This window comes from Haliotis asinina, chromosome 14, assembly GCF_037392515.1.
Source record: "Haliotis asinina isolate JCU_RB_2024 chromosome 14, JCU_Hal_asi_v2, whole genome shotgun sequence".
In the NCBI taxonomy this organism is placed as follows: Eukaryota; Metazoa; Mollusca; class Gastropoda; order Lepetellida; family Haliotidae; genus Haliotis; species Haliotis asinina.
Window position 1 is genome coordinate 7,966,853 of NC_090293.1, and position 72,089 is coordinate 8,038,941.

The 72,089-nt window shown below is 40.6% G+C and overlaps 2 protein-coding genes across 3 annotated transcripts; one reads left to right on the forward strand and one right to left on the reverse strand.

Moving 5' to 3' along the window:
* Positions 1 to 739: 739 nt before the first annotated feature.
* On the reverse strand, positions 740 to 8,196 carry LOC137261662 (uncharacterized). The gene is made up of 6 exons (XM_067799440.1): positions 7,719 to 8,196; positions 6,353 to 6,547; positions 5,648 to 5,761; positions 5,179 to 5,424; positions 2,766 to 2,963; positions 740 to 1,541 (listed from the first exon to the last, which is right to left on the reverse strand). Exons 1-6 carry the CDS (start codon positions 8,047 to 8,049, stop codon positions 1,366 to 1,368), a joined length of 1,260 nt encoding a protein of 419 aa, XP_067655541.1. The 5' UTR covers positions 8,050 to 8,196; the 3' UTR covers positions 740 to 1,365.
* Positions 8,197 to 8,279: 83 nt separating this feature from the next.
* On the forward strand, positions 8,280 to 36,026 carry LOC137261661 (sushi, von Willebrand factor type A, EGF and pentraxin domain-containing protein 1-like). Of its 2 annotated transcripts, XM_067799439.1 has the most exons (26): positions 8,280 to 8,354; positions 11,113 to 11,202; positions 11,667 to 11,859; positions 13,170 to 13,292; positions 14,381 to 14,537; positions 16,369 to 16,490; positions 17,140 to 17,313; positions 17,775 to 17,948; positions 18,362 to 18,604; positions 19,107 to 19,325; positions 19,905 to 20,096; positions 20,868 to 21,389; positions 22,030 to 22,191; positions 22,540 to 22,698; positions 25,345 to 25,540; positions 25,744 to 25,934; positions 26,239 to 26,391; positions 28,139 to 28,369; positions 28,614 to 28,784; positions 29,002 to 29,202; positions 29,828 to 30,121; positions 31,091 to 31,285; positions 31,701 to 31,856; positions 32,900 to 32,938; positions 34,641 to 34,755; positions 35,255 to 36,026. In XM_067799439.1, exons 2-26 carry the CDS (start codon positions 11,122 to 11,124, stop codon positions 35,535 to 35,537), a joined length of 4,746 nt encoding a protein of 1,581 aa, XP_067655540.1. In that variant the 5' UTR covers positions 8,280 to 8,354; positions 11,113 to 11,121; the 3' UTR covers positions 35,538 to 36,026. The 2 variants fall into 2 exon arrangements, with proteins under 2 accessions (XP_067655540.1, XP_067655539.1); XM_067799438.1 differs by lacking the exons at positions 8,280 to 8,354; positions 11,113 to 11,202; positions 11,667 to 11,859; positions 13,170 to 13,292; positions 16,369 to 16,490 and having other exon boundaries at positions 14,519 to 14,537.
* The last annotated feature ends 36,063 nt before the right edge of the window (positions 36,027 to 72,089 follow it).

The window sequence follows — 72,089 nt, forward strand, 5'->3', positions numbered from 1 at the left end:
ATATACCAACGTGTCTGTGGGTTCTTTTAAGTGCACGGGTTTGTCTACTGCACACTACGGGTTGTGACAATACTGCACACAAAATTGTTTTACACTCGATCATAGGTTTGCTCGATCTCGGCACCTCCAACTTCTCTGGAAGTAGCCATAAACCTCTAGAGATTGATACGTAAGTTTATCTTTGTTCCTCGCGTTTATTGACAAATGACCCAAGGGTAACAATTTTAGTGGCATTTTAGAAGTTGGAACGCACACGGAACAAAATTTATTGATACGTCCTAGCTTTCGTGAGTATAACGTTTCGATACAAATTCTTGTATCGCTGTAAAGAAGGAGTGACCATGCTACAAGATTCTGTATGGAAACGCCCTACTCACTAAATAAAACAAGCTATTATCCATAAAGGTTGTTCATTAATGCACCACGGACCATAATTTTGTCATGCAGAATAGTGGTGTACAACGTCTATAGAACAAATATTTTGAAGGTACTGAGGGATTGACGTTTACAATGCTAAAATCTCAACTGTTGCTTCTGAAATTGTAGAAATCCTTTACGTTTTTGAACATCCACATGGCATTTGATATACTTGACTCAAATACTTTCTGTGAACACTGAAATAGACGAGGAATACGCAAGCCATAATCCTTGAGACGAGTGAAGAAATAGTAAACTGATATCTGATTGAATTCTGTATTATCTATTACATTTGTTCCTGTCAGTGATCACAAGTAAACGATGCAATTGAATCATAATTTTAATCACAATTTCACATATTTAAAACAACTACCATGCATATGAATGATTATATAAACGACAAAACAATTTCCACAAAGACAATCAAACTACAAGTAGAGCTCGTTGCAGTATTCCGGTTACACCTCAGAAGAATGGGTTTGTGGGCGTAAGTTGAGGTAATACATTATCGTTGTTACGAAACTATCATCAATGGTGCTTGAAGGCTGAGAGTGATCAACCGTTATTTGTACCGCAAGGGTGTGAGTGTGAGTGCGTGCGTGCGTGCGTGCGTGCGTGTATGGGTGATGCATTTAATGAGAGGTCGCCCATTTTCTTATTGTTATGGGGTCATAAATAAGTGTGTGCGTGTGCGTGTGCGTGTGCGTGTGCGTGTGCTTGTGTGTGATTTCTAGTATGAAAACTCAAGACTTTAGTGTATTATCTCCTCAGTAACCTTCACGCGCCATTGAGGTCTTTGAATTACATATATGTTGGAAGATATCAGGACTCACTCTGCTTTTCCAGGAAATCTTGGTCTGACAGTGCAACTTACTGGGCCTACCACGTTCGGACAAGAAGCCAAACGCACCCTGATTAAAATAACATTGTAAGAAAGTCCGTTTTCTATTAACATCGAATGTTCACATTGGCAGGTACACACAGATCGGCGTGCTTCGAACATACAGTGTTAAAATCCGAATTCTTCAATGCTGAGATATACTGTTCTTTTATGGCACTGACGTCATCACAAGAACCCGGACTGCCGAGGGCGCCACCAGACGCACCGAGGGGGTCAGCCTTATCTGGGTATAAATTCATACATCGTTACTTTCACAATGTATCTCTTCCAAATACCAACATAGTTCACGTTTACAGATACAGATATACATAGCCATATACCAGCATCATGATAGACAGGCACAACTAAGTAGAAATACAGCTTCATATAGCCTCTTATGAAAGGTACCCAATCCAGGATTTTCGGCTCGGTAACATTGCGAGTAAACGTGCCGGAGTGGGAGGTTTCTTGATGTCAACCACGGATTTTGCATAAACAAATACCAAATAAACATGTACAAAATGTGTTTGTGGTTGATATATCTTTTTTGCGAACACATGTGTCATCAATTGTGTGATGTTCAAAATGTTCCCCACTAAGTTGTCTTTAACGACCAAAGAAGACTAATTGTTCATGTATGCAAAACATGCATGCACGTATGAATAGATTCGTACATTGCATAGGGAGGATTGATGGCGTATGACTTTATGGCTGTTTTAGAAATATCATATGGTGACATACACTGAGAATAGAAAGTTAAGCGCCAACCTATTTCAAAACCATGATGTGAAGCTGTGGAAATGTTAGGCTGAACTAACTGGGAAGACCAGTCTATATTTAGAAGGTTCATCTGGTAACTGATTTAAGGATGTCATAGTGATTTGTATTTACAATTAAAGGAAATATTGTTACAGATATGATGACACTGTTTTTGAAGCAAAATAACTGTTCCTGTTGTGCTAATACAAGACTATTGAATTTAGGCTTTCAAAAGAAGGTAACCTTTTGAGGAAAACAAAATGCATGTTTTCCATAAGCACATGCATCCTGTCAAAAGTTAAATATAATTTCCATTATGGCTTTGTTTCTAAACTAAAAGTTCTAAACCAGTTTATGATAACTCGGGCTCCTATGAAGATTTCCTATGTGCCAACCCACATATTTTCATAAAAATTATATATTGGGTGGCCTTTAACATTTAATTCACAGTAAAATATCACAGCTCGAACCAAAACAAGTGTTTCTCAAAGTGTAGTGATGTAGGAAATAGAATCCCGATGACTACCAAAACTCTCAGTAAACAACGCCACCCCACTTCTCTTTGAATGGTGTGGAATTCGATGAAACATTCCGTGCAAACAAGTTTATAGATTTTCTGTCTAACGTGCTTTACAAAAATACAAATGAAACAAATATCCATGGTCATTAACATATATATTTTTCAAAACACAGAACGTGTTGCCGGTACCTTCACACTGGATCATTCCTGGATTTGAAGACCAGATTCCACCTGCTCCACATGCATACCATTGGCTCCCATCAATGTCACGTGGTAGGGTTCGGTTCGCCAGGCAGCCAATCAAACAATACTGTCCAAAATCTGATCGCCAACCATTACAGGCCACGTAACCAAACTCGGGGACAGATATGTTATCGCATGGAAAAGCTGTAAAAGTAAATACAGAAATTTGAAATTACACACGTCCTCTAGATGTAGATACGTTAATTAGTATCTGGATTATGTGTATAGCACGATAACACAACTGGTTGTATATTGCTGGTTGAATACCGGACATCACTGATTTTTTTATCACCGCTTTCACAGAATGCTGAAGATTCGTTTTGCAAATATTGGTATCTGAACTCGTATACAGTTGAATTTCGACCCATGCAATTTGTAATCGATGAAGTTGTAATGACGAAGGCCTGACCACATTGACAATCAATCAGTTTAGTGGCGGTCAGAGTCACAGTGCAGTGGACCTGAAAACTAACAATTCTTCCGGGTGTACTTGACACTTACAATTTACGAAAAGAATTACAGAAGATTTGCTGAGGAGTTGTTTGATCATGACTAGAACATTCAACGTTCCAGTAAAGCGCTCAGAAACCTTAGTCAGCAAGATGTCCTATACAGTTTCATATGTTGACTAATCCAATAGGTTTTTGTACTTTTCCATTTAAGCACTTGACTAGCTTTTGCGTGTGTTTGTGATAAGTGTCACAGTTAAGACAGGACTGGCTGACTTTTCTACTGACACCCACATTTTATTCAATATTTGTTGTGTCACTATAAATCCCTCTTGGACAGGGTTAGAATAGGTCTTCATGATCCCATGTTGGTCATACGTGGGTGCAGAGTCTTGCTGTCCAGTTCATCATTTCACATACCGATGTTCATGATGCTTGTCACTGGACTGTCTGCACCGGATTCGAACATTTAACCTCCGCCATAATTGCTGATGCGACGTTATACGGCAAACAAACCTTCTGCCCCTGATATATAAGCCCCATTTTCTTTATAGTACCCAGTTTTTATCACGATGACATCATCACTTCCCAGACCATCTGTCCGTCAATCCAGAGCTTCCAACATCACATTACTACCCAATGGCATGCATATGCATATATCCCAAAATGACCTAAATACTCTAATATTGCATCGAGTAACATAAGGTTCGTTGGCTTTTGTCTTACCTATTTCTGAGTTTCAACAAGCACCTGCAAGACACAGCAATGTTAAAAAAGATCGCAAACAACATAACCTGATTGCAAGAAGAGGATGAATTTTGTAACCTCTGTAAAGCTAATGCTTTAGAAACCGAGTTCCACTTCCGTTTTATCTGCCCCGCCGACGAAAACCTTAGAAAGAAATATTTAACATCCTACTTGTGCCCATTCAAATGAAATAAAAATGACTATGGTGTTAACAAGTGACAGCACTATTGAATTATAGAACCTGTCAATGTATATCTGTTTTAAATCTGCATTATATTTGACGTATATACGCTTTTCTGCTACTTTGTCCTAAATGTTGTGTAGTGTAATGTACTATAGGCCCGTGGCCTTTTAAATAACGAATAATGACTGATTGATTGAATGGATCGGTAACTTTGTGCAGACTGACCGAATAAAGACGACTTGGATCTCTGTTCAGACTACAACAAATCACTGTGCAGACTCCATTAAATTACAATTCGAGGTCAAACGACTGGATTACTCCTCGGTAAGTACTAGCACTTATTTCAGACTGAACACGACTGTCCGGTTGCCACTAAACCCATAAGTATTGTTCTACCGGCCGTTTGAATAATGACCTATGACGACATGTAGAACACGCTATTGAAATTTATTCGATGTCGTAATTTAAGATCTGGGAGATGTGACATAAGTAATCAATGCATTTGTCAAATCTGTTGTGTTGTGTTTACTCTACTGCCTATCTACAGTCTTAGACAACAGAGAGCTGGTGTCTATGTGGCGAAGAGGGAGTAGAACGACCCCCACAGCCGATTGTTCATAATCTGATATGTCCTTGTTTATCATTGAACGTGTCTACCAGTTCGTCGCGCAACATAGACCATTAACAATACCGTCGCCTAAGGAATGCAAATAGAAACATCGTCACGGTTTATTGTCTCCATACCTTTATATCATATTACAAAATGTCAGCCTTACGGACTTCCGAAAATGTGTAGTAGTAAACCCCTGTGCATTGATTTAGCGCTGGCAGTCAAACCTCGACCTTAGGATACGAATGCGAGGTCTGGCGTGACGCCAGTGGGGTCTTCGACTCGGCACCTTAACATATATATATATATATATATGTGTGTGTGTGTGTATGTGTGCGCGCGCGCGCATATTTCCCGTATATGGCTTACGTCTAATGCTGAGCTGAAACTTGCACTCCTTCTGTAAACCATTGTTTTTCTTGGTGGCCACGTACTGGACGAAGAAGTCGCCCCAGGGGAAGCGGTAGGAGTTGGTGACGTAGTTGGACGTCGTAGTGATTTCGTTACCAAGTGGGTCTGTGAAGGTTGGCACTGTCCACTCGTGGGTCAGTTCATGGTCAGCTGTATTGAGATCTGTCTCATTTTCACAGCCACTCATGACAGGGGGCTGGACGTCTGATGTAACATCAGCAAAGAGTGTGCATATGATTTCCATTTGTAACATTTAAAACTCAAATACACATTACATACATGAATGAGAATCTCAACAATACATTATCCCATCAATTTTGTTGTTAAGGAGAATATTTAAGAGAAAAATTAATTGAGGCGGTGTTACATAATTACTATTCAATAGCTGCAAATTTCTTGATTTGACCAGTGATGGTGGAGTTCCTACCTTCTTCACAGTTGGCCCCTGACCATCCAGGTGGACACACACACGTGTACATGTCCAGGCCGTTCACACACGTGCCCCCATTCTGGCAGGGGTTGCTGTTGCAGGATTGAGTGACTGGAGACAAACAAATGTGACCGTTATAAGAACAAACGCCTTGAAATATTCTGACGTGGTGTGTAGCCATAAATGCCAGACTCGACAAGACATACCATGATCACTTAACGAGGTTTGCTGGATTTCAGCTGCTTCATAATGCTTCGAATCGCTCTTCAGTGTACTTCGGCGGGCGGCCCTTGGGGAACCATAACTTTATGACTGCTCTATACTCAAGCGTATCCATTTCTGCTGATTCAATTTGAGTTCGTGTAATTTGATGTCACGTAACAGGTAACTAGCAAGATGTGCATGTCAGTAATACGAGTATGTGAAATGTAAACTATTCTTCAATATCATACATGCATTTTTATCATATCAGAACTTCAAATGTGTTTGGCTCCAAACGTTTTCATAGCCACTCGTACATTATTAATGTTCAAAAGGCAGCTTACCAACAGCGATCAGGCGCACGTTCCTTTAAAGATGGCGGTCCGTGGAATATAGCATAGTGCCACGATTTTGAAGGTTCTGTTTGAATATTATGTTATTCATTTGGTTGTTGTACAGTCATCTGCTGTTTTCAGTTTTCAGTAACGAGTCATGACTTACATAGGCACCTTGGCGTAGACCCTGTCCAGTAGCCATATGTGGAGTAGCTGCTGTATGTTGAACACGTCGTTGTGGCCGAACCAGTCATGTTATATCCGTTGCTGCACGTATACGTGGCCACACTGCCGTAGTTGTAGCTGTTACTAACTGCGAAGACTCCGTTAGATGTTGTTTGTGGCGTACCGCAGGTTACAACTTATAGAAAAACAATAACATTATTTGAATAATAACAGAAACGTAAAGTGGTTGGAAATAATTATGAGGTATGATAGATAACAGAAACCAAGAAAAATACTTTGATAGACAATTTGTAGATTTAATTACTGATTGAGAAACATGTCGAAAGTCGTTCATATTGATCGCTACTAACACGAGCATTAATATGAATGAGAATATGTATATGTACAGACTACAAAGACTCTCATCGATATATGTAGCACTGGCTCTTGATCAGGTTTATCCTTTATCTAAGGAATTAGTCAAAGGAAACTATGTGCTAAATATAACGACATGCTTTAATAGGATCTGGATGTGTTCGGCCAACTTTGTTTACCTGTATACTGACACAAAATTGAAAGGGGGTGATAAAAATATTGCTAATCTTGCTTTTAGTGTTAATGATTGAAACATTGAAAATAATTCGCTTTGCTGAGTTGGGCCACATAGGTGTGCTTGAAAGCTATGACTATTTTTAAGTTTTTATGCACTATACCATGGTCATGGATTTCAAGAAAGGGGTTAGCGCCTCAGCCCTCCCTCCTTTGGGAATTGGAGGACTGTTTATGCCGGCGTAAGGTCAAAAGGTTATTCACTCAATACAAGTGAAATTAAATTATAGTTTGTTTGCAGTGAAAACGTACCGATTAATTTCACCTTACCGACAAATGTATATCAGATAAGTGAAATTAAGATCCGCAAACCTGATTTCACTTTATTCCATTAACGTTTTTCTTTAAATGAAATTCACTGCAAAAGGTGAATGAGTTATCAGTAACTGACTCTAACTCTAATCTGAAGATACATATTAGAATGTATGGCGGCACCCAGTAAATAATACATTCTGGACAAGACAATCCAGTGGTCAACAGCACGAGCTTCGATCTAATCAATTGGGATAAGGTGACACGTATCAACCAAGTCAGCGAGCCCAAACACCTGAACCCGTTATTTGCGACACACATGGGTTGCAGAAGACTGGCATATATCTCAGATAACTACTGAGTCGTTTTTCAGGCATTACCTGCCTGCGTAGTTGACATTACCAGGTGAAATCAGTTTTAGGTTTAGAGGATGGAATACTGATGACGACCCGGAGACATAGATGACATTTCAGATGAAATACATACATGTGATTAGTTCACTTTACCATTATCACAGCATGTTCCGTATCTTCCTGCCGGGCACCTGCATCCGCCGTAAGAGGAGTCGTACGAACCGTAGGTACAGTGGGTGTTGCAGTCTCGGCGGTCATAGGCACCGGCCCCACCATCACAGTGTCTAAAAGTCCCACACCTATCATACACCCACACTTTTCTTTCCCTCACCTGCCTCCCATAGCACAGTTTTGAACATTTCGACCATTCTTGCCAAACATCCCATCTGCATCCACACTCATCCCATGTTGGAGCTCTCTGACTCCACACTGCAGGCAGCATCAGCAGAGCAAATATGTACATTATAGGTGAAACCATAGTCATTTTGTACACCCTTTTCTGGTTGCAGACGATAGTATCTGGGTGAAATCTTAATCAAACAGTGTTGACGGTTTTGCCTATTTCTAGAGACAAGTGTCGAAAACATACCTTGTACTACTTCCTCATTCACTGGACAAAGACGTCGGTTGTGATAAGGCTATTGGGTAGATTTGCGACCGCCCATCTGTAGTGGCTATGCAGGCGTCACACGACAAGGAGTAAACCAGTAGGCCGTCTTCACATGACCTACACCCGAGACAGGCTTTCCCGTTACAGACATAGAAACAGACTTCAGGCAACAAGCAGGGGTAAGCGAAGCGTTGCGCTACAGATATTGCGTTAGTACATTGTGAAAGATGTGTGTAAAGACGTACGAGTCCTATAGATATTCACATTTTCATTTTGATTTCCTATAAACACGTATTTCCTATAAGTGATGTAATCTGGTTTGTTAGCTCAGAATCTCAATTATTGAACAGGGCTGTGTCAGCCTAAACCCAACACTCAGGTCGCCCGTTTCTAGGTTGGAGGAAGAATTGAAGTATTTCTGAAAAAATATATCTGAAAAGGGTATAATAATGTTATATAATATTAGCACATTTTGCGAACTGTCGGATCAAGTGAAAAATGGAAAACTTACGCCAACTTGTGACATATTCTTTTCCAGGTTTACTTTTAATCGTTTTTGTTTTACACACCATAGATACCTTTTTGTTGTGTTTCACCTATGTGTATTATGATTCGAAGACAGCAAATACTGTATATGTTATATGCACAATTCTCGGTGACTGCTAGAATCGGGGGGGGGGGGGGGGCAGAAAAAAGATGTACAGAACGGGACAGATCTCCACTAAACATCTTGTTCAAAACATTGGTACTCCAGCTTTCATTCGCATAAAGCCTAATAAATTTGGTAATGGCTACTTCACGCTGAAAATGTTTTTAAATCCATCAAAGTAAAATACTAGAATTTAAACTTTTCTAAGAAACGTGTTTGCGACGCAGTATATATCTCGATGACTCAGTGATAATACATTTCATTATAACGAAGATCACGATCCTCCGATGTGTAATGCTTAACAATTGTCCATTCATGTCCTTGTGAGGCATTGTACTGTTCCATGGCAAGGATTACGTATATTTTTCCCTAATGCGTGTATGATAAATAACATAGTATTATATTAGGGTTGGTGTCATGGAGGTTCTGCAAAGGGGTATGAAAACCTGTCTTCAGCTGACCGAACTTCGCATTGTCTCAGTTTACGCCTGAGCTTGGTGGCCTCAAAGATGAAAGAGATGCCCAGTTCTGTCTAGTTGTGGAGGGTGTCCTTAGACAGACTAGACTGGCTTACTCAAAGGTGAAAGAGATGCCCACTTCTGTCTGGTTGTGGAGGGTGTCCTTAGACAGACTAGACTGGCTTACTCAAAGATGAAAGAGATGCCCACTTCTGTCTGGTTGTGGAGGGTGTCCTTAGACAGACTAAACTGGCTTACTCAAAGATGAAAGAGATGCCCAGTTCTGTCTGGTTGTGGAGGGTGTCTTTAGACAGACTAAACTGGCTTACTCAAAGATGAAAGAGATGCCCAGTTCTGTCTGGTTGTGGAGGATGTCTTTAGACAGACTAAACTGGCTTACTCAAAGATGAAAGAGATGCCCAGTTCTGTCTGGTTGTGGAGGGTGTCTTTAGACAGACTAAACTGGCTTACTCAAAGATGAAAGAGATGCCCAGTTCTGTCTGGTTGTGGAGGGTGTCTTTAGACAGACTAAACTGGCTTACTCAAAGATGAAAGAGATGCCCAGTTCTGTCTGGTTGTGGAGGATGTCTTTAGACAGACTAAACTGGATTCCTGACGTATGATACAACGCTCAAATGAAAACAATCTTACACCAGTACTATATATGTACTGCCCCAGAGGACTTCTCCTGGTACACACACATTGCACCATTTGCATAAAACCAGTACAAACAGTGCATCAACTAGCAACACCCTCTCCTTATTCCTAAAACCAAATGTGTGACAGCCTTGACACACGGCTTGTATACATCTATTTTCCACTCCTGCTTTCATCTTCATTTTATCTATTATACACGTTATCGGATGGTGTTCCTACACGTTCCTGTTATTTCTTTAGTTGTTACGTGGTTAGTTATGTTTCTAAAATTATTCATCAAACTCAGTGTATGAATAAAAGCAGTTTCATTTGACATGCATGTGAAGAATTCGTGTGGCATGCACTCTAAAACGCCCATCGCATACTGTCACACTCGCTGACCTTTGAAGTAATTATGCACTTATTATGCAAATTTTGTGATCAAAAGAGTTTGCCTGGAATGTAAATCTGTCAACAAAAGGAAAAGATTCAGCCTTGCTTTGTATTTTTCAGCACATATTCTTGTAAAGTGTATCTCTTCACGCAAAACTAAAAGTCTGTCCGTAAGGGAGCTGTTAGTAAAAATACATTCAATGTTTCTTCCTTCAATATATCTTTGAAATCCAACATTTCAACTTCTTGTGGTAACATTATTAATCGCTATATTGTAAAAAGATGTCATTGTACTGATAGAAAATGATAAATAAAACACTTTTGTAAATGTCTCAGTTTGCAGTCATTGACCTTTGACCCCAGTATATGACCTAATTAGGCATTTTTGATCTTCGCAAACAACAGATTCGCATTCAGCACGAAGCACTAACCAAGAATATGTGGTGTGCTTGCTTTTACTCAAGAAATGTCTAATGCATCCTAAAAAATCTCATTTCTTGAACATTAACTAGACTATTAAGCAAATATCACACACTGACTCATTAAAAGTGAGAAAGTCAGCTACAAGTAACAGTGTACTCCACAGATGTGACACAAAACACAATGCCTAACTATTTAATGCCTCGACGAAACCTCCTTCAAACAGAGAGGCTCGCTTCACCGATCTCTACCTTTTCAAAGTGTTCCTATATCTTCTTTACGTGTGATTATACAGCGCACGATGCTGAATTGCTTCAGGTCTTTCGGCTAAATATCATAAACATGACTGTTATTTACACAACCACCACTTCATCATTTCAGATCAGATCCATGGCTCGCTCAGTGTGGTTGTGTTTGGGTCTATTTGTCGCCGTCGCTGAAAGTGGAATTATCACAAAGGATTTCTACAGGGTTAGTAGCGCTCGGTCTGGTGTTGATGTGTCCACATATTATTTATATTAACTGCGTATGTATTTGTTCAGTTTTGGATGTGTATAACACTGAAAGTAAAGTGTCTCCTTCAACATGAAACTGAGTGAAGCTGTTCAGCTGTGAAATGTTTCCCGTAATATTTCAACACACGTAAACAATACAGTTAGGCGTGTCAAAAACCAATGATAATGTTTTCGAAAACTGGTTTAACCTGTGACGATCATACGCTCTTCAACAAACCATGCTTGTCGTGAAAAACGACCAATGAGATCAGGTGGTCACGTTTTCTGACTTGCTATCTGGTCTCCCAAGTATGTTTGTAAGTTTATCAGTTTAATATGTATTCTTCTAAGGCTTGACCTACTGCTGGATTTCCATGTAAATCTAAGTTGACCCGCGGTGGTATAAATGAAATACTGTTTCATTCACTTCTTGTTTTCTAGATCCAGGATCTAGAGTCTCGAGATGCCTGTGAACTTCTGGACAGATTTGACGGCGATACGCAGTGTAAAAGAAGTACCTACGATGTATTTTCTGTTGACGGACACGTTATCACAATGGTTGACACAGGGACTGTGTGCCGGGCTGGGCATTCGCTTGACTTATTTGCTTGTAAAGGAGGGCTTTGGGTCCAAGGTAGTAATCTGGTATCTTGTATTTCCACGTGTTTAGTTGTTTGATGTCTGCCCCCCACATCTCACCCAGCTCGTCCATTTCGACCTCTTATCCATTTCGCAACATGTATACCTAGAACATCAATATTAGAAGAGAGTTTGATTCCGATTCATTGACCGGACTGGACGAATCATACTCCGTCAGCTGTGTTTTGGGACTGGGAATTGTTGGTGACAATGAATGAATTTTCCGTTGCATCAGTTTCGTAATCACAAAGTTTCTGTGACATTTGACCAATTCATGGAAATTAATACATACGGTTCTTTTCACATATAAAGCAGCACATGCTTTGTGATAAGAGAACATAAATCCCTCTGGAACACTTTTTTTCACACGTTTTTATGGGATCATTAGTCACAAAAACGACTATTTATCAAAGACTCTCACAAATTTCCGTCGCAAAAATCATGAAGACCCCACTATCATTGTAAGCAAGTTCCCTACCAGTGGTCCAGCTCAGTCACAAATCCAAGCCCATCTAAACGTTCACCCACCCCTAAATCGCCCATCTCAACCACACGCTCACCCACCCCTAAATCGCCCATCTCAACCACACGCTCACCCACCCCTAAATCGCCCATCTCAGGCACAAGCCCCATGCCGAAACATGAGTCTGATTAATCTACAATGACCTAATTTTCAGTCGATCCGGATTTTCACCCACCAACCCCTCACTCGCCGAACTCAAACACACGTCCACCCACCCCTAGTTAGCCAATCTCAACCACACGCGCACCCACCCCTAAATCGCCCATCTCAAACACACGTCCACCCTCCACTCATTTGTCCATCTCAACCGCACGCCAATGTACCTCTAAATCGTCCATGTCAACCACTCGCCCATTTAACGGTATATACTGGTCCAGACATGAAAACGATGCTTATTGCGATATCCTGATAGAAAACCGGTATTTTGATATGCATTCGGAAAACTTCGAACACTCGGAAATCTTCAGATATGTTATGCATTTGTTGTAAAATGACAACTCCAACAACGAACAATTTTAATTTGGTGCCCCTCAATAATGTGGCAAAGGTTACGTTATGGCTGCATTTTAAAGTTGAAAAAGTACATATTTTGTGTTTTGTCATGATTATTTTTTATTTTATCTAACCTTAATCAAGCATTGGGATGTTGTTGTGTTTTCGCTTGTGTTTAAAATGACTTCATGCTATATATCACTCATTCTCAAACTCACTCATTCTTACACTCACTCTAAGACCCAGCGGACAACTCATGAACTCGCCAACTCTCTCCATTCTTCTTTCAGTTCCACATTCCCATCCTAGGATGTCACAACGTCCGAAGAATCAGCATCACAGAGAAAAGCGATTTTGGGGGTTTCTCTTTAAAACTGTAGTACCCATCGCCTGCATATTTTTGTGCAATAATGGTATGTATAGTTTCAATGTCCATGACAGTATGCCATAAGATACATACACTGACATCCCAGACCATGAAACCAAAAATGTGTCTTGCATAGACCAATAGGATTGTCGACATATGCTCATTCTTATCTGCGAATTATTTCCCGGTAAACTGTGTGTACATTTTTGCGCACACTTGTGATTTTATTGTTCTTCCCTAAGCAAGCGCGTCAATCAACTTCAGGGAAATTGGTTTAATGATGACATGACATGCCTGATTAATGCCTCTTGAGTGCACGGTTGATGGGTCAGTCAGGCGTGCGTGCATCCGTACACAAGCGTATAGTTTAAGGGGAAATATTTCACAGATATGAATGAGCATGTGCCGACATATTTTTAGTTTCAGGGTCCTGGATGTCATTGCACTGTCATTTATATCGCTGTATCCATTCATTATTTACCTTACATTTTGTGGTATAGAGGTGCGAAATAGAACGTCTTCAGTATTCTTCTAAACTGACATGCAAGAAGCAATAGTGCTGTAAGTCACATGATCCCTCATATGGTGACCATCTTTCAGCTGCTAGAGATTTATAGCCTGTTCTTATTTTGCATTATTTTCTTATGTCTATGGTGAGTTAATTTTATGACAGAGTACTACTTTAAATTTATATCTATGATACTCTAGTATGTTTACCGCCGTCGATGACTCGTTCTAAATTCATTGTGGATATGAATTAAATTGTTCTCTTATGGCTGAACTAATGCCAGTGTGACGCTAAATATGAACTCACTCATCATAATTTATGAGGTAACGTCACCATATGTTTGAAAAAGCAAAACCATACAGAAATATCTGACGAAACACCATAAATGCAGTGTAACTGTATAGTCATATTATTTCGATGAGAACTATAAATGAATAACTCAAAACCAAACTGGACATGAAACATTAGCCACACGAAATGTATTCAGATCCATACTCATTAGACACAATATGGAGGCCTTCTTTTACCAATTTACACATACATCTTGTTACGACAATTTGCTATATGACAGGTGTAACTGTGACTTGTATTGTGTGTTGCTGGGTATTTCCCATCAGGGGGAGGAGGAGGGGGAGGGGGAGGAGGAGGAGGAGGCCCACCGCCAAACACGTTCCCCCAGATTGACTGTCCGTATGTGGGGCCGCAGGTCGCCAAGGCGGGAGACAAGATGGTGGTGACCTGGACGGAACCGAAAGGAACAGACAAGGAGGATGGCAGTTTAAGGTTCTCTTTCACGCAACATTCTTGGTGTCACCCTTTTTAATTTCAGTGTCAGCACCCTTCTTTGTTACAGTAAAGCTCTCAGAATCAGTCAGAATCAGTAACACTCTCATTGTAAGTGTCATCGACACCTTCGGCTTTAGTGACTTTCTTATAGTCAGTATTAGTGTCAGTAACATTCTAAGTGTCAGTAACATTTTCAGTGTCAGTAACATTCTCAGTGTCAGTAACATTTTTAGTGTCAACAATATTCTTAGTGCCACAAGAGCCGATATTTTTTGCACTTGTTGCAATCCATAGTTCAGCAAAATGATGACATATCAAACATCTTTCCATTGTTAGAAACATCGTGGATGTGTCGAACGAGCTGCTTTATCGAAGTAAAGCCTTGTTTTTTGTCATCATGTCACGTTCATATCTCAGATAACTTCGGATAGCTTACGTAGACCCCTTCAAGATCGACACCCTAGTAGTTGACTGTATACATAATCTGACGGGCTGGAGACCATTTTGAAATTGAAATTACCAAATTCAACAGCAATCACCACTATATGAAAACACATTGCCCAAACAGAAATGAGTTTTTCCTTTGGAAATAAGGCATGCATGTTTATACGCCATTCTGTCCGAATATGCTTTGCATGTTTTTCACACAAAGTGAAAACAATAAGTAGCAAACGGTTATAAAACCAATACAAACGGGTTGTCACACATTCATTGTCCGACATTAAAAACACCAAAAGAATAGTTCGATTAACTTTGTGACAACGAGAACGGGCCATCGGAATGATCGACATGGGAGCATTCTACAACCACGTAGCAAGGACGCTGTGATCGCGGCACCGTCACCTGACACATGCAATAAATCCGTCGCACAAGCGTCACCTGAGACAGGCCACGCTCAGACAGACCTCGAGTAACAACGTCTCAGAGGCACCAGTATCTGCGGACTCCCAGGTGCAGTTTGGCGCCATTTCCTCTCCTCTACGTGGAAAAACTCTGCCATCGTGCGTAAACAGACTGAACCCCATTTCATCTGAAAAGAGCACACTGTCCCTGTCACCGGCGTACAGTTCGTGCTCACTACAGTCGTCAATGCGTTGACGGTGCAGACGTGTGAAAGTCATTCCATGGAAGGGGTAGGAGCAGGCTGAGGCTCGTATACCCGCCATGATCGTCAAAGGACTGTTCATCTGCCGCTAGTGTGTCCTTGTGCTGTCGCAGTCAAGAGTCTGCTCTGAAGTCTGTTCTTCGTGACTTTTGGTCTTCCAGAGTTTGGGTGGTCTTGAGTCTGGCCTGTTTAATGTAGCAGTATATCAAGTTGCTTTTGGTGAGTCCGGTTGCAGGTGAAGGTTATGACCTTGTGAAGCCACAGTATTGACCATACCCTGTCTCGTTGGGCTGGCGTAAGTCTTGGCATATTCGTGGCGTTCTTTTGACTACTGCATGTCCGCTCTGTCTAACATCCGAATTCATGTCACAATCATGTTTCACTAATGTCCTACAAATATGATTTACGAACTTTTCGCGATTCGCACGAAGTTTTCAGATAGGTGCGTTGTTATTAGGACCATGTTTTGGCGAATGTTTTCTGCTTTTGTTCAAACCTGTACCAGTGATTTCTTATACAGTTGCTTTCAGAGTGATATCCTTCTTTTACACTGTAGTTTACATAAACCAAAGTTTTCGGAACCATTTCTTCAAACCTTCTGGATAAGATAAGTCTTACACACAAGTGCCCCTAACTATAAATGTCAGCAGAAATTTACCCAGTAAATAACACTGCTCCATACCTGTAAAGACAGTAACAGCACAACTACGAAACATTTTACAGCCCTAAGAGATCTGGGTTACCTCCTGGAAGTGAGTTCATTGCGGCCACACACTACATCAAGTACCGAGTCGTGGACAAAGGTGGACTGTCCGCTGACTGTGACATAGTCTTCTCAGTAAACAGTAAGTTACGTCCTTCAAACGTGTGTACGTGTGAGTCCATGGTCTTGTACCAGCTAAGATATATCTGAGGTTTTACGCCATACTCTATCATAATACACCATGCAACCTCATTGGCAAGTCAAATTCAAAAGTAGCATCTTTTGATATTTGGTATGGTGACACCATTTAACAAACCATCCATCCACTACTGAAGGCGTTTAAATGTTAAAGGGAAGGTAGGGTAGCCTAGGTGTTACAGTTTTTGCTCTTCGTGCAAGGTCTGGGTTCGGTTCCCTACCTGGGTACAACGTGCAAAGCGTAAAGTCTATCAACGTGACTGAAAGAATGTCACGTGGTCACTGAGCAGGAAGTGACGCCAGGTGTATGTCCTGTCATATAGGATCCGGCTTGAACATTGAACTATCTGCCCTGTGACAGAGAAACGTACATCACGCAGATAGGTGACCTGAAACATGGTCTTTCGCAGTTAGGAACTTGTAGTCGATACAATTTTATATGTTCCTCTAGTTGGGCGTGCGCGATTATACGAGTTGATACTGTCTAAAAAACCCGTCGGTCCCCGGTACGTATGTATACCACCAAACCCGTAACATCCGTAGGCCTGATACATTCCTAAAATAAATATCAGAGTGACTACTTCCTGTTTCAGCGATCCACTGTACCCCTATTATGAATACTGACAATGGCCGTGTCCACTGCACCAACAGGGACATATCAGGATCGGTGTGCACCGTGCACTGTAACGAAGGATACAACATTGACGGTACTAACCCCGTCACGTGTGAAGAAGGGGACTGGTCTCATCCAGAACCAACGTGTAAAGGTATGGCTATTTCTGTGAACAGTCTTGTCATTACTCGTCACTGGATCAAGCTATCTGGGTCTTGGGTTACATCTTGTAAACACCGTTAGAAGCAGGTGATCTGTAGGGCGGCAAGATGGCACTGGGTTCGTTAGAAAACAGCTTACCTAGCTACAGTGGAGCGCCACCCTGTGGAACTGTGGTGTGTCAAACTTTGATAACTCCTAGTACTTTTTTGCATAGATTCTGCTGGGTCGTGGCAACAAGAAACAGACTGTTTGTGTGTAAGTGGCTGACTTTAATTAGAGGGCAACTTGTTTACCCTTTTCTCAAACACCTGGTGTTTGGCTGATCAACTAATATACATGGAATGGTTCACAGCTCCTGGTTAGTACACACAGTAGGTCGGCATTATGTTGTTACTATTGACCCGGCTGGCATCTATACACTCCAAGAGTCGCCTGTCTTCCCGTTTTCCGCAGCTATTTCCTGTGGAACACCGCCAAGTGTACCTAACGGACATCTGACTTGTCTCGGGGATGCCGTGTACGGCACATACTGCCTGATGACCTGCGACAGCGGCTATCAAGCACGAGGGTTGATGATGAGCAAATGTCTGGCAACAGGGCAATGGACGGCGCCTGGAACCTGCGCAGGTATGTATAATTTGTCACTATCCACGAACACACAGTAGAGCCATACTTGATTAGAAGGTGACTATGACCCGTAGAGATCTGGTTTAGAATCGGTCTCAGCAAACCATGCTTGTCATGACTCTGTAGGGTTCTGGTGATCAGGATCGCAGACAGGAGTGATACATACCAGATTCGTCGATCAATGCTCATGATGTCAAAAATACAGAAACAAACAAACAAACGAAACACCACACCTTGGATGGGCTGTGTGCATTGATGTGACTGTGATAGCTGATCACCCATAGTTAATTCTTTAAAACCCGAAGATGTATTTATAGGTGAATTCAATAATACAATGCAAAATGTATATTGAATAAATAGAATTAGAGGGAGAGCATCCCGGTCGGAACAATGTATCTTCATCTTTGTTGCAGATATCAGTCCACCATCATTCCCCTATGGCTGCCCCGATGACGTAGAAGATTATTCTGAAAAGAAAGGTGGGGGAAAGGTAGTCACATGGGACGATCCTGTTGTCAGGGACAGTTCAGAAGTCACAATTACAGGGAGTCACCAGTCTGGAGCGGTCTTTGAATTGGGTGAGACGCAGGTGACGCTAACCGCTACGGATTCTGAGGGGAATAGAGCTCAGTGTTCATTTAAAGTCACCATCAATGGTAAGTTCGCCAAGTTTAAGATTAAAATTAGCGTTCATGGAGTTTCATATCTTCGGATATACGTGCCCTTACACTTGAAGATGTAACTTTTCATTCACACATTTGAAAAACTAGGGAAAGATTACATCAAAAAACATTGAAACATTTGGAAAGTTGTGAAAATGAGTTTTCAAAGATGTGATGTTTGTTAACACTACGCAAGATATTTGCAACCCTTAACCCGCCAAACTGCGGGAAGAACAGTCGTGGAAAGCTTGACTGATCATTTGGTCCATATTAGTCCAAAGCATTGAAATGATTTCCTTCCAGTATGGCGGGATACCATAGGGAGGTGGGGTAGTCAGGTGGATAAAGCCTTCGATTCACTACTTAGGTACAATGTGTGGGGCCCAGTGACTGGAGTATCATTGCTAAAAGTAGCGAAAACCTAAACTTACTCACTCAGGATGCCATGGCACATAGACGTATACTTTGATTGTCAAATAGATATCTTTGTGTTCAGGCCTGTACTGCCAGGAACCAGATCTCCAGGATCCCATCGACAAGTTGAAGTACGACTGCCCCGACGGCTACGGCCACGGCTTCATCTGCTCCCTCTCCTGCAACTCCGGTTACCCCTTGCAGGGTCCCGACTCCATCGTCTGTCAGAAAGATGCCAACGTCTTTCCTCCAACAGCATCGTGGAAATGGGCCGAGGATGCCTTTAAACCGTTTTGCAGAGGTAAGGATCTCCGTTATAATTGACGGATGTCTTCTACATTGCAAACGAATAGTGTCCAAAACCAAAACGTCCTCTCTTTTCCTGTAAGATGTTTCCGGGCGTTGGTAGGGTTGTTACGTGGGGACTGTGTCAGCTACTAGCAAAAGGAATCCATGGCAGGTGTTAAGGGAAGATGCTAGTGAAGGTGAAGATTCCATCCACCTGTATGACTTTTCTTCGGTATCAGTATGCATGTAGTTGTGCAGATCCTGACTTCGTCACTGTGCACACAACCTTACGCTTGTAGGTTTAATGATTGAACCACTTTTTTATTCAAGAGCTGTCGATCTGAAGCATATCTATGTAACGGTTGTGTCTTCCGTCTCACTTCCGCTTGTCCTTCCATATGCACTGGGTAAATCCGCATTCCCGCTTTTGTTTAGTACTCAAACGCGGTGGCAGTTGAGTGTAGTTTCTGAGAAGTCACAGACATTCTGTGATGTGTAAAAACACTGATGAAAGCATTGCAGTCGTTACATATTTGTCAGATATGTATGAAAAGCATGTGTTGAAGCCTGGTTGTTGTCATATTGTTGTCAGCTACTACGTGTCCTGACCTGCCGGCCCCTAAAAATGGAGCTCTAGCCTGTGACGCCTGGGGTTCTGGTGGTAGGATGTGCTCCATGCTGTGTAACGAAGAATACGATGTAACAAGGGGTGTCCCAGATATATACGCATGTGGACAACAAACTGGGATGTGGTTTCCAAACGACAACGTACTGGATTGTATAGGTAAGCTTGCTGGTATCGCACGCTATTGTGACCCTTGTCTACCCTGTTGTCCGAAAGAATACACTGACAGGCATAAAGGACATGTCACCTCTTTTGGGCACGGACACATTCGTTCATGAAAGTGGTGTAATACAAATCCTCACACCAAGTAATCTACATATTTCCAATCAAATGTATCTGATGGAGGAGAAAGATGCCACCCTGAATCACTAGTCGTAAGTATAAAAGTCAATGTCTACATAGTACCAACATTTGTCATCTACGTCCAACGTGTCATTGTCTCCTGGAAGAGTGATTCAGTCTTGCGAACTGTGATGTAGATGTAAAGTTATGTATATTTAACGCCGTTGTATTTGTGTAATGACATTTGGTGAGTATATAAATTATTATTTCAATCAGGGTATTTTTGAGCGTAACAACTATATCTATGTTTTTGAATCCCTAGCCATTATTAATACTACTTGATGGTCATGAAAAGGTAAACTTATCCTGATATCCACAAACACGTGCAAGGGCACATCAATTGTTCGCAAGAGAAGAAACTATTATATAAGTCGAAATCAGGGATCTATGATCATAAACTGTTTCTGATTATGAAGTGGTAGTGTCTTTCTTAATTGACTCTATCCTTGTCTGACAGTAGGATATATCGACATATTATACACACATCTTAAGATATAAGTACAGCTGATCTATTTTTAATCCATGCAACGAGACAACTAATCGCTGATCGTTGTTTTTTTAATAAATGTCATACTGAATTACCTTCAGTGAGACGAAATCCTCGCAACTTGAAGCTTGCCAGTGAGTTTCACTACTACTCCGGATCCTGCCCTGACAGCACTACCCAGCTTGCCATCGCACAACAGTTCATCACTATCCTGAACACGAGCAGCACTTTCACCGATGTATGTGGAGTGGCAGTTCCAGAATGTCGTGCGGAATACGTGGACATTCAATGTGGTGACGTAGGCAGAAGAAAGCGCTCTGTAGACGAATCGGCCACAGAGAATGCCCGTCCCCAAGTCAAGAGATCAACAGTTGCCACGATCGTAACGTTTGAAATGACAGTACCCTTTAATATAGGTTCCAGTGAAACTGCTGAAGGTGTAAGAACAAAGGTGGAGAAAGGTTTCGACAATGCCATAAGTTCCATTGACCAAATGCTTGACAATGGAGACCTCAGTATGTCCCAGTATGGATTGAACACCCAAGAAGACTCCTTCTATGCAGGACAGTTAGCATTAGACTGTCCTTTTGGAAGTGAAGAAAACTACGAACAAGTTTCATGCTGTGAGGGTACATTCTGTATCTCTATCGTCAATGACACAATCTCGCATAGTTAAACCTTACAGTATGGAAAATGAAATGATGTTTTTATGCTCTGTTAACAGAATCCCATTCAAGAAAAGCAACAATACCTTTTCCTCGCCCCTAGGAGATCTCTGTTAGTAGTACAATTCGACTAAATCGTCACCATGAGCTAATCAGTCAAATGATATTACATTCGCGTACATGGCTTGTTCAACCACACATTATGTTGCAGCATTGAACCCGTAAAGAACCCGTGCTTGTCGTAAAAGCGGTGGTCAGGATCGCTGACCAGGTTCACACACGTCATCGTATCTCAGTTGTGTAGCTGATCCGTGAAGATCCCGGCGTAGAATAGACCTTCAGCAAACCATGCTTGCCGTAAACGGCGACTATGCTTGTCGTAAGAGGCGACTAACGGGATCGGGTGGTCAGGCTCGCTGACTTGGTTGACACATGTCATCGGTTCCCAATTGCGCAGATCGATGCTCATGCTGTTGATCACGGGGTTGTCTGGTCTAGACTCGGTTATTTACAGACCACTATCATATAGCTGTAATATTATTGACTGCGACCTTAAACAACTAATAAACTTAATACTAGCAATGACAAATCGTTTCAGCTGGATGTCCAACAGGGACGTATGTTGACCCGGTCTCTGGAGACTGCGTGTCCTGCCCCGTTGGAAGCTATGCTGATGAAGGCTTTTCGGATTCCTGTAAACAGTGTGACGAGGGAAAGTCGACCAGATCTACCGCGTCAAGATCCGTGGATGATTGTATTGGTGAGGCGTTCAACTACAGCAAATGACATATAATACAATGTTCAAAATAATCATGTTTTAAAGTCTCGCTGATTTGTGTTCGTGATACATGTCTGGGGGTTCGTCAAAGATATTAATGAAGAAGTTTTGTCAATACGAAATCATATTTATCTTTAATGACGTAATGAAACTGTCCAAAGTGCACACATAAACATAAGTGATTATTATGGCACTACATTAAAAAAATATGACAGTTAGAAGAGGGGCCATTAAGACTATTAAAACATTGTATTAACCTAAATATCAATGAAACAATAATGATAACAATACAATTCCAAATATTAGTATCATACGACTTGATGTTCGCAGATACCTGTTCCAAAGGTACCTTCTCATTGGACGGCATGGTTCCCTGTACGCCATGTTCTCCTGGGACGTATCAAAATGGTGAAGCGATGACATCGTGCATGTCGTGTCCGAGTGGTACTACATCACCGCAAGGGTCTCAAGACACCAGTGCCTGTGTTGGTATGTTTGTTGGTTTGGACGCAGATCTACAACCCCGAATGCAAAGACTGAAATGAGCACTAATTTCATCTGGCGTATTCTCTTGATGTGAAAACCGTGAAGATCCAGGGTAGAATAAACCTCCAGCAACCCACGCTTACCATAAAAGGCGACTATGCTCGTAAAAGGCGACTAACGGGACTTGGTTGGCACACGTCATCGGTTCCCAGTTGCAAAGGCGTTAATCATGCCGTTGATCACTGGATTGTTTGGTTCAGACTCGATTACTTACAGACCGCCCCCTCATAGCTGGAATATTCCTGAGTGCGGCGTACAACTTTACTCACTCACTCACTTTTGTGGAGGGGAGACCAATGTGATGAAGGTCCTTGATCTTTATCATTACGACCAAGGCTGAATGTCGACAAACATTATTATGAATTGTTCTATATGGCTGTAATATTGCCGATGTGATGTAAAATTTTAACTCACTCACTCACTTATAAATTGTTCATTGGTTCCAAGGGGAACATTGGTAGATGTACCCTTGATGTTTGTTTATGTCCCCTGATTCCGAAGGGCGAGGGAAGCATAAACAAACATCGAGGGTTCATTAACCCATGGGCCCCGAAGGACCAGTGAACTACGCATTCATCTTGCCGAACACCAATGTTAATTTTAAATTGTTTGAAGCACGAGTACAAATTGTTTCGTAGCCATCGCTAGATTTCTCAGAAGACGGGAAAACAGATATCTCAGAGTTATCTCCCTTCCATCAATTTGCATTTCCGTACATCATATGTGAATCAGTGTTATTTGAGATAAAGAATTACTATCATGTAGTACCAAATGACTACGGCATAACTCCAGGGTGGTAGTGACGTATTTCACTTTTATTAAGAAATTAAAGATATCTTGAATTGAATTAGAGTATCTCGAACTGAGATAATAATAGATATTCCAATAACATTCATGATATCGCAAATTGAATTAAGCATAATATCTTAAAAAGAATTGCTGATATCTTAAATTGAATCAGAGATATCTTGAAATGAACTAAAGATATCTCAAATAGAGAAAATGTATTAAGATATTACTGATATCTAAATTGCTTTAAACATATCTTAAATTAAATTGAACATATCTTTTATTGAATTGGTGATATCTTGAAATGACCTACTGACATCTTTCTATAGAAACAACTTCAAGATATCTTCAACTACTTCCGGCTACATATCTGTAGGTACTCCCGGTTCGGAAAATGGCGGGTGGCCATACATGTACATGAAGAGGGCTGCGATGCGGTCCTGTACAGTCAAGACATGATCACCGCCGAGAACACCACCATATGGCTGAAACAATGTCCATAAAACATGTCAATGTCCATAAAACACAACCCTATTTAGATTCTCGTGGCCGATTACCCCTCGTTCTAGACATTTTAGACGTGTTTCCCTTGCTGTTGTGACTGAAACGTCGATGTCGATGTACTCCCAGACAATTTCCACATACATATATGTTACGATCATATTTCATTGCTATGAATTTAAATAATAACAGACCGATAAAGCGGTAGCGAGTAGCTAGGTGACATGTTGTGCGCATGCGTTAAAGATCTATAGTCCGTTTCTGAAGGTGCTCTGCACTGGCGGCACGCAGTGCTCACAAATATTTCCCAAATTTAGATTTTTGTATTGTCAAAAAAAAATCCAAGCGAACTTATACTCATGATAAGCATATTCATTAGTTACAGCTATATTACCTTTATCTGGACGATATTCTTTTTATTATTTATGGACTATTATATCTGAACACGTTTCTATCCGATGTCAGTATTCCATGAATAATAGAATATTGGGTCTTGTTTACTACAAGTATACTTATGAACGACCAAACACTTTCTGACAGACTCATCGCAACAGACCACGGGAATTTGAGTTGAATTTATGGATGGTGTTTCTGGCGTGATGAAAGATCATGTCTTGACTGAATAGGCCCGCATCGCGGCTCTTGACTAGTACGAACTGTACCCTGCCATTCTCCAAACCGGAAGTATTTAGTGATATGTAGCCGGATGTATTTGAAGATATCTTGAAATCGTTTCTACTTAAGATCTCTTTACATCATTTGAAGATTTCTCTAATTGAATTCGGGATACCTTCAATACAATTCAAGATATCCTTAAACAATTTCAGATATCTGTAATCGAATTAGAGATATGTCTGTTTGAATTTAACATATCTGTTATACATTTGTGGATATGTACCTATCATTTCAAGATAAATAGAACCAAATTCAAGATAACTTATATTGAATTTAAGATACCTTGAATTATTTTCTAATACAATTATGGACACTATAATCTTAATCATTTTACAGATATCAGATATAGATGTCACGAAATGTGTTCTTAATATCTCTAAAACATTTTGAGATATTAGTACTTCTATTTATGTGAAACTAATTAATGATATCTTAAAACCATTATTGATATCTTTATATAAAGTATAGATGGCTTTAAAAAATTGAAGACGTCTGTAATTGCTTTATATCTGTGATATCGGCTTGCTATAGTGACGTTCTTCAGCGAGCCACGTAACAGACAAACACATTATCTTGCTATATACACACACAGAAGGGCATCATGTGACTTTCTTTCTTATTCAGCCTTTGACGTGAAGGTTCATGCTAACAAGGAGACTGTGTTTGGCAATGTCACCTCGGACCTGAGCGCCCTGACTCTGTTCTTCTGGAGCCGCTCGGACACAAGCCTTGGACACACTCTGTCACGCATTACCGACACTGACGGCAACACCGCCGTCGTGCTGTCAGTCACCAACAACGTCTTTCTGGATATACAGGGGTATGTAGTTTTATATCATTGTCATTTACACGTCTTGTTTGTTACGATTCTAGTAATGCTTAAACACAGAAACGTTGCCAAGACATGAAATGAGTAGCTTGATGGAAAGTACGCTTACATCGTGTTTATATTTAAATATGTCTCAGTCATATATCTGCTTTGAACAACAATACATGTTTAAGAAACTGTCTTTATTCAAATAGAAACTCCCTAGATACAGGTGTAACCCCTGTAACAAACCAATGGCAGCATCTGACCTTGACCTTAGATGGCAGCAACAAGAACGTCGCCCTCTACCTGAACGGAAACTCGATTTACTCTGGTAACATGGCGTCCCTAACAACCCCTCTCGTTCCACGTGACAGCAAGGTTGCCATTGTATCAGGAAATGGAGGTATTAACATGGAAACCCTTGTATAACTTACCGAATACATTTTATCTAAGTAAGCCACTCGTACACCACAATGTGCTTACGTGGTATCTTAAATATTGGATTTATCATATCGTCAGTGGTAACAGAAGGTACACTGGAACACCGTTATGTCGAAACCTTTATGTCTCGAAGGTACGTTGTTTCGAAGTAAGAGCTTGGTCCGTCTTTCTCAGTTAGTTACCCTTAATTTCCATCATTCGAAATCGCATACATATTTGCGTAGGTCCCTGCAGTACATCGATGTTTATTGATATTGTCACTTTAGATGTCACCCTGAGCGCTGTCAGTATTATTGGGGGAGTTGCGTCCCTTGATGAAATACAGGCTCAGGCAACATCCTGTGTGTCCACACTACAAGAATCAGTATTCACTTTCATAAAGAATGGCAGCAACCTCATTGTACCAAGTCAGTGTGATGGTAAGTATATAAATATTATTCTCCATATACTTCTGCTCCGATATTTAATCGAGTAGTCATTTACTTGTCGTTCTGTGGCTCAACCGTGGGCTTCAGATAAGGCTTGCACAACAGTCAGAGAGAGTTATGCGTCCTTACATTTCAAATGGCAGTTTCACTTCTTGTCGTATGCACGCTCATACAAAACCCAAATCACGTTTTTCATGATACATTACAGTACATACCGATTAATTCATTCGAGCAAACTTCTTACCGCAAGGGTAATGGCGCCATATTATAACAAATACTTTTTCTTCAACGTGAGACCCGTGAAGATCCCGGGGTAGAATAGGCCTTCAGCAATCCATGCTTGCCATAAAAGGCGTCACTATGCTTGTCGTAAGAGGCGACTAACGGGATCGGGTGGTCAGGCTCGCTGACTTGGTTGACATATCTCATCGGTTCCCAATAGCGCAGATCGATGCTCATGTTGTTGATCACTGGCTTGTCTGGTCCAGACTCGATTATTTACAGACCGCCGCCATATAGCTGGAATATTGTTGACTGCGATCTCAAACAACTAATAAACGTAACAGTAGGAATATCAAATCGTTTCAGCTGGATGTCCAACAGGGAGTGCGGCGTAAAACTAAACTCACTCACTATTCAAGTTGACTGTTCTGGTGCTTTCATATTAGTTTTACTTTGTGTGAGTGAGAGCGTTAATATCAGACGTCACATACTAGGATACTTCAGCCACATCATGACGTTTGTAATCAAAATATGTATTGTCGTACAAAGCCTGTCGTCCCAACAAAGTAGAACGATCAGACTATCACAGTTCGAAATAAAACTAGTTTGTGAAAGTTAATATTCATATTTGGACAATAGATAATCTATTAACAGGCAATGGATACTCTGTATATAACCAGCAACTGAAGGTCGATCAATGTAGTAGGACCATGGGGACTCACAGTACCGTAAGCGTAGTTGGATTTACACCACCTCTTCAATCCCTGGCAATTACCCAAAACTTATACATATGTACTTCGATAAAAAAATAATAACACGTCACAATGTAATTCTGGACTCACAAAAGTCCAGAAACTCCGCACTCTGGCACACTCTAACAAGGGATTTGACAAAACTAAACATGCATGAGCAGCTGTTATGAGTGTTTACTAAGGATGAGAAAATGAAAATTATTTTTTAGAAAACTCAAACTTTAATGGGCGAACACTGGCTCTTAAGTTTGTCCAAAATTAATGTTTTGGGTGTTTTAAATGAATGAAAGTATGTTTATAGGTATCATGACACAATTTCAGCTCGTTCTGACTTGACACCGCTAACTGAGAGCGATTTTTAAAAAATCTCAACCATGGGCGAAAAAACATTTTGGCCCACGGACGAGAATATTTCCTCTTACTCAAAATACCTATCTTTTCCATGTTTTGTATATGAATGAAACTATATTTACGACTGTCAGGACACGAAATGTATCTCATTTTGACCTATTTCTGCTAATTTAGAGCGATTTAAAACAAAGCTGTAGCCCATGGGCAAAAAACCTTTGATGCGCGAGTGAGAGAGTTTATTCTGCCACCACGTCTAGCAATATTCCAGCATTACTGCTGCGGGGGACATCAGACACCGTCTGGGGATTTGAACACGGGTCTTCGGCGTGACACGCGAACGCTTTAACCACTAGGCTGCTCTACCGCCCCTGGTTTTAATGAGATCTGTACAACATCACGACCACATGTTGCAGCTGTTGATGACTGTCTTCCGAACCCTTGTGGCTCCAATCCCTGCAAGGATGAGCTGGGAGGATTCACATGTGACTGTCAAGATGACTGGACGGGGGACACGTGCAACATCCCGCCAGACTACTGCGCACATCATGAGTGTCAGAACAACGCCATATGTGAAAATGGAAACGGAAATTACACATGCAAGTGCCTGAAGGGTTTCAAGGGTCAACTGTGTCAGGATGTTGTTGGTATGTGATTTAACTTGGAAATGTGCGCTACAATATACTTGTTCCCAACTGCAATATCTGCTATTATTCGTCTGTGTATACACTATAGTCATATACCAGGTCATACAGCTATTACTATCATGTAACTATCAACTTAAAATGTCTTTGTTGGGAGAGAGTAGCCGTAATGAGACGGCGAAATATTATGTCAAAACATGATCTGAACAAGAATGAGAACCAACACCTCTGAAATTTCTCCTTGAAGTCAATGGGAACTGGGGAGAATGGTCCAAGAAGACTCAGTGTTCAGCGTCTTGTGGTGGCGGAACTAGATCACGAAGTCGTCGTTGTGACAGTCCACCCCCTGACGAAGACGGTGACACTTGTGTTGGCGTTTCGGAAGAGACAGAAGAATGTAATAATGACGCTTGCCCAGGTAATTAGTCGATGCGCACTCCAGATATATTTGACTGGCAGATACAGGTACTATCCACAACCAAAAGTCACAAGTCAGGGTGTTTCCTAAACGTTGACACGTCTATGTGTTTGTGTTAGAAGCTGTGTATGGTAGTATATCATAACAGGTTCCTGAAAAGTAGAAAGATATAAGATAGTTTTGCCAGGTATGATGTTTCAGTTTTCTGTGACTTTAGAGTGCCCAACACTGCGTCTGTCCACTGGAAATGTGAAGAACTGTACAGAGTCTGATGGCTACACCAGATGCAATATCACATGCAGAGGGGACATGGTGTTCTCCCAGAAACCCTTGCCCGTATATGAGTGTGGCTCTGGCAGTAACTATGTGTGGAACCACCAGGAACACAAGAGCAACGCCAGACCTCCTGCCTGTGTCCGTGAGTTGAGTCCACATTTGTTTCTGTATTTACGTACATCTAGCACTTGTGTCCCTAATTGTGACATTGGGCTGTGTCCTCATCAAGGGTGGTGAATCTCATGACTGACGGTGCTTAAAGTCATTTGAGTGTGGGTGTTTGCTGGGCAATTGGTTGGTAGTTTGGTTGGTAGTTTGGTTGGTGCTCTCCGTTGATGGTAAACCATGTATAGCTTAAATCAATGTATGTTGAATGAGCACCAGCTGGTTCAAAAGCTTTCTTTCTTTCATTGAAGATAAGCGTTTTAATGTACAAAGGTTCACAAAGGTTCATACAATTAGTATGGTGTAATTTCAGTGATCCGCTCATATATAATTCACGACCATGTTCTCTATCACCACCATCACATTATGTTAAGAATTGAAAATGGTCCAACCAATGCACGACAGGGATAGAAAAATGGATTTCCTCCATTATTCTCTTGTGAGGAATGGATTGATTATCCACTTTGTTGCCGTCCTTAATTGTACGTTCAAACTATTCGTCGTGTAATTTTGCCATTCTAATCTTGCAACCTTTAAAAATATTTATTCTTTGACGTGTAAATTTATTTTATGACGTTAAAGCTTTTCCATCTCATACTTAGCTGCTGAGGGCGCCACCCGTTACGACGTGACCCACACCGTCACATATCCAAGCTTCCCGTGTACCTCTGGTAATGGTCGAGGCGAAGAAGTCAAGTCCCAAGTTTCTGACAGTGTGAAAGGCTTGACCTGCGTCGAGCAGAACATATGCACAACGTCGGTTGAAATCAACAGCTGCAATGGGAATGGAGTGAGCAAGAGGTCAACGTTGCCCACCGTTGTGTCCATTCTCATTTCCACCACCATGACCGAAGCGGAATCTCTTGATCTCACCGAGTTTGTTGAAAATAACATTGGTAAATATCACCCTCAATTTGTCCACAATGGGAGAACATATTTCGAACTTAAACAGTATGTAAAATACCCCCTATCAATCTGAAAGAGATAATATCTTGAAAACGGTGGAAATACATTTCTCCATTACAAAGATATTTATCGTTTCACTGCATTTAACTAACTGTCGTTAAGGAAACATACAATGTTCTGAAGAACCCTTAAAACACGCTTTGTTACTAGTATATATTCTTACACTGTAATCCCATGTTTCATAATGGTCTGAATTAAGTCAGAGTGTTATCACTTAAGTTGTACGGTTTCTTATTTTCTCATGAGCTGCGAGAATACTAATCTAATACAACCACCCAGTCTAAGTAAACTAGCCTCAGTACTTTTCGTTACACTCTGCTACTGAGTCTAACAAAGGTCACGTCAGGTAACCTTTGAGATTGACCAATCAGAACACAGCTTACAAAATCGCGGAAGTGGACATTCGCACATACCTTTTGAAGTTTTTATCTCGAAAAGGTTCGTACCCGAACGATTCCGAATGCTATTTTCCGTACGATCGCTTCCGGGTGATGCGACGTACGTTACAATCATGACAACTGTCGTGAAAATAGTGTTTTGGGCAATGTTTAGGGATGTCATCTTGTGGAAATATTAGCGAATGGTAACCATGTCAACAGAAACCCCAAAAGCGTATATACTGCAGGTCAAGTAACTATGCTACATGTGGATGTTTGTTTCTGGAGAGATCTGTGTCAGTGACCTGAATATTTTGTAAGTCCCTAAGTAGTAGCCGTTGTTTGATTGGTTAAATCTATTTAACCATCTCGCTATTGATTGGACGGTCATAGGTGGCTAAAACGTTACCTGTCGCGGCCTTCTACTAGGGTTTGTTAGACTCAGTGGCGGAGTGTAACGAGTAACACTGAGACTAAGTTTACTTAGACTGACAAGTACCTGTATTTAACTATGTTTCACAGTAACTACAGGACTAAGAAACTACCTGAACAAGCTGATGGAGATCGAAAGTTCTATCCAGTCTCTTGTCAACAGCAGCAACACATTATTGACACTGAACATAGATGGCGCCACCTATCTGGTAGATTCAGATTCAATGTCCACAACGACAGTGACCACCTGTCCGTCTGGAACAACGGCAACAGAGGGTGTCTGTGGTCAGTTAACGGCGGTCAAGTTAAAAATATTTGCCTGTAACACATAAATCCTTCCATTCTTTAGTAAACCTAAACCAGTGAATTTGTAAACTCATATCTTTGTATGCTACCTTGTAAGTTGAATTAAAGGGATAAACTGATCTGTTTGATTATAAAGTTTAATACCTTCATTTCCAAATATAGGCCAATATCTTCAGGGGCGTACTTACCATTGTCAAAAAAGTCCGGGCAAAAACGGTTGGGTGTGCCCTCAGTGCTATCTAAATGTATAGCTTTGCAGCTTTGCAAAACAACTGGCTTGCTGCATGCCTGACTTTGGCAACATGTTCGAACAATCATCTCTTTCTACAAGCCAAAACACTATGCTTTGAAATCTGAGGTTTGTTAGTCTTGCAATATTTATTCATCTGTTCAGGACAATGCCCCGCGGGTTCAAAGGAGGTAGACGGCACGTGTGAGTTGTGCGAGAAGGGCAGTTATCAACAAGAAACAGCTAGTACTTCCTGTAGAGTGTGCCCATCAGGAACGACAACTCCTGATGTGGGAGCGGATGATAGCAGCCAGTGCACAGGTAGTGCTTTGATAATCTCAATCTAGATTCACGAATGACCAAGAGTTGTGACAGAATTTAAAGTTGTAAAATCGCTGCTTGTCATTAACACTGTAACACTGGTTCATAAGTTAGGAAGCAGTTCTTACGATTCAGAGATAGCTTTCGAGGAACATGTTTATTATGCATAATTCTAACTTTAAGAGTTCAATATAAATGCTCTTTAGACTATATCTGATTGCATGAAAAGATCAATATCACAGCATCATTATTATTGGGATGAGAATGAGATTTTCCATCTCGACAGTGTCAGTATTTGGGTTATTATTAAATTGAGAAGTAGGTAAATGTTTAAACATATTTATATGTGTTGGGCCTTTTTTTTGTTTTCATTATGTTTTTTTTCTTTTGTTGCGTGTTTGTGTGTGTGTGTGTGTGTGTGTGTGTGTGTGTGTGTGTGCGCGCGTGTGCGCGCGTGCGCGAGTTCGTGTGTTCCGGTGAGTATCGTTGTCCACGTTCCCCTGTTCATAACGAACAATAGCTTTTGTCAGCACCTCAGCTTTAACCTGTACTGATCACATCATTGCTTGTATTGCTTGTATATGTAAGGAAATATCTGATGGAACGTATGTAAGTGGCATGATGCATGCACACGTTTCACTGTACACTCAAAACTGATTAATATACTTCACATATGCATGTACTGTTCATCTATCGCGCTTAACATGTTAACAATGATCCTTTTATGATTCGCACTCATAGCATGACTAAAATACAATTTTGAGTGCAATATTCACTCATTCACTGAGTCATTTAACAACTCGTTATGCCATCAGAAGTGGCTGTGAAAGGTGCAGTGTGACTGAACATATTAAAGTATCTCATTAATCAAAATCTTTACATAAATCAGGATATGTAAATGTATGTTTAAATGAGTAGAAATACTTGATTTGTTCAAATGATATTTTTAAACAATTTTCATGTGATAATGCACGAATCATTTTTGATGTTACAAACTGAATGGCAAAACCATGAGCTCTGATACTTCTGCTATTTCGAAACAGATTCAGATGAGGAGAAGACATACCATAAAGATAAGCATGGTAAGTCTACAAGGGAGTTTATGTAAATAGTCTAAACACAGGGTGAGTGTAATTGAATATACTTATATTCTGGGGCATAATTCCGAGAATCATTTTCTACAAACACAACTAAACATTTTCCCTCTTGTAGTATATTTAGCTTGTAGTTGACATGTTATATTTATGTATATTATAACAGGAATGGTAATTCTGTTACATCAACAAACAGCGAAACTTCTACCACTGAATTATCACGGAAGTGGTGAATAATTGTATAAAATCAGAAATTGGTTGTCATGCTCTCTGGCGTGACTGATGCATGTCATCGTATCTGAATTGTGTAAGTCGATGATCCTGATTTCAGTCACAGGATTGTCTGGTCCAGACGCTATTATTTTCAGACCTCGGTCAAACAACTGAAAAACTGCTGCTGTGTGCGGCGTTAAGCAACAAACATGCGTCACATGTACAACAGAAACAAACTCTTACGCGACTATGTTTCGTGGAAATGACCTTCTTCCTGGACTTAAGTTCTTCTCATGTTTACTTTCCAGATCATTTTCAGGCATTTTTGCATGGAAGTTGAATACAATGGCAGCCATGTCTGTATTTTTACATGGGAATTCAGATAAACCTATTCACCAAAGACATCTATATTTATTTTGGTGTCATCAGATTCATCAGAGTTGAAAATGAAAATTCTCTTTGTACCACTCAGTGGAGATCCCTGTGTTTTCACCTTTTTATATACTCTTTGTAACTCAGTTTACTCTTCATCAATGGTAGTTTATTCATGTCGGTGTGAATAGTACGTTTTTCCATTCTGGCCCACGGGGCATTTTGACACGATATGGCAATAGTATGGAGTCTCTAAACTTAATGCGATTTCAAGCATTCACAAAATGACCAATAGCTCAGGCTTCCACTGGCCGAATTCACCCACCTCATTGGCGATACATTCTGCGAATGCTGAATGCTGAATGTTTGTTCCTTGGAGTCATGTCATTCATTTCATCCACCATGGCACATCAAGTGAGGATCGTTCACATTTTGCAGGGCGTTGGGATGACCTTCATTGGAACTATTGACTCGCTCATGGTTATGTTAACAATGTGTGTATCGTTTCTTTTGGGTCCTGTCATGTATCAAGAATTCTAAACAATGACGCATCCAATACTTCTGGACATTGGGATGCTCTGAACGGCAATACTCATGATCGGTTTAGTTCATTGTTGAACAATCCTTATCTGTTTCTGTAATCTTTGTCTAAGCTGGTTCTTTGTCATTCGTCTTTTGGTGGTCATCACAGACATAACGTTCCTTCACCACGTCCTTCTGATCTTGGGAGTACTTACCATTGTTCTGTTGTTCTCCGTGTCTGTTGGCAAATTTCACAAAAACTTCACAGAGTGTGTAATGAACTCAACTTTGTGGTGCTGTTTACCAGAATCACATAAGTGGGGCATTATTCTGGAGTCGTGTTAGAGTTTGAACGACTCTTGAGTTTGATTTGACTTGTGAATAGTAGTAAGTTATTACTTGACCGTCATTAAATAAAACGTTTCAACTCCAGACATTGTAGTCTCCTAGCTTCGTGACTAATGTGTATTTGTACTCTATCCAAACTGTCTAAACTAATATAAACTGAGTCAAAGATACATTTTAGTTACCATCATCTACAGTCACTGGCCTAAACAATGTAGCTGTTTCATAATGTTTACAGAACATCGGTGGACGACAATAGCCATAATCTTGTTCTGTGTCGGCGGTACCTGTTTCATCATTGTTATTTCTATCATTGTGGCGGTGAAGAAGGGCTGCTGCAAAAAGACGAACAGGTAGGGACAATGTGAATCATTTCAAATGTGCATAGACCCGTGAAGGTCCCGGGGTAGAATAGGCCTTCAGCAACCCATGCTTGCCATAAAAGGCGTCACTATGCTTGTCGTAAGAGGCGACTAACGGGATCGGGTGGTCAAGTTGGCTGACTTGGTTGACACATGTCATCGGTTCCCCATTGCGCAGATCGATGCTCATGTTGTTGATCACTGGATTGGCTGGTCCAGACTCGATTATTTACAGACCGCCGCCATATAGCTGGAATATTGCTAGGTGCGACGTAAAACTAAACTCACTCACTCACTCACTCACTCAAATGTGCATAAAATATCCTCATCGTTCGTCCTTGAATGGACTGTAGCTCCTTGGCTCCATTATTTGGACGAACTGAGAATATTTTCGACATTACTCTCAATTGTTAGCCTAAATGGGAATTATTTTTAATTTGAATGTCTTTACTTTTGAAATATATTACTCACGTAGCTTATCTACTTTCAGTCCATCACGACCATCCACTGCGGGATCATTCTTCAAAATGCCCCATCATCGTGGGTCGGTAACCTGCCAACCGCCGCCCTACACCCCGAGACACTCCATTCAACTAAACTTTCATTCCTCTCTAGACGAGCTCTTCTGCATTAGCGATAGCAGTTCCACTCCGCCACCCACCGCTCCGCCACCCTGCAGTACAAACATCACCCGTACATCAACGCTTCAGGTAATCAAAGTGAAGGGAGACCCGGAAGAGAAAGTACCAATAGATTCTTGCGTCGACAACTGAAGTGTAATTCCAGAAAACAGTTCAATAGTTCAACCTATTATAAGTACTTTGCTATGTCCTAATAATTTAATAATAACATTCATATACGCCTTTGTTGTTCGATAAAGAAAACATGTCTCTCCAGAATATGAGGACTATGTTATTGGTAATGATTTGTTACATATCTACCAAATTAATATGTCAAAGGTGTGCTCTCTCAAGTCTTGGTTCAGTCATCATATCAAGCATCATATCGCAAGCGCACGTAAAATCTCCAAATCATCATCAGATGGTCATCCGGCACCAAACTGACAATTCCAGGATAACAGCCACAAAGGGCTGTGCATGCGTAAAGTGATTTTATGCACGTTGATAATCCCTACGTATGACTTTTCCTCACGCTCAATCTTTAACAGTGTCTGTATGTCATGTTTTGTCAGTGGTTTGTTGTTCTGAGTTCACTCTTTCTGAAATATTACCGTGACTTTAAGAATAAAATGTGGAAGTCTGTCTTCACGTATGTTTTCAAGCAGTTAGAGATTTGGGGGATGGAATTCATATTGAATCTATCCTGTTTAAACAAAGATAGTGTCTGGAAAATGAATGAAACTGAATGATCTAAATAAAGAATCTTAACGTGAAACGCCATGCCAAGATTGTTCATTATTTCCTGAAACCATTATGTCCCTGTCCACAAAATCTGTAATCATGGGGTAAGGGAATGGTACGCAGATTTACGCATACTCCTGTCATCAGTAGTATTCCTCTACTTTAAGACGATCTGTTTCTGTGCGCACATTCTGCTTGGAATTGGCAAATGAAAACAATAGACTACAAACACGAAAGATTCTTGAATTGCGTTTGCTCTGTGATACCTGCCATAGTCGAACGGCAACTTTCGACCTCTCAGTTACCTACCTGAACTAGAAATGTATCTTTTCATATTCTGACCTATGGATACAGAGCCACTCCGACCAGACTGCATGGCAAGATAAAACAGGCCTGTGCTGGTGTACTTAATGATGAAAACTTAACAATCAGAGAACTGTCTGCTGTGATGGACAGTTGAGTGCAAGTTTAATGAGGATTAAGTGCGGACTAGTGTCTTACAAACATTTAGAAATCACCAAGAACATAACATTATAATAGAGGGACTATGGTTCTGGTCCAAAGGTAAACAAGGTGGAGCCTTTACAGTGGTGGATAGACAATGGCTGCCTGTTACCTCAAGTCTTAGATCTACCTCAACATCAGCTTGTTGTGGAAGAAGTAGAGAATGGTGGACAACACCACTGCTGTGACTTATATCTTATATATCATGACTTATGACATGGTAGTCATACAATTGCTGCGTAACAACATTACCAGACACATCTTTGATTGGTCATTAACACACGGATGTTGCCTTTTGCATGGTGTATGTGATGTTAGATGCCAAATTCAGCAGGATTACGTCATATGAGATAGTAGTGTACAACGGTAAAAATCAAATGTTTCAACAGAACTAACTAGGTCCGTTGGTAAGATTGTAAAAACCTTTGGGTTGTTGAGAATCCACGCGCTGTCACGTATGCCAAGCTCTTTCAACAAACAATATACAACAGTTTACCCAGGTGTTTGTATTCCACTATTGTATATCCTTTTCAGTTTCTTCATTCTACCAATCCCAGCATGTTCTGAAAACTATTCTACGCGGTATTTTATCCGGTATAATACCCGGATATACGTTGACATATTTGGACGGACCTGAAATACAGTCCAGTCTCATTATTCCGACTTCCTTTAATCCGATAATCGGCTTTATCCGGCTCTTTTGTCGGGAACAAATTGAATGAACGATGTTTACTCTCGTTAATCCGGAAGTCCCATGTTCCGACTCCGACACACAATCAACAGCTGACAGTCGTAATCACACAGTAATTAGACATGTCAATCCGACACTCAGGTGGGCAGTGCGTGGGATCAATTAGCCTTAAATACACTGTATCTGACAGGTGTTGAAATCAGTGTCCATTGTGAGATGTAAACATGAGACGGACGGTCCATTTAATTAGTGTGATACCCGTGCATCACACGTGACACGGTGAGCCAATCAGAGGGGAGTACTGTAAGCGGGTCGTCCGTGCTACATGTGTGCATCAGTCTCGTCTTGTCTTCTGTCTTGTGCAGTCGTCGTAAATAAATGTTTTGTGTGCCGGCCGGTGCCTTGATTGTTATCCCTTACATTTGGTGGCAGCGGTAAAGGAAATTGAAGTTGCAACAGATGAAAACCCGACGTGTGAGTGACAAATTGACTTTGTTCATTATTGTCGTCGCAATTTTTGTTGAGTGTTCAACACGGAGTGAGGCTAACATGTCCGTCCCTGAGGGAGGGAATGCTGCTGGCTCCCAGAATACTGACCAGTCGTGTGCTTTCGGAGGAGGTTTTAAAATGCCAGTTTATGACCCTAAGCAAATGACATTTTCTGCATATATTGACAATATTTACGAACTAAAAGCCTGGGGGGTCGGTTGGAGTTCAAGACAAAAACTTCATGGACTTGCACTTGTTTTACCACCGGGTCATTGTGCTAGAGTGTTTGGTCTCTGTCCCCCTGAATCAAAATCTGACTTTGAAACTTTCAAGAAGTATTTGATAAAAGAAATTGACAGGACTGTTGAACGTAAACAAAATGCAGCAAGTGATTTCCATACTTTGTCACAAAAGGTTTCTGAAACCATTGATGAATTTGCGCATCGTTTGGCTTTGAAAGTAGACGAGGCTTATCCTTCATTTGCAAAGTCAAATAAGGAAGAACTATGTGCTCAGCGTTTCTATGATGGTCTGTATTCCAAAACTGTTAAGGATCATTTACAGGTCATTGTTTGTCAGCAAGCTAAACTGCCCAAATTTGACAGTCTTGTAGATATGACTCGTCGTTTACAAGATACTGAGTCCCAGAAAAACTTGGATAATGCTGCAGTATTGCGTATCAAATGTTCATTTTGCAAAAAACTTGGTCATAAGGAGAAAGATTGTCGTACTAGATTACGCATAGTCTCTAGTCAGGTGGGTACACATTCTGGTGTTATGTCACAGTCCTTTGGGTCACGTGGTGCATCGGGTTCGGGGAGACGTACGCATGATGTGAGGAAGTGTTATCAGTGTGGTATGCGAGGTCACATTGCACGATTCTGTCGTAAGAGTGAATATAGTGCGACCATCTGCTTCACCATCCAAACTTGTTGAAATTGGTAGGCTAAGTACGCAAGCAGTCATCGATTCGGGTGCGTGTGTATCAAGCGTTGAGATAAGAGGGTTTTTTTAAACACAATGGATGGGCCCATGAATTGCCGCACATCTCGTTATGGGTCTCTTGAAGATATGGACGTTTCTGAAAACGTCCATTCTAGGGCACATACCTCCAAAAGAGTGCTTGGTAGATCCCCAAAAAATCCCCCCAAAAGATAGTTTATTCCAATAATATTGTACAATGGAACTGCAGAGGTTTGAGGACTAATTTACATGAATTACAGCTAATAGTCCAAGATTTCACACCTTCAGCGTTATGTCTCCAAGAGACATATTTAAAACAAACAGATGCATTTGACCTTCGCCATTTTAATGCATATCATTGTTTTTCACCTCTGGGTGATAGGGCCACTGGCGGATCATCCATTCTAGTCAAACAAAATGTTATTCAAAGCCCTGTTTCACTTAATACTAATATGCAGGCTGTTGCAGTGAGAATTATTTTACATGTAGCGTTTACGCTATGCTCTCTTTATATTTCACCATCTTCGGCTTTTGCCAAAACCGATCTTCAAGCTCTATATGATCAGCTCCCGAAGCCCTGTATTATATTGGGAGATTTAAATGGCCACAACCCACTCTGGGGTAGTGTTAATACAAACACTAGAGGTAAATTGTTGGAGGACTTTTGTTCTGACAATGATTTATGTATTTATAATGATGGTTCCAACACATATTTACACCCTGGTACAGGGACTTATTCTGCTCTCGACTTGTCACTTACAAATTCAGAACTATTAAATGAATTTGAATGGTCAGTCCACGATGACCTCTGTGGAAGTGACCATTTTCCTACTATATTAAAAGCTGTAACTCCATCTGATGTTCCTCCATCATCAAGGCGGAATTTTACAAAGGCTAACTGGACTTTATATAAAACACTGTGTGCTGAAAAACTTAAACCCGAACTTTTTATTGACGTTCCTGATGCTATTAAATGTTTTACTGATGAACTGAATTCCATAGCTGATGAGTGTATACCAAATTCCTCTGTAGTTCCACACATAAGAAAATCATGGTTCAACGATGAGTGCAAACAAGCTAGGAAGGCATGGAAAAAGGCAGAACATTATTTCCGTCGCCATCCTATGGTACATAATTTAAATAAATTTAAAATTTTAAATGCTAAAGCGCGGCGTACTTTTAAACAAAACAAACGCCAATCTTGGCAAAATTATGTGTCCAAAATAAATTCTCGGACACCCATGTCCAAGGTATGGAACATGGTCCAGAAAATCAAAGGTAAAGGTACTAAATCTACTGTCCATCATCTCAAACATGGAGATAAATTGCTTACTGATAAATCAGATATTGCTAATAAACTAGGTGAAACCCTTGCTAAACACTCTTCCTCTTCAAATTATGTACCAAAATTCCAGCAATATCAAAAACAAGAAGAAAACAAAACTATTAATTTCAATTCTGATAATGGGGAAGATTATAATGAAACGTTTTCTATTCATGAATTCCATACTGCTCTTGATCAAGCTCATGACACTGCTACTGGAGCTGATAAACATACATTATCAACTCCTGAAGCACTTACCAGAATCCTGCCAAGAAACTCTTCTCAATATTTTTGATGATATTTGGACATCGGGTAACTTTCCTCCCTCATGGCGTGACGCCATAGTAGTACCCATACCTAAACCTGGACGTGATCATACGGATCCATCCAATTATCGTCCTATTTCATTAACTAGCTGTGTTTGCAAGACCATGGAACGCATGATAAACAATCGACTAGTTTGGTACTTGGAAACAAATAACCTTATAACTGATATACAGTGTGGTTTCCGTAAAAACAGAAGTACTGTCGATCACTTAGTGCGTTTAGAATCATTTGTTAAAAATGCACTAATTAATAAACAACATGCTGTGTCTATCTTTTTTGATCTAGAAAAAGCATATGACAACCTGGAAATATGGTATTTTAAGAGACCTACATGACTACGGCTTGCGAGGTCGTTTACCTCAATTTATAGCAAATTTTTTAAAGGACAGACAGTTTCAAGTTCGAGTGGGTTCTACCCTGTCTGATCATTACAATCAGGATCAGGGTGTTCCGCAAGGCAGTATTTTGTCTGTCACACTTTTTAGCATAAAGATAAACAGTTTATCAAAAGTTTTAAACGATTCAATTGATGGATCGTTATTTGTGGATGATTTTAATATTTCTTGTCGTGGGAAAAATATGCATACTATTGAACGACAACTGCAGTTGTGTTTAAACAAAATAAATAAATGGTGTCTTGAAAACGGCTTTAAATTTTCTAAATCCAAAACTAACTATACATTTTTGCAGAAAATATAAACCACATAAGGACCCTGAACTATCTCTAGATGGCACTCCCATCAAAGTTGTAAAGGAGGCCAAGTTCTTGGGCCTAATCTTTGACTCCCATTTAACATTTCTGCCTCATATCAAGTCCCTTAAAACTAAATGCTTGAAGGCTCTTGACTTGTTGAAAGTTGTTTCCAACTCAAAGTGGGGAGGGGATCAAGCAACCCTCTTACACCTGTATCGATCACTCATACGTTCGAAACTCGATTATGGTTCCATCGTATATGGTGGAGCCTGCAACAGCAACCTTAAACTTCTTGATTCTGTCCACCATCAAGGCTTAAGACTTTGCCTTGGGTCTTTCAGAACTTCACCTATTGATAGTCTCTACGTTGAGGCCGATGAACCATCTCTTACTCAACGTCGTATAAAATTGTCTTTACAATACACTACTAAATTATATTCTGATCAATCTAACCCTGCCTATAACTGTGTGTTCAATCCCCTTTATGAGGATTTGTATAACAAAAAGTCTTCTCTTGTTCCACCTCTTGGGCACAGAATTAAACCATTTATTTCTTCTGCCGGTATTGAGCTGGAAAGTATATCGCCTTCCCGTCTTCTTTCTTCTCCTCCTTGGCAGTTGGTTAGGCCACAAGTTGACCTAACATTAACATTTTTTAAAAAATCAGAAACAAATGACTTACAATATAAACAAGAATATCATCAATTAAAGCATAAATATAGCAATTACAAACCTTTATTTACAGATGGGTCCAAGGACGGTGGCGCAGTGGCTTGTGCCACTGTCATTGGATCCAGAACAATATCTTCTAGATTACCAGATAATAGTTCTATTTTTACAGCTGAAGCTAACGCCATGTTAACAGCTCTCAAATATATCCAAAGACACCCGAAACGTAAACAATATATAATCTATTCCGATTCTCTTTCTTGCCTTCAGACTATTAAAAATATTTCTTGCAAACATCCACTTTTAATAGAAATTATTGAATTGTATAATGATCTTGCTACTGGCCAATACGACATCATCTTTTGTTGGTTACCCAGCCACGTAGGCATTTCTGGTAACACACTGGCTGACCTTGCTGCTAAAGCAGCACTCAACAAATCTGTGACACCACTTCTTATTCCTTATAGTGATTACAAAGCCACCATTAGATCTTATATCCGTGATCTGATGCAAAAGAAGTGGGACACCCAAGTGGGTATCAATAAATTACATGAGACAAAACCTTACATTGGTTATACCCACTTGGGTTGTCAGTCCAGATTTGAAGAGGTTACTTTGCGACGATGTCGTGTTGGCCACACTAGATACACTCATGCGTACCTGTTAAAAGGTGAAGATCCTCCATTTTGTATCCCTTGTGATGAGAGTCACGGTCAAGCATATTCTGCTTGACTGTGTTGAATTCTCCATCACAAGGGATAAGTATGTTAAAGTTAAAACAATGAAGGATCTTTTTACCAGCGTTAATTCTCATTTAATTATAGTGTTTTTTAAAAGAAATTGATTTTTTGGTTGAATTTTGAATAATATGTTTCTGTAAATAGATGTATTTTAATGACTGGTAGTTTGAATTAGTAACTTGAATTGTTGGTGGCTGTACCCTCAAAGGGGGTTGAAGTTTTGTAAAATTATTGTCCTCCTGAGAGGGTACGTAAGTCCACAAACATACAAAGTAAATTCTAAATTTCCACGTTTTTAATGGTAGTATAAGTGTATTTTTATTGTATGGCTAGATTTCCGAAATTGCTGACGGCTGAGGGGATGATGTAAATCCAGCTAGGGTCCATGCAGGTAGCAAAAGTACTGTAAGTCCCCATGGTCCCTAGTATGGTGATCTACCTTCAGTTGTTGGCAATCTATAGCCCGGTTTTATATTGTATTGTCCTCTATAGATAAATTGTTTTAGGCATAGCTACTAGTTTTACATTCATTTCTGTGATGTTCTAGTTGTTTTACTGTCCTTCGTCGACTGATTGTTATAATACTCATATATTCCATTTTAATGTTCCGTTCCCGTCACGATATGGCTGAAATATTGCCGATGTGACATTAAATTTTAACTCACTCACTCACTCACTCATTCTTTTTAAAATTGTATATGGTGACGTTTTCGCCATAACATTTGTAGCCGTTTTCGCCAAGGGAAGGTTCCGTTCTGTCCAAACGGTGACGTTTTCGCCAGGTGCCGTTTTGCTGTGGTGACGTTTTAACCTGCACCCGTGTTGTCATGCATTAGTGTTAGCTCGTTGGAGAAGGCTTTTCCTAGTGGTGTGTCCATACAGGAAACAAAGTCGAAGCTTAAGAGCTTATCTGGCGAGACATTAGATGCTATCGGTACAGTTGATACGTGTGTCCGTATTGACGGTAGTATCTACGAGTGTACTTTCCATGTGTTGGAAAACAGTACCGAGAATGTTCTGCTTGGCTGGCATTTCCTATCAAAATTTGACAGGGTTACTATGATACCTAAACATAATGAAGTCAAACTGGGTAACTTAATCGAGTCTGGTAACAGGGTTGCCAGTGTACATTTGACTGAATCTGTTGTTATACCACCTAGGTGTCAGAAAGTGTTGCGGGTGTCTGTTAGTCGGAACCTGGGTGATGGTGAACAGATGATGATTGAACGTAATGAGAATTTTGAAACCAAGACAGGGTTGTTTGTAGCCAGGTCTGTTGTTAGCTCGAGGAATCTGTGTGCGTTAGTAATGAATCCAGAACCAGTGAGTAAGAAGCTGTACAGATGTCAGACTCTTGGGGAGGCTCGAGAGTGTAAGGATTCTGTGTGTTCAAATACTCCCTCAACTTCGAAACAGAGCGAGTTAAGCGATCCTAAGTTTAACATAGGGCCCGTGGATGATTTACATCGGGAAAAGTTAATAGCACTGCTCAGAGAATACAAAGATACATTGTTTACAGGTTTAGGCAAGGTGAATGGCCATACATTCAAGCTTACACTTAAACCTAATGCAGATTTGAGTAAAGTTACACAGCGTCGCAAGCGGTTTGGTCCTCATATAGATAGGATCGTTGATGAGCAAACTAAATCAATGGTGGATCAAGGCATAGTGGAACCTAGTACATCAACTATCATTTCACCAATTGTGTTGGTTAAGAAGGCTGATAAAAGCGTAAGATATTGTTTGGACCTGAGAAATTTGAATGACCAGTTGCTTGACGAACGTTTTCCTTTAATGACTCCTAATGAGGCACTGATGAGATTTAAACATTCAAAATATTTCGGTGTTCTTGATATGAACTCTGCTTATAACCAGATTGTTTTGGATGAAACGTCAAGGCCCTTGACTGCATTTGAGACTTCGTCTGGTGTCTGGCAATTCTCACGTATGTGTTTTGGCTTAAAAACTGCTCCTTTAGCATTCCAACGTACCATGCATCTTGTCCTGAGTGGGTTGTCGAGAGATCATGTTTTGGTGTATCTGGACGATGTGTGTGTCGGCCGATGAACATTTGTCAGTGTTACGTGAGGTGTTTGAGCGAGTGAAGTCTGTTGGCTTGACATATCTCAGTTTCTCAATTTCTGCTAGTGGAGTTGGACCTGGTAAGAAGGGTATTGAGGCGGTTCGGAATTATCCAGTTCCTGGTACATGGGAGCAAGTGAGATCGTTCCTTGGATTGGCTACATACTTTGTTAGATTTATTCCCAACTTTTCCGATCTGGTGTTGCTACTCAGTCGCACAGTAGAATCTCGTGCATATGTTTGGCATGAAAGTGAACAGAGTGCGTTTGACAGGGTTAAGGCTGTTCTCACTAAGGCGCCAGTGTTAGCACATCCTGACTTTAGTCCCAATGCTCCTGCATTCGTTGTTCAGACAGACGCCAGTAAATCGGGTTTAGCAGGGGTACTTCTGCAGAATGATCATCCTGTTTGCTATGCTTCAAAAAAGTTATCAAAAACTGAACGGAATTATTCCACTGTGCACAGGGAAGCTTTGGCACTTATCTGGGCAGTACGGAAGTACGGAGAATATATTTATGGTAGAAAGTTTGCTATTAAAACAGACCACAGACCTTTGACATTTATTATGTCATCAAAATCTGATAAATGCGCAAGATGGTATATAGAACTTTCAGATTATCAGTTTGATGTAGAATATATACCTGGGAAAGATAACATTCCAAGTGACATTCTGTCAAGATTTCCAGTGGAAGATTCGCAGGAATTACCTATCTGCGCCTTATCAACAGACAAACAGTATGCTGTTATCAAGCGTGCTCATGATCTTGCTCATTTTGGTGTGATACGTACATGGGATTTAGCAAGGATGACTTGATAAGTCCATTACACAGAGACAAGTTCGAGAATACGTCAGTCAGTGTTCAGCATGCATTGATGGTCCTCATGCTGTGCCGCGGAGTCCCATTGGTGAAACTCGGACAGCTTCAGTACCTTGGCAAATTATCCACTGTGACTTTGACTCCCTACATCATCGAAAAGTTTTGAGTACGTGTTAACTTGTTTGGATGATCTGACACGTATGGTGTTTGCATTTCCCGTACGATCAGCTACCTCGGCGTCAGCAATGTATGTGCTTGAAAAACTGTTTTCCATCTTTGGGCCGCCACATACATTACACACTGATAATGGTTCAACTTTCACGTCCGTTGAATTCAAGGACTTCATGGATCATTGGGGTGTTGTGCTCAGTTTTACCCCTATAGCTCGTCCGCAAACAAATCCAGTGGAAAGGGCACATAGAACTTTGAAGTCATCCATGGTGAAAGCGGCAACCAGTGAAAAGAATTGGGACAAAGTGTTACCCGAAATCGTGTTGGCTCACAATTCGTGTCCAAACAGAACAACTGGAGTATCACCCTATTTCGCCATGTTTGGTAGATCAAGTGACGTGAGTCGCCTCTACAGTAGTGTTTCTTCTGGAGGGGAGGAAGTAGCAGACATGAGTTGTCTGTGGGAATTATGTTCAAAGAAACATGTTCAAGCCAAACAGGAACGTCAAGAGGATACGTGTGCTAGACAATCGAGAAACTTTGAAATAGGTGATAGCGTTGCAGTTAAAGTTCTAACTGGTCCTAAATCTCGCAAGAAACATTTTCAGACAGGTTTTGTTGTGAGTAAAATCTTTGGTGATTTTCTGTGTGTAAATTCCAAAACAGCTGATACGCGACGTAAAAATATTTTGGTTAGTAAAGATCTTGTAATCTCAAACCCTACTGGAGGGGAGGAATGTGAGATGTAAACATGAGACGGACGGTCCATTTAATTAGTGTGATACTCGTGCATCACACGTGACACGGTGAGCCAATCAGAGGGGAGTACTGTAAGCGGGTCGTCCGTGCTACATGTGTGCATCAGTCTCGTCTTGTCTTCTGTCTTGTGCAGTCGTCGTAAATAAATGTTTTGTGTGCCGGCCGGTGCCTTGATTGTTATCCCTTACACCATCCCCATACCCCTTATATGGCCAATGTAAATATCAGAATGCTAAAGATGAGGATATTTTCACTGATAAAATTGGGCTTTATCCTCAATCCCCGAATCATATAAGCTAACGACCGTTCAATCTCCTAATGAATAGGATGTTAATGAGGGGTAAAGAGACTTCCTCACTGAGCTGGCATCTCCTGACGTTGCACAGAGTACTGACAGCTTTCTGTTTCAATGCGTTGTTCTATGGCTGATGGCATCATCTACGTTTGGCAAACATGACGTAATTGACGTTCGTAAAAGTCATGTTCTTCGCAAGCTGAACCGCTCCTCTGTTAGGTGACATGTGCGAATACGGAAGTGTTCAAAAGCAAGAAATGGTGGCTTTACTCCAGAGTGTGATGTGTATTAGTAGCTTGAACATGATTCACTATCCAGCTGGTACCCAATGTAGTGTTTCGAAGACTGATGCAATTCTTCCCCACGCTGAAGACGGGAAAACAGGTTTTCGTTTGGCGAATGGGTACGCCATTTTGGTTTGCTTGAAAGCGTGTGTAAAGTGAGAGTGAATTCATCTGCAGGTCTCCACCAGTGGCCAGTTACATCCTGTGAGTTATACACTTCTTTAATGAACCTTAGGCATGTTTCGTATTATACGTGTATCATATGACATTTCATACCAACTTTCGCTGAATTTATTGTGTCCATAGCGTGTATGTATATTCATTTGGGCTGACACATAAACTTATCGTGTATTGACGTTTGCAATAATGTAAGTCGTATATCATTCAATCAGTGAAAAGTAGTGGGCTTTGACTGAATATCACTACTAGCTGGCATATACCCTTATCGTCAGTCTATGGCGGGAATAATGCCGATGTGACGCAAAGCTTAACAGAACTCAATATCCGAGAGGGCCGCTAGCAGACTTTCAAGAGCTAATATTCTTCATCATCCTCACCGCAATATATATCTCATTTCATAAAGAGGGTTATGCCTCCGAAATTAAGAACAACAGGATCTTTCGCACATCTTTCATGGTAAGTTACAAGTTATACAAATACCAGGTCACACGGGCAACATGTTAGTTCCAAACAATGGTGGTTTAAGGACCATCAAATTACCCGATGTTATCAATACCAAACCAGACTCCACACTCATTATAGAAGTCCATTTCGGAGGCACTAGTAATAGATCAAACATTTTAGGTTGATTGATAATATTCTGGGAAGCCAAACACAATTACCAGCGGTGTCATGTCATCTTACAACTAGGATCGGTATCCATTGCAAGCCTTGATGGGGTCAGGATTACAACCCAAAGTAAGCTTATTTTCTTATATATTTACGTGTTCGAAAAGTTAACATTAGAAACATTAGAAGCCTCAAATACATTGATTGAAAATTAACAAAAAAACCCCAGTTAAACTTCATATAATATATATATAATACACAAACACACAAAGGAACTGTGCCGAGTCGTAGACGAAGTAGCAAAAACAATGGAAACTGTAGACGGGTTTCGTTTGAAACAGTTATGTGACATGAAACATTAACTAGAACAAGATCGCGACATACAGGCAGCATTATATAAGAAATACCATAGAGCGTTTATGGCGACCAGTGTGGGGCTATGAGCAGTAGGTGTCTGACTGTTGACCACCATCGCAGCTGCAAACGTAGTATTGGGGTGAGTGAGTTTAGGTTTACGCCACACTCAGCGATATTCCAGCTATATGGCGGCGGTCTGTAAATTATCGAGTCTGGACCAGACAATCCAGTGACCAACACCATGAGCATCGATCTGCGCAATTGGCAACTGATGCCATGTATCAACCAAGTCAGCGAGCCTGACCACCCGATCACGTTATTCGCCTCTTACGACAGGCATAGTCGCCGTTTATGTCAAGCATAATCGCCGTTTATGTCAAGCATGGTTTGCTGAAGGCCTGTTCAAACCCGCACCCTTCACATAGAACTGGGCATTGAGATAACGGTTGGTGGGGTTGGTGTTTAAGTTCGCAGACGTCATCGTAAGGCATTGAAACACGATGAGATCAGAATCCTAGCCGACACGATAAGCGAACGCACTCACAGACAACAAAGTCTCAGCTGAAGAGTTTCATTTGATCTTCTCCAAACTCACCAAATACCGCAACATGAAGCGAGAGATTCTGTCCAAGTCTCGTGAAAACACCGTCATTAGTGAGGATGAGAACACTTAGTGTTTAGAGAACAAGGGATACAGCAGGCCCGACAAGCCTTCATCACGAAAACCAAAGAAATCATAGGAGCTTGACGTTAAACTGCTTCTCTGAGATGAGCGAACATAAGTGACTGACCTGCGGTCATAATGGCGATCAGGGAGTGACAGTGGTGTAAGATAATAAGATATATCGAGCATTGTGAAAAACTTCGGCTCCTGTCCCATAAAATGCATCTAACTGACGTATTGCACGTAAGCCTTTCGGCAAAAAATATTGTATTCGAAACTATGTTGTTTGGGTTGCATAGTAAATAAACTGCATTACACTGCAGAAAGCATTAGTAAACCTAAAGAATACAATTAGTATCATGTATTTAAATACCCATTTATACTCCTGTTAACATCAGGATATAAGTTGAAACCAACATATATAGCTTTCGTGTGAGTTTATACGTAATGTTTTGAATCAGTGCTTTCATAAACTAGCGATCACTAAAACATGCGCCGTCACACGATCTGTTCAGTAACAAAAAAAATTGAAACTCTACGCATCGGATTATTGAATGACAATACGTTCAGAGATGATAGATTAGTGAGGGGAGGTTATCACACTCACTTGAGAGAAATTCATATTAACATACTTTTAGAGACGTGCGCTGTGAAAACGTGACATGTTGACATGATACTTCGTGGTCTTTGTACGCCTCCTGTTATACATGTTTATTTTAGTCATGTTGTTTACTATTATGAACATAATTTTCATGATCAACCTACTTTCTTGAAAGAAAGAAATTCCCAGTTCTTAAAGTATTATTTCTATCACTAATGCTTCCTTGAGCATGCATTTAGAAACGGATAGTATCAAACATATTGAAACTGCCAACATTCTGATAACACTGTCACAGTAACAACCACTTGCTGCTAAAGTGTAGTATTGAATTTCAGATTAATTTCCACATAATTCTGTAAACGGCCATTAAAATGAACAGAATGAACAGAATATCTGTGGTAACAGAAATAATGTCAGATGGTATGTTTGGCCGGAATGGGGAAAACTTACTATTAACACGGATATGAATACACAACCATTGACGAGGGGTAAACTGACATACAAATAGTATATAAAAAAAACCTGAAATCACAGAGATGTCCTTTGAGTGACAAAAAAGATCGAGTGAGTTTTCGAACACAACTGCTGGTATGAATCTGATGAAACCAAAATAAATACAGATGACTTTGATGAATATGTTTATTTTTATTTCCATGTACGCATACAAACATGACTGCCATTGTATTCAACTTCTATGTGTCGACATGCAAAAAACGCCTCAAAATGATCTGAAAGTGAAACATGAGAAGTCGAGGAAGAAGGTTATTTCCAGAAAGGTTAAACATTTTTTTCTTTAAAGCAGTTAACTTTGCCAGTTAGGAGTACTTTGAATTCTTGATATTGCGTATTCTGTATACTCCTCTAAACACTTTCTGGTACCCCAAGCATAGCCGCGTAACAGTTTGTCTCTGTTGTACACGTGACGCATGCTTGCTGCTTAACGCCGTTCTCGGCAGCTTTTAGCTATTTGACCGTGGTCTGAAAATCATGGACAATCTTGTGATTGAAATCAGGATCATCGATACGAAGACATGCATCAATCACGCCAGAACGCATGACTACCAATTCCTGATTTTAGACAATTATTCACCACTTCAGTAGGAATTCAGTGGTGGAGATTTCGTCGTTTGTTAATGAAACAGAATTACCATTGATGTTACAATGTATACAAATATAGCATGTCAAAGACAAAACATAATATTTTCTCTCGATTATCTGAAGAAACACATGTTGTGCGCATATGTCAACTACAAGCTAAATAAACTACAAGGGGGAAAACGTTTAGTTGTGTTTATACAAAATGATTCTTGGAGATATGCCCCAGACGCTAAATATATTAAAATACACTCACCCTGTGTTTATACCATTTACATAAACTCCCTTGCAGACTTACCATGCTTATCTTTAGGGTCTGTCTTCTCCTCATCTGAATCTGTTTCGAAATAGCAGAAGTATCAGAGCTCATGGTTTTGCCATTCAGTTTGTGACATCAAAAATGATTAATGCATTAACACATGAAAATTGTTTTAAAAATATCATTTGAACAAATCAAGTATTTCTACTCATTTAAACATACATTTACATATCCTGATTTATGTAAAGATTTTGATTAATGAGATACTTTAATATGTTCAGTCACACTGCACCTTTCACAGCCACTTCTGATGGCATAACGAGTTGTTAAATGACTCAGTGAATGAGTGAATATTGCACTCAAAATTGTATTTCAGTCATGCTATGTGTGCGAATCATAAAAGGGTAAGTTAAGCGCGATAAATGAACAGTACATGCATATGTAAAATAAATTAATCAGTTTTGAGTGTACAGTGAAACGTGTGCATGCAGAAGTATCAGAGCTCATGGTTTTGCCATTCAGTTTGTGATATCAATACTGATAGTCACCGCATTGACACGAGAAAAAATGATTAATAGGATACTTCAGTGGGTTCAGTCAAATTGCACATTTCACAGACACTTCTTATGGCATAATGAGTGATTGAACGATTGAGTGAGTAAGTGAATATTGCACTTCAAATTGTATTTTAGTCATAGTGTATGTGAGGATCATAAAAGAACCAATGTTAAAGCTTTAAGCTTTTGATATTAACATGAACATGACGATAGATGAACAGTACATGCATATGCCAAAGTACATTACTCAGTTTTGAGTTTACGGTGAAACGTCTGCATGCATCATGCCATATACATACGTTCCATCAGATATTGTATTTACATGTGAGAGATACAAGCAAGGATAAGATCGGCACATTAACAGTTTAAAAACTAGAAGCTGACAAAAGCTTCTGCACGTGATGGACACGGAAATAGGAAGATAGATACACACCGGCAAACACACATGCACATGCACACGCACACACACACACACACACACACCGGCAAACACACATGCACACGCACGCACACACACACACACACACACACACACACACACACACACATGCTCATGAACAATGAGCGACATAAAATTAAAATTTCATTTATCTATTTCTCAGTATAAGAATCAAGCTCCAAATCCAAGCGTAAAATAATAATGATGGTATTGATATTGAACTTTTCATGCAAACAGATATAGTTTAAGCGCATTTGTACATGTGTTGAACGTAAGGTGATAGTGTGAGATGCAGCGACCTTGAAGTTATAATTACTTTGGTACCATGGGCAAAGCAGCATAACAAATATGTGCAAAAAATTAAACCTCCTTCTTAACTTATGAACCAATCATTTGTTACAGTATTAGAGATAAGCAGCGATTTTTGTATCTTAAAGGTCAATCACTACTATTGGTCAGTTGTGAACCTAGAGTGAGATTATCAAAACACTACCTGTGCACTGGCTGCCATCATCCGCTCCCACACCATGAGTTGTCGTTCCTGACGGGCACACTCTACAGGAAGTACTAGCTGTTTCTTGTTGATAACTACCCTTCTCGCACAACTCACACTTGCCGTTTACCTCCTTTGAACCCGCGGGGCATTGTCCTGAACAGATGAATAAATATTGCAAGACTAACAAACCTCAGATTTCAAAGCATAGTGTTTTGGCTTGTCGAAAGAGATGATTGTTCATGATGATGGTATTAGACTTTATAATCAAACAGATCAGTTTATCCTTTTAATTCAACTTACAAGGTAGCATACAAATATATGAGTTAACAAAATCACTGGTTTAGCTTTTCTAAAGAAAGAAAGGAAATGTGTTACACGCAAATATTTTGAACTTGACCCCCTAGAACTGACCACAGACACCCTCTGTTGTCGTTGTTCCAGACGGACAGGTGGTCACTGTCGTCGTGGACATTGAATCTGTATCTACGAGGTAGGTGGCGCCATCTATGTTCAGTGTCAGTAGTGTTTTGCTTCTGTTGACAAGTGACTGGATAGAGAATTCGGTCTTCATCACTTTGTTGAGGTAGTTTGTATGTCCTGCAGTTACTGTCAAACGTAATTAAAGAAGGTAATTGTATGAATAGCATTATCGAAGCTGATGAACTTTACTGATAACGCCTTGTTGTTCTAGGTAGATTCCTTCTCCGTTATCGACCATGGACATCAAAATGTGTTTTAGGTGTTGTCCAAAAGACTGAATGTTTCCTTAACGACAGTTAGCTATACACAATGAAACGATAATTATCTTTGTAATGGAGCACGTATTTCCATCGTTTTCAAGCCACTGTCTCTTTCAGATTGAAAGGGGATATTTTACATATTGTTAAAGTTCGAAATATGTTCTCTCACTGTGGACAAATTGAGGGTGATATTTACCAACGTTATTTTCAACAAACTCGGTGAGATCAAGAGATTCCGTTTTGGTCATGGTGGTGGAAATGAGAATGGACACAACGGTGGGCAACTTTGACTGTTTGTTCGCTGCATTCCTTCTACAGCTGTTGATTGCAACCCACGCTGTACATGCGTTCCGCTGGACGCACATTAAGCCTTTCACACTTTCAGAAACTTGGGACTTGACCTCTTCGGATCGACCATTACCAGAGGTACATGGTAAGTCCGGGTATATGACGGTGTGGGTCACGTCGTAACGGGTGGCGCCCTCAGCAGCTAAGTATGAGATGAAAAATCTTCCACGTCATGACAGGAATTTACTCGTCAAACGATCAATATGTTAGAAGGTTACAAGATGAAATTGCCAAAATTGCTAGCAGAATAGCTTGAACGTACAATTAAGGGCGGCAGCGTACACTTAAGGATTCCATTGCATACATGTGGATAATGGAGGAAACCCATTTTTATCCCCGTCTTGATATAATTGGACCTATAACATAGTCTGCTGCTCGTGATAGACGAAATGGCCGTGAAATTTATATGAGCGGATCACTGAAATGACACCATGCTTATTGTATTAACCTTGTATATCAAAACGCTTTTATTGTCAATGAATTATAAATTATGCATGTTTGCAGACTGCTCTGTTCACACACAAGGAGATTTATTAAAGCTTTTGAAACAAGTGGTCGTATTCATTCATCGTACATTGATGTCACAAATGCATGGTCTATGATCAAAGCATCCCGTCAGCACAAAAATCAGGTCTCGTTAAGCTGAAAAGACAACTGATTTCGTTGTTGATCAGCAAATGTGGGACCTCCTGAAGTGACAACAACACAGCGATGCGGAATGTTGGCATGTCACTGAAGGCTTCTTTAAGGGCGTTTGTTGACACCCATCGAGCTTCAAGCAACTTCCCGCAAAACACCAGGAAATTAATGACTTTAAGTAACTTCAGCATTTAGGCTGACCACTCCTGATGAGGATACAGCCCAGTGGCACAGATAGGGACACCAGTGGTAGATGTACATACATAAACAAACGTGGGATCAACTCACAGACACAGGCAGGAGGTCTGGCGTTACTCTTGTGTTCCTGGTGGTTCCACACATAGTTACTGCCAGAGCCACACTCATACACGGGCAAGGGTTTCTGGGAGAACACCATGTCCCCTCGGCATGTGATAGTGCATCTGGTGTAGCCATCATACTCTGTACAGTTCTTCACATTTCCAGTGGACAGATGCAGTGTTGGGCACTCTAAACTCACAGAAAACTGAAGCATTAAGCCTGGCAAAAATATCTTATATCTTGCTACTTGATATGCTATCATATACACAGCTACTAACACAAACACATAGAAGTGTTAACATTTACGAAACATCCTGAATTGTGAGTGAGTGAGTTAAAATTTAACCTCACATCGGCAATATCGTGACGAGAACATTTAAATGAAATGTATGCATGTAATAAAATCTGTCAACGAAGGACAGTAAAACAACTAGAATGTCACAATTTCAATTAAAACTAGCGTGGAAAGTTAAAACTAATATGACTATTCGGACAATACACTATAAACACAGGCTATAGATTGCCAACAACTGAAGGTAGGTCACCATACTAGGGACCATGGGGACTTACAGTGCCTTTGCTACCTGCATGGACCCTAGTTGGATTTAAATGAGTGAGTTAATATTTAACGTCACATTGGCATATCTCAGCCATATCGTGACGAGAACATTTAATACTGAAAAGAAATATATGTCTGATATAAAACATGTCAAAGAAGGACAGTGAAACAACTAGAGTATCACAAATGGAATTAAAACTAGCATGGAAAGTTAAAACTAATATTACTATTCGGACAATACAAATGTAAAAGCAGGCTATGGATTGCCAACAACTGAAGGTAGAACACCATACTAGAGACCATGGGGACTTACAGTATCCTGAATTGTGACATTTGGTCATTTGTATTATACCTGTATCTGCGAGTCAAATATATCTGGAGTGCACATCGACTAATTACCTGGGCAGGCGTCAACATTACATTCACAAGTGTCATCTTCTTCGTCAGGGGGCGGACTGTCACAACGACGACTTCGTGATCTGGTTCCGCCTCCACAAGACGCTGAACACTGAGTCTTCCTGGGCCATTCACCCCAGTTCCCACTGACTCCAAAAAGAGTGAGAGAGAGAGTTTAGCTTTACACCGCACTCGGCAGTATTCCAGCTGCACGGCGGCTGTCCACGTATGGTTCTCATTCTCGTGCAGAACACGTATAGACACGCTTATCTCATTACAGTTACTTACTCCTTGCAAAGGTATTTTCATTTACATAACACTGATACCTGATTAGGGGATGCTCTCCCCTTAATGGTGTTTATTCAGTATATATTATTTTTTATATTGTGTTATAGTGGCCGTTGAATTCACCTGTAAAAGAATTCACCATGTTTTAAAGAAGTAATTGATTGTAGGCTGTCAGCTACACACGCCCCATCCAAGGTGTGGTGTTTCGTTCATTTGTTGACATCATGTGTGTTGTTGACATCACGAGCATTGATCTTCGCAATTGGTATGTATCACTCCTGTCTGCGATAAAGATCACCCGAACCCTTAAGAGTCATGACAAGCATGTTTGTATTTTTTCTGAAAAGCAATTCTAAACCAGATATTTACAGGTCGTATGGTGCACCTACACAGTGTGTTCGTGAATACTGTCAAACTATACATAACTGCGCAGATTCCAGGCGCGGTCCATTGCCCTGTTGGCAGACATTTGCTCATCATCAACCCTCGTGCTTGATAACCGCTGTCGCAGGTCATCAAGCAGTACGTGCCGTACATGACATCATCAGTCAGCTGTTTGTTAGTCACACTTGGCGGTGTTCTACAGGAAACAGCTATGAAAGTGGGACGACAATCAGCCCAAACACCAGGTGTTTGAGAATAGGGTAGATATTTTTTTTAGGAATGTATCAGGCCTACGGATGTTACGAGTTTCGTGGTACAGAAACGGACTGGGGACTGATGGATTTTTAAGACAGCATCAGTTCGTGCAATCACCCACACCCAGCTAGAGGCACATATAAAATGTATCGTCTACATTAAGTTCACAAAAAGAACAATAGCATGTTTCAGGTCACCTTTCTGTGTGATGTATGTATATCTGTCAGAGGCCGGATAGCGCAATGTCCAAACCGGATCCTATATGACAGGACATGCAACTGGCGCCACTTCCTGCTCAGTGACCACGTGACATTCTTTCAGCCGCGTGAACAGACTTTACGCTTTGCACGTTGTACCCATGTACGGAATCGAACCCGGATCTTGCATGAAGAGCAAACACAGTAACATCTAGGTAACCTACCTTCCCTTTAACGTTTAAACGCCTTGAATAGTGGATGGAGCGTTTGTTAAACAGTGTCACCATACCAAAGATCAAAAGATGCTACTTTTCGCCATTGGCATTAACAGACTGAAAGAACGACTGGGCCCGGTAAAACTTTGTTCACAGAACAACGACTACCCTAAACCCATTACAACGCACTGGAGTTACCGTCAATTTAACACTTTGTGCAAATGAGCTATTACAAGGGCATAGACTCACAAAAAGACACACTCAAACACACACGTACACACGTGTGAAAGACGTAACTTACTGTTTACTGAGAACATTATTTCGCAGTCAGCGGACAGTCCACCACTGTCCACAACCCGGTACCTGATGACGTGTGTGGCCGCAATGAACTCACTTCCAGGAGGTAGCCCATATCTCGTAGGGCTGTAACATGTTTCATAGTTGTGCTGTTACTTTCGTTACAGTTATGGAGCAGTGATTTTCACTGCGTACGTGTCTGTTGACAATCAATTATCTGTTGACATTTATAGTTTGGGGCACTTGTGTACAACAATCCAGTGAGATGTAACCTAGAGAGTTTGAAAAAGGTTCCGAAAACTTTCGTTTATGTAAAACACCGTGCAAAAGAAAGGTAGCACTCTATAGGGATTGTGTAAGAAACAAAAAAAAACCCCAAAAAACAAAAACAAACAGGTTTGAACCCAAGCACAAAACATTCATCAAAACATAGTCTCAATAACAAAGCATCTATCCGAAGACTTCATACGAATCAGAAAAAGTTCTTGTGCATGATTGTGGCATAAATTAGGATGCTGGGCTGAGCAAACATGCAGAAACCAAAAGACCACCACGAATATGCCAAGACTTACGCAAGCGCAACGAGACAGGGTGGTAGGTATGGTCAATATGGCGGCTTCACAAGGTCACAACCTTCAACTGCAGCCAGGTTACCAACAGCAACTTGATAAACAGCTACAATTAAACAGGCCAGACCCACGACCGCCCCAAATAGAGAAGATCAAAAGTTACGAAGAACGCTACATCCGGAAGATGCACCTCCAGAACAGATTCTTGACTGCGACAGCGCAAGGACACACCATCGGCAGATGAACAGTTTTTTGACGATCTTGGCTGCTATACGAGCCTCATCCTACCCACCCCCCCCCCCCCCCCCCCCCCTTTCCATAAAATGACCTTCACCCTTCACTCGTCTACACCGTCAACGGTGACTGAGAGAGTGTGTTCTTTACAGATGATGTTCAGTGTGTTCACATACAGTGGTGGAATTTTCGAAGTTGAGGAGAGGCAGTTGCGCGTGTAAGACGTTCAACCATTCGATTGAGAAGGCGCCTAGGTATGGGGCGGACGTTGTGGCCAGAACAAGGGGACTGGTTTTCAAGAAGACTGGCTGAATGCCCAGCGATACAAGGATGAAGTGTTGAGAGCTTTTATGGTTATCCTTGTTTATTCGACAACAGCCAAGAGGATTCAGTTTGCGCCACGGCAACGCAATGCCTCACACCCTACGAAGTGTTCGAGGATATCAGACATGGACTCCACTGAACATCTCTGGCATAATCTTGATCATGAACTGAGAGTGCGAGTGCAACCTCCAGGACAGAAAACTTCCAAGAACTCTCTTGGACTTAAGGAACAGGCTTGCTAACGCCATCCACCGACAGACGATGTGAGTGGGGATGCGTGTGTATGGAGGGGTGATCTCGCCTGGTATTGATGACGTGTCCACTTGTGTGACTTCTTATAAACTTTCTTAAATGAACTGTGATTTGTTTTTGGTTTAATTTTTGAGCCATTCACTGTGACAAACGCAAGACCAACATTGCAATGAATTCTCAATGCAATCGTTGGGAAATGATTTCTGTTTGCAAACTAATCATCATAAATGTAACAGACGTTTTTGTTTCTTTTGTTGGGTTACGTGAAGTCCGTAATAACTTTATTTTCGCCATGATGTTTATATGACATATACGCTGACAGGCTAAAGAAACGCCAACACAGATTAAAAAGCCATATTCTGTGAAAACCACAATAGATTGATCTCCATGAAAGCGATAATCACACACTTTTCCGCCAGCTCTGAAGAGAGAGAGAGCGGCATTCATCCGACAACAATGTCATCTGCCATCCACGTCCGAGCCCATCCAAGTTTCCGTCGATGTTGTTAGACTGTCAATCGCTGTCATGGGACCTCAGTTGTCTGTCTACTGTGTATCGGCTTACACGGTGACCAAAGCCATACGCCGCTAATTACACCACCATCATGAAACAATTTCTCAGCTGCAGAGTCTGCAGGTACCCCTTGGACGTTGTGATTGGAGGTCTGTCTGATCGTGGCCAGTCTCAGGTCACGTTTGTCTGACGGTACCCCGTTAGGTGACTGTGAGGCGATGATACCCTAGGGTTTTTGCAACGAGGGCGTTGAAGGGTCCGATTTCGATCATTCTGATGGTCCGCTCTTGTTGTCGCAAAGTTAATTGAGGGGAGGGGAGGGAATTATGTCTGACAATGACTGCAAACTACCCGTTTGCATTGATTTTATACCCGTTTAGCGTTGTTGTGTTTTCTTTTTAGCGTGAATACCAGGCTAAGCTTATTCAAACAAAACGGCGAAAAAAATAGAGGCATGCCTCATTCCCAAGTGCAAAACTCGTTGCATTTGGGTTTCACGTGATGGTGATTGTAAATATTTTTTTTTATTTTAGGTGACACCGTAATTTCAATTTCCAAATAGTAACGTTCCATCAGCACCACAGTTTATGCATACAGTCAAACACTTTGATGTTGATCTTGGGGGTTATGCCTAACTTCATCGAGTTATCCTAATTTATCCGAATTTATCCGAGTTAAAAACGTAAGATGAAAATGACAAATATTTTAATGTCACTGTAACTAAACAAGTTACTAACGCTGACTGATTCTGAGAGCTTTACTGTAACTAAGAAGGGTGTTGACGCCGAAATCAAGCACGTTACTGTTACGGAGAGGTTCAGGGACACTAAGAAAATTACCAAAGCTGGAATTGATTACCCTAGAGACTCTGAAAGAGTGACTAACACTGACACTATCACTAACACTGTGCATGGTGCACGAAGAATGTTACTGGCACTATCGGAGTTACTGATACTAGGAATGTTGCTGACACTGGTAGTGTTACTGACACCAAGAATGTTGCGTGAAAGAGAACCTTAAACTGCCATCCTCCTTGTCCGTTCCTTTTGGTTCCGTCCAGGTCACCACCATCTTGTCTCCCGTCTTGGCGAACTGCGGCCCGACATACGGACAGTCAATCTGGGGGAACGTGTTTGGTGCTGCCCCTGATGGATAATAACCAGCAACACACAATTCAGGTCACATTACACCTGACATATACTCAAACATACTACAGCATCACAGATATAAATTTAATGATAGCAGGCTGTCATACAATTAATTCACGATAGACATAAGTACATAATAAGAACAGGCTGTACATCACTAGCAGCTGAAGGATGATCACTATACGAGGGACCATGTGACCTACAGTGCTATTGCATGTCAGTTTAGATGAAAAATCAAGACGACCAATTAATCTGCACATGATCTGTATAAGTAAAACATACGAGTGTAGGTTATCGCATTGTAGTCTTCATCTTGAAATGTATGGTAAATAATGAATGTCTACAGCCGTAACTGACACACGTAATGCCATCCAGGACTGTGAAACTAAATATATGTCTTGAACAGACAATATCAGTTGTTCACTGGTCACAAGTGGGCATGGACACCCTCGATGTTTGTTAATGTTCCCGTCACCCTTTGGGTTCAGAATGAGTTGATGACTCCATCGCTTATGCATTAACCGTGCACTCAATACATCCTTCAAGAGGCATTAATCAAGTATGCCATGTCACAATTAAACGAATTTTCCTGAAGCTGACTGACACCTTTGAATTGGGAAGCACACTAAAATCATAAAAATGCGCATATGTGTAAATGTTCATGCAGTTTATTGGGAAATAATTCGATGATAAGAATGGGGATATGCCGACAGTCTTACTAGTCTATACAAGACATATTTTGGGTTTCATGATCTGGGATGTCAGTCAGTGTATCTTATGGCACACCGTCCTGGACACTGAAACTATACATACCGTTATTACACATAAATGTGCAGGCTATGGGTACGACTCCACCTATGATGCCTACGACAGATGCAATGGCCCCCAAGAATCTCTTTTCTCTTCTATGCTGATCCCCCTTACGTTTTACCGTCCTAGCATAGGAAAGTGGAACTGAAAGTAGAATTGAGCGAGTGGATGAGTTAATGAGTTGTCTGTTGGTTTTTAGGATGTGTTAATACGAGCATGATTGAGAAGGGAGATTTAGGGGTGGGTGGAATTGTGCTTTTCAGATGGGTCATTTAGAGGTTCGTGGGTGTGTCGTTGAGATGGGAGAATTAGGATGGAATTAGCGGGTGTTTGAGATGGGCCATTTAAGGATGGGTGGGCGTGTGGATGAGATGGGCTTTGGTTTGTGAGTGGACATGACGAATGAGATAGACTTGGTTGTGATACGTGTGTGTTCGAGTATGGCGAGTGGTTTAGATGGATAAGTGGTCGAGATGGGTGAGTTGGGTGAGATGTGGGGGGCAGACATCAAACAACTAAACACGTGGAAATACAAGATTACTACCTTGGACCCAAAGCCCTCCTTTACAAGCAAAAAAGTCCAGCGAATGTAAAGCCCGACACACAGTCCCTGTGTCAGCCATTGTGATAACGTGTCCGGCAACAGAAAATGCGTCGTAGGTACTTCCTTTACACTGCGTATCACCGTCAAATCTGTCCAGAACTTCACAGGCATCTCGAGACTCTAGATCCTGGATCTAGAAAACAAAACAAGAGGTGACATACGAGGAAGTGCATACGCAGTTAATATATATGATTATTTGACACATCGACACCAGACCAAGCGCTACTAACCCTGTACAAATCCTTTGTGATAATTCCACTTTCAACAACGGCGACAAATAGACCCAAGCACAACCACACTGAGCGAGCCATGGATCTGATCTGAAATGAAGTGGTGGTTGTGTAAATAACAGTCATGTTAATGATATTTAGCCGAAAGCAATTCAGCATCGTCCCCAATCACGCGTTAAAAAGGTTTAGGAACACTTCTAAAAGGAAGAGATCTTTGAAGCGAGCCTCTGTGTTTGAAGGGGATGTGAATAGTTAAGTATTGTATATTGTCACAGCTGTGGACTTCACTGTTAGTTATACCTGATTTTCTCACTGCTAGTGAGTAAGTGACCGAGTGGGTCATATTTGCTTAACGCAACAGCAATTCTGCTGCTATTCTGCGAGAGGAATGAGTATAGTCACGTTGTATGTTACAATAACATACAAGATCAGGGTCATTGAACTTTCACCCAGTTATCATATTCAAAGGCAAAAACCGGATCCCTCAGAGATCTGTACTATATCAAAGAGATTAATTTCCTTCAAATGTGATTATTTAAAAAGTGTATCTGAAAGGTGTATATAAACTTAAGGTGTATTTTCGTGAAAGTGTTGACAGACATGTTCAAAATACACATTGGAGGATCGTGATCTTCATCACAATCATGTTTATTATAACTCTGTAAAACATCGTCTTTATCGCGATGTATTCTAGTCACAAACGCATCTCTTACAAAAGTTTGAATTCTAGTATATTATCTTGAATGAATTTAAACCTGGATCCGATCACACATTTTCAGCGTGAAACAGCCATTCCCACAACGCACAGTCCGCGATCTGATTCACTCAGCCACCGAGGCCTCCACAAAATAGATGTGCAGAACAGAAACGATCTCCAATAAACATCTTGTTCAAAACATTGGTACTCAAGCTTTCATTCGCATAATGTCGAATAAATTTGAGGAGTTAGTATCTCAAGCTGACTTATTCAGAGCAGCCTTCAGAGATCCTTCTGATATGCGCATATATTAACAGCCAATGATATCCTTTCCAGCCGACAGGCAACCATTTCACCCTTTAAATTCCAGTTAGGTATAAATTATCGACTTATGTTTGGGAAGATATTCGAATATACTGCAAAGGTATATCTATAGCGTATACCCATGTATACGTTCACACAATGCCTGAACTCCCTTAAAACAGAAGACTGAGCATGCTTGCTCTTCATGATGCATAATGTTCCTTGACTTCAAACGAAAATGTGCGTCAAGAGGTTATGCGGCCGGTTGTAGGATGCCATGTCGAGATTCAACATGGATACCTGTTCTAGTGTCTTACAGCCTATCAGTCCTTGTTTATCCAATTACCAATTACTAATTGCTAAGCAGGGTTACAAGGAGTGAAATGTTTTACCATGTTGATGCATGTCTGGACCGGTTTCGACTATACGCTTTATCAGCCACATATCGGAGTCCCTTTCGTCAGGATAGATAGTCGACACCAAAGATAGACATCGAAATGTTCACGTGAAGCTTCAGTACAAACTATTACCGTCAGGGAACGAGAGTTCGGGTTTCTTGCATTAAACAATGAAATATATATTCAGGGACCTGAACAACCACCATGATAGGTATAGGTCAGAGGGTCAGATGTATACGTTGTCGGTGTGTATGTTGTACGTGTTGTATATTGTGTATATGACGTGGAAGAAGAACTGCAAATGACTGGGTTGCTAGGTGATTTGGTGTTCTCTGTGCATTTATTTCTCATGACGTGATGTATATTTCACAACATCAATCATTAACTGATTACCAGAAGCAGCGATGACACACATGATGGTCGTAATTCATTTAAAACACATGGACCTCATATTATTAGAAGCTATGGCATCACACCCCATGCACAGACACGTAAACAGAACAAAAACAAGATAATACATTAAACCAGTGCAATAGTACTCGGATACCCGGAATCCACAAGAAAATACCCGGAATAATGAAGAAAATACTCGATAACTCCACTAAAAAAACTCTCGAAATAATGATAAATATATTTGATTAAATATGTAAATTCGTAGATCACTGAAACGGGTGAATCAAACTTTAAGTTATTATCACATTCCGTGAAGTGTACACAGAGGTGAAAAACAACAGAAAAAGTATCTATGGTCTGTTAAACAAAAAACGATTAAGAGTAAACCTGAAAAAAACCATTTCACAAGTTGGCGTAAGTTTACCATTTTTCACTTGATCCGACAGTTCGCAAAATGTGCTATTATTAAATGACATTAGTATATTCTTTTCATATATTTTCTGTATGAGTAATGCTTCAATTCTTCCTCCAACCATGCTACTGGCGGTCGGTGTGGTCAGTTTACGCTGACACAGCGCTAGCCCTGTCCAATAATTGAAAATACTGAACTAACCAACCAGAAGACGTCACTTATAGGAAATACACGTTTTATAGAAAATCAAAATGAAACTGTGAATACGCGTATATCTGCAAGACTCGGACTTCCGCTTACATACATCTTTCTAAATGTACTAACGCATTATCTGTAGTGCTACGTTTCACTTACCCCTGCTTGTTGCCCGAAGTCTGTTCTATGTCTGTAAAGGAAAAGCCTGTCTCATGTGTAGGTCATGTGAAGACGGCGTATCGGTTTACTTCTTGTCGTGTGACACCTGCATTTATAACAGCCACTGTGGATAGACGCAAATCTACCCAATAGCCGTATCTCAAGCAACGTCTTATGTTCAGTTATTTTGCCCGACATTTGTCTGTAGAAATAGACAGAACAGTCAACAGTGTTTTTGATGACGATTTTATCAAGATACTATCGTCTACAACCAGAGAAGAGTGTACAAGGACACAATGTTTGCAAGTATATGGTACATGGTACATATGCTCTGATGATGCTGCCTGCAGTGTGGAGTCAGAGATACGTGTGGATGCAGCTGGGTAGTTTGGCAAGAATAGGCGAAATGTTAAAAGCTCTGCTCTAGGAGACAGGTGAGGGAGAGACAGGTGCGTGTGCTTAACATTTGTGGCACTTTCAGGCAGAGTGATGGTGGAGCCGGCACCTATGACTACCGAGACTGCAACACCACTGTATCTAGGGTTCATACAACTCCTGCTACGGCGGATGCAGGTGCCCGGCAGGAAGATACGGAACATATTGTGATAATGGCAGTGAACTAATCACATGTCTGTATTTCACCTTCTGTTTGCTGAAACCATTGTCTCCGTGTCCTTATCAGTATTATTGGTTTGTATTACAAGGAGGTAATCACATTAAATGACACACCTAGAACAATTATGGTTGGTCTAAGTCATCACTATGTGATCGGTTGTTTGAAACGGTGCGTTAATCGCAGTGTTTATCTTTGGGTGTATTGTTGTTCGCGTATAACGGCGTCTCTGCACGTTTTAGATGGCAGATAAACGGCACGAATTTGATTTATATTTCGTTTTCTTTGTTTGTATTTGAAATATCACTTTATGCCTCACATCCGACTCTCAAGGAGTACTTTTTAGTACTCAACGGTTCAGGTCGACATAACAGAACACGTAACATTTAAACGCTTGTACAACGGAATGGACGAAAACAAATATTTCAGCAATGCATTATATACACCTTTATTTCTTGAACAGAATGATAGATATGAACACAATTTATCGGTAGGTAATCTAACAAATAGCCTAAACTCCACTCTAGCGCGGTATGTGTTATATACTTGATGTTCTAAGTCAGGTGAGTTAAACGAGGAGTATCCAGTATATACTGGAACTTCATTATAAGACCAAGTCCTGGAATATGTTTAGCACTTTTTTTCAACACAGTCTCCATTCACCTCAATATACTTATTCCATTTGTCCTTCATGCTGTTGATACCATTTTCATTGACACAATTTCGAGACCAACTTATTCGATTGCATAGATGAGTATTTATCAGTCTTATCTGATACATCTAATCACTTGTATATTGCAACACTACGCTCCTTCTTATCCTTAACACGTCGTTCTGTCTGTTCTGTCGTACAGCGTGCTCTCACAAACGAAAATCTGGAAATCGTGAAAATTTCGAAATGAGTCTCGTCCTTGATAAGTGCAAAGAGCACATAACAGGTGTAACCAGTCAGATGAATTGCGAAACACATTGCGACCTCTTCAAACAAGGGCAGTCTGTAACGTCTCAGTTAAAATAATGAAACCTATATCTCGTCATAGAAATATAGATATTTTTTAAAAGTTAAAGTTTCTTTGTGATAATTCACGAATTCGAATCAGCTGAAATGTAGTTCATTGACTGAATTTGTTCATGAGACTCGTGTTTCAATGCCACTATCATGCTTGGAACTTGTAATGACACGTGTCATCTTGATGTTATGTCTAATGCCACAACTGCCACAAGGTGGTACTGTTTGTGTAAACAATTTCGCACAGCTTATTGAACGCCCCTTGTATCTATTATGTTATATCTGAGGCATTTGCGCCAAAATACTGGATATTTACTGAACGGAAATACATAACGTCATGACTATCAAGTCCTGCCCTTTGGGTGAGGGGTAGCAGGGTGATTAAAGCTCGCTACCTCACACCAAAGACCCGGGTTCGATTCCCCATATAGGTTAAAAGTGTGGTGGCCACCGCTGTGATATTGCTGGAATTGTGTTAAATGCAAAAAAGCTAAACTCACTCACTCATTGTCCTATCTGTAGCATCCGCCTTTCACACAAACTGAATTAAAAGTACGAATTTACAGCACAACATCCAACCTGAAATCCAGGGCCAAACACTCAGGTGATCGAAGAACCAGAATACCCAGTTGTTACTTAACAATTATTACATCAGAATTGAGGTTTCGATGCTTGCAGGTTAACAAAATACACTATGATGTTCACTCTACATGTGGTTACTTTTGTCGAGCATGTCCTTGGCAAGACAGTTTCGACTAAAGCCTTTTTTCTCCTTTCTCATGCCGGATCCGTCACTATGTAGCTTAGAGAAACCAAATTAAAACTATCTATTCCGACCAAAACATATCTAGGGGCAGCTATTTGTTTTTGGTGGGCATCAGTTTTGAATCAACAATACATCATAAGTCGTTAATTCTAAATACGTGTACATGTAATCACACGCATTGTCATAATATTATAACAGAGCTTAACATCAATTATCACCTGCGACGTAAAATACTGAGCTCATTCATTAATTCTAAGCGCATACATAGCGGATTGGCATCAACTATGATATCGTACAAAGTGTACACTAGGAAGGAAAACATGGGCTAGTTTGAAAGTTTGATATCGATGAAAATCATACTGTCAGTATTGCGAACATACTTCAATATATGGCGCTGCATATGCTGTATGTCATTTTTGTTTGTTTTGTGTGCTTTTCTGTTTGTCTGTTAGATTTAAACACCAGGCCAAATATGCTTGACGGCAGAGTAGAGGTAATGTGATCACCCTTCCAGCATTGTACCCGGTCGTCATTAGGCGATTCGGACTGTTCTCGTAAAACCAGGCGAAATGTGTACAAATGGTTCTTCATAATAGTTGTCTTGGAGTGGGCCTCAGTAGTGCCCTGTCTCCACGTCTTCACGACGCTGGCAGTGTTTTACCCTTAACCCTGAAAAGCAGCGAAAAATCCACATCGGGTGTCGACTTTAATCGTTGTAATGGGATGAAGATGTTAAAAGAACAAAACTCAACCTGTCGATGGACAACTGACATCTAACACCCTTGTGCTGGTAATTTCTTTAGTTCCAGCACTTGCTAACTGCGAGGTATGTTTTGTCAAGCATAGGATGAGGATAGGGATCAAGTTTACTTTAGCTAGTCAGCATCCTAGTAGCTGAAACTGAGAACTTGCACGGTGTGAATGTGATTGTGACAGAAGCATATCTATGTATATTGTACTGAAGATAATAAATCAACATGTACACGTTAATACAGAATTTTTCCCCTTTATTTACCACGAAAATCAATATTAAGCATTAATGCCACGTTATAAACCAGTGACAATACATGTTATTGTTTGAAATGTTTTATCCGATAATCTGCATAATCCAATATTTTTCCCAGTCCCTGTGAGTGTCGGTATACAAAGGATGTTGACATGGTTCCCTCGTTCCAAAGTGGCAAACGCACATGTTAATATTCAGCAGAAGTAGAAATTTTAACGGACACATGAAACGTGAAACACAACTTTGCAGATTCTGATACCTTCGGTATGTACTTACCGAAACAAATCATTAAAAATACCAATCCAGCCTATGAAGTTGAAGAAAAACGCGATGAAAAAAGGCCACGAAATCGGAGTTCAAACAGTTCATTAATTTTCCCACTACAAAAAGTACTGATGCAGACACAAAAGGTACATAACAAAAATATGCTTTTCCTTTTGAATTTCAGATTATAATTTCTACATGTATCAGTCAGTTGACCAGAGAAAGTGTATTTCCATTGCAACAAGTCTGCTAGTAGAGGCAGGCAATTAATTTTGTTGTCATTATCAACACACGGACAGGATCGAGTGATGTAATACCACCCCGTACCTCTGCAGTCCCCTATCGCCAAATTCCCATGTGAACGGTCCTGACTGAAGTTTTTGTTTGAGCGAATGCATAAGAAACAGCTTTCTGGGATTATTTAAATACATGCACAAACAGAATTTAAGATTTCATATACAGCTTGTGAAATGACACGTGTCCAGCATGGCAATCAGAAATATCTTGTCAAGAGACCAGCATGTGATACAGCAGCACAATTCAACACGCGATGCAGATTTCACCAACACCCATTCAGCTCTGCACCCAACATCGGACAGAAATCACAATACATGATGTCAAGTATACGTGACTCTGAGTTTGTTTTCAATAGATGTATACAACATTAAGGAACGGCATGAGTCATTCATCAGATGCAGTGTAACGACTGGAGAAGAAAACACGAAAGCACTTCCCTCTGGTCCTGGGGATTACTTCCCATTGTTGTGTAGTTCTCCTGGCCTGTTGTCAAATTTAGCAAAAGCTTCCTCTCATTGCTCCGTGTGTAATGAATTAACCTTTGTGGTGCCATTTACCGGAATCGTACTGGGCATTATTCTGAAATCTGGATGAGGTGTTTCAGTTTGAATGACTCAGTTTGATTTGACTTGTGTCTATGATTTGACTAGGATGTTATAACATTGCTGGTAAAATGACTAAACCAATGATGTCATGATATGTAGGATACACACTGGCGTAAGATTTGATATTCAAAGTTCTCCAGAATAACCTCGCATTGGTCGATAGGTTATTTCTTAGGTGTTCCATGTGCTTGCTCTTTTTGCCCCGAATGACACCGTAATACTTGTTTCGAGTGTCAACAAAGTCCTGACGTGTCACATGTTCCCTTAATCGCTGAAATGTCTTCCACAATTTATCTCTTTCTCTGCTCCTTATTATTATTTTTCAATTTTTTTTCGCGATAGCTTTGAAATGTCTGCAAGTGAATGTAGGAAATGTATCATGACACGTTTTACGAAGTCATTCAAAAGATATTTTCAGTAGGGAAATATCCTCGTAGTTCCCCATTCCGTGGAGGTACTGTAGTTCCTTGGCTCCATTATTTGGACGAACTGAAAATAAATCCGGGATTACTATATAGAAAGACCTACTAGGAATTTATTAGATTTTGAATTTCTTTATATTTGAAATATATTATTCACGTAGTTTACCTGTCTTTAGTCCATCACGACCATCCAGTGCCGGATCGTTCTACAAAATGTCTTATTATCCTCTGTCCATAACGTCCTAACCGTCACGCTACTCCCCGAGACCCTCCACAGAACCGAATGAACTAAACTTTCATTCTACTCTGGACGAGTTCTTCTACATTAGCGATAGCAGTTTCACTCCACTCCGTTCCTCTCCGCCATCCCTCCTGCTACACTAGAGTACAAACATCACCCCTACGTCGACGCTATGATCGAAGAAAAGGAAGCAGAGAAAGTGCCAATAGATTCTTCCCTCGACAATTGAAATGTTTTTTGTTTGTTTGTTTGTTAACATAGCTATAACCCTATTAAGTATTTTGCTAGGTTCTAGTAATTTAATGATAAGATGTATGTACGTCTCTGTTCGTTAATGACAAAATGCCTCTTTAGACCATGAGGATCATGTTGTTGGTACGTGAATGTGTGCATATTTAAAATGGTTATATCCGGTTAATGTATCCAAGCTGTGTACTCTCAACTCTTGGTACAGTCACTGACAGACTAATTAAATTTTAATATATACAGGTTCTAAGAGCATGTAATCATGCAAATAATCCTGTATTAACTGTATTAAGCGTCTTCTAGAGAGGTCAGTTCGTCTTGTTTTTCTATCTCATCTGACAGCCAGTGTCGTATGCAGCAGCATGATTTCATTCATTGGACACGCCAATATCGGTGAAATAGGGCATGTTTAAATATGTGTGTACAGAATCCACAGTTGCGGTCACTCAACACAAAACGGACAATTCCAGGACAAAAGTGACAAGGGGCTGCGCTTCAGGTAAAACTGACGTGTGCGATATAACCATTATATCGCAAAGTGCACGTAAAATCTCCAAATCATCATCAGATGGTCATCCAGCACCAAACGGACAGTTCCAGGATGACAGTCACAAGGGGTTGTACTGCATGTAAAGGCATTTTCTACACGTTAGATACTCCCAGCGCGTGATTTTTCCTCACGCGCAATCTTCAACAGACATGTTTTGTCAGTGGTGTCTCTCTCTCAGTTGTTCTGTGTTAAGTCAAGACAAGAATAGACTAGACAAAGATATTTATTGTACTTAAGGCCTCCGACCCACATATAAGTAATACAAGTATATTATCAGCACATGTTACAGACATATCACGAAAGAATTTACAGTTCAGATAAGATATATGATTCTCAGGAAAACAGCATGTTTTACATAGTGGGCAACACATTCTGCTTGGAATTGGCAAATGTTGGCATCATCTTCTTGTAGGCTTGGAATGAAGACATTTCGAGTCTGAGAGTAGTTACATCAAGAAATTCTGAGTAAAATCCATTGAGATCTTTCGCAAACAAGGCATCGTTTTGCGCGTTCATGATTTTACAGTTACTCTCGTTGCCAATCCTGGTTTTAATTCCATTCCACGCCGCTTCATTACTTTGAAATTCCTTTCTTATTTTCGTTTTGTAATCAAGCCTAGCGTTTGGGTTTCTTTGTCTCCTGGGCAGAAAACACGTTTCTTGTCCTTGGGAAGTCCTTTCAATTTAACGCTAATTCAAGGTTTGTTGTTTGGGAAATATTTTATGTTTTTTGACGTGACAATATCATCGATGCAAAACTTATGATAATCTGGTACAACATCCTTCAGCTCATCCAGATCAGTGGATGATTATGACCTCTCTGTACAGTCAAGCAACCTTTAAGTTGATTAATAGAGTCTTTTGTCCAGATTTTAACAGAGTTTACTGTTGTGATTTGAGAGTTTGTTTATTCTGGGGAAGGAGATAAACAACGTTATGATCTGACCGATCAAGTGGCGGCTTCACATACCGTAACACTGATCTAGGGTTCTATTTTTCCGTGTCTCACAGGTGACATATTAAGCATAATGAGGCAGTAGTTTAACATACAACCGTTGAAGTCCCCAAGAATCAGTGTTCGCGGATCAGGCGAAAGGGCATCGAGCTTACAGACGAAAGCAGACAGTATGTCTCCGCTTTGAGTGTGTTTGTCTTCGGATAGATATGGACCGTCCATGTGAATATCTGACCAAATTCTCTGTGTAAATACTTGGGTCTCATCGATATAGATAAATTGGAGTACTGTAGTCCGATGAGAAAGTGCGGAAACGCATGAGCTGGTCGTAGAGGCAGATGCTGAGGAACTGGATGTCCACCATCTTGAATAACGTCCAATGGACTCGCAGCGGTCTCGCAGCAGAGCTGATGGAATAGGATGATTCTTGTTGACGTTACCGCTAACCTAGTGCACATCGCTTTCTCCAGTGTGGTAAATATTGTGTACACGCCAATATGTACCACAAGACCTTTTGAGAGCTTAGCTGATGTCTTGAATGTCCTTATCTTGATCGAACAACTTCTGAGCAAGGTAATTGACTGTTTGATCGTTATTGAACGATATTAGATCATCGGTATAAACTAAAGTAAAGTTCAGCTTTTTCCAAATTACACGCAAGGACTGGAGCACAGTTGGTGCCTCCTTAGGTTTTACTCCAAAACTATTCAAAGATGGTTATAGATGATGACATGCAGCATTTCAAATGGCATTAGAGGCAATGTTTGACAACTTGTCCTGAACGTTTGATAATAGTTGTACATGTATAGGTCAATCATTGTTCAAAAAGGTTTTGTACAAATGTCCATGGATCAAAGGTCAAGTTTTTCCTGACGTTTGTCATGTGGGATAGTGGTGTACAACGTTGAAAAATCAAATATTTCGACAGAACTAACTACGTCCGTTTCCGAGATTGTAAAACTTCGAATAAATTCTTTGAGGTATTGAGAATCCACCTCCTCTCACGTATACCAAACGCTTTCATAAAACAATGTATGCAATGCTGTTTACACAAACTCTGGGT

Coding starts and splice junctions, on each gene's coding strand:
- LOC137261661 (XM_067799439.1), top strand. CDS start 11,122: ATGGCTCGCTCAGTGTGGTTGTGTTTGGGTCTATTTGTCGCCGTCGCT. Junction 17,314..17,774: donor TCCAGAACCAACGTGTAAAG/GTATGGCTATTT, acceptor CGTTTTCCGCAG/CTATTTCCTGTGGAACACCG. Junction 25,935..26,238: donor CATTGTATCAGGAAATGGAG/GTATTAACATGG, acceptor TTGTCACTTTAG/ATGTCACCCTGAGCGCTGTC.
- LOC137261662 (XM_067799440.1), bottom strand. CDS start 8,049: ATGACTATGGTTTCACCTATAATGTACATATTTGCTCTGCTGATGCTG. Junction 5,762..6,352: donor GTCTACGCCAAGGTGCCTAT/GTAAGTCATGAC, acceptor GTTTGTCTCCAG/TCACTCAATCCTGCAACAGC. Junction 5,425..5,647: donor AGGGGCCAACTGTGAAGAAG/GTAGGAACTCCA, acceptor ATGTTACATCAG/ACGTCCAGCCCCCTGTCATG.